We start from the raw sequence: 72,089 nt of genomic DNA on the forward strand, positions 1-72,089 counted from the left end.
TGGTGGTGGTGAGAGGGCAGGTGATTGGTGTCATCAGCGAGGCATGTGATTGTCGGCGATCCCTCCCCCCCAAAAAAGCTTTATAATTCTGGGCAATCCCCCCCCCAAGGCTGAACAACTCTGGGCAATCTCCCCCCATTTCCTTAATTTCGAGTCCCCAAAAATAGGGGTTGTCTTTATACATGGTGGCGTGTTATACACGGAAAACTATGGTAAGTGGCAATGCCTTGCTCAAAAATGCCAGAGAAATGTATTCCTCCTTTTAGGAAAGCAACATAAACTTGCCTCCCCTCTCCATTTGCACAGAAGTTCTTTCTTTTTTCTCCTGAAATCTGGGAGGGGTGAATTTCTGGCCCTGCTTCAGTAATTTCTACAGTCACTGTGGATAATTGTCTCTCAAGCAGCACTCCTGCTCAGTTCCATCTTTTCCTCACCACCTCAGAGACCTGAATGCACCTTCTGTATACAGTGGTACCTTGGTTCCTGAATGGCTTGGCTGCTGAACAAATCGGCTCCTGCACGCCGCAAGCCTGGAAGTATGTGTTCCACTTTGCGAATGTTTTTCGGAAGCCGAACGTCCAACGTGGCTTCCGCTTGAGTGCAGGAAGCTCCCGCAGCCAATCAGAAGCCGCACCTTGGTTTCCAAATGGTTTTGGGAGTCAAACGGACTCCCGGAATGGATTAAGTCCGAGAACCAAGGTATCTCTCTCCATATTGTGTCACTGTGAGATATCATGGTCACAACCACACCACACATTCAAAGCAAATTTAAAGTACATAGCTTCCCCTAAAGAATACTGGGAACTGTAGTTTGTTAAGGGTGCTGTAAATCAAACCTCTGTGAGAGGAAAACTGTAGTTCTCAGGATTCTTTGTGAGGAAGCCATGTTTTCAATGTCTTTTAAATACCTGATGTGGCTGTGACTCATAAGGACCTACAGAAGAATCCTACAGTTTTGTTATATCCCTTTAAACTGGCATTCTGTATAGATTTGGAGACGTTTAAATTCTGTTTCCTTCATCTACCCTAGAAGTCATGATCAAAATGTGTGCTTGAGTGGCACAGAATTGTCTATTGCCTTGTTTTGTACATATCTTCTGAACTAGAAAGGAGATGCTTAGTATTGTGCAACTTTCCCTAACACTGGAGTACTCTTATGATACAAACACCCCATGCTGAAATCTCTCACCGTGTACCCAGGAAACATTTTGGTCCAGGAGATGCCAGGACTATTAGTTAGCTTGTTTGTCCTAGAAGACAAGCAGCCACAGAGTAAGTTTGTCCACTGTGACCACAGGTTCAGTTCAGATTTTTACTTGTGAGTAACTCAGCTATGTGTCATATCCTTCTGTTTAATTTGAAACATAAGAATATGAACCAGCCACAGTTAAGCATTTTATGGACCATTTTACAGCATGGATAGCTTCAACTCTCCTATTTCTGGAGTTTACAGGGGACCTGTAAACATAGCTGGACCAACGAGGGAGCAAGCACTGAGGCATTGGAAACCAAGCTGGGAACAGTATATGAAAAGTGGGCATAGATGAGGGTTGTTGGAAAATTCAGGTGAAAATGGAAGTGGGAGCAGAACTGATATTCACATATTCATCCGATGTCTGGAAGGGAAATCAGTTCAGTGGGTGCCATCAGTATTTTAGCCCACAAACAGTATGTAATCGGTAACATTCCCCTCCCTCATTCGCACTGAAATGAATGCAATGGAAAGACATGATGACATTTATATGATTTACACCAGTGCATTTTTTTTCCTTAAAAAATGTTTAGGGATACTCTCATTTTGACTCAAGAAAATCACTATTTTATCATTCAGATCAGGGGAAAATAAATACAGTAAATGGACAAAAGTACAAAGATTCACAAAATGTTTAGGGATATGTGTACCACTGCGTACCCCCCGGGGGGGAGCACTGATTTACACAGTTAATGAGATAAATTATGAAAGTTACATAATTTCACCACAGCGGAACTAATAACATAGTTTTGGGTGGAAGATGAACTGCAGTGGAACAGAAACCACGCTGCTTGCAGTACATGCAAGGCAGACTAGAAAGTGATACCTTCTTACATCTTTAGTCTACATCCCATTATTTTCCGTGGTAGTTTTAAGCACATAAGTCACTTTTCTACTGAAAACTGTTCTTGACTTTATTTTATTTTAACAATTTGTATACCACTCAATCATAGTGTCTCTAAGCAGGGTGAAGGAGACTAAATACAAGAAGGCTAAAAATTAGTCATTTTAGCTGGACTGTGCTGAGTGACCTGGGAAAGCAAGCCTTTCAACTCACAATGTTCCTCCAATCATTCAAAGGATATATTGAGCACAAAAGGCATCGGACACTGTAGACATTACTTGCCACATTAATCTGTCTTTATGGATCAAATGCTACAGCTATGAGGACCAAGGCATACAAGAAGGGAAAATATAACACAGAGATATGGTTCACTGCCTTGTTTTATAAGCACAAGTTGGTAGAGGTTGGCGGGGAGCAGAGAAGGGAAGAGGAAGAACTAAAGGCAAATATGTACAGTGCCGTATCTACACACACACAAAAATCAGCCAGCGGGATATAAAATTCCTCCATGGTATGTGACTAGGGTGAGGCCAGAATCAATATTGACATTAAAAAGGAACTGAATTAGCAGTCCACAGAAATGTATTTTAATCAGTTTTGGTACTGACAAATGGCACAGAGAGTCTACGAAACACATTGTTGGTACTATGTAAGTTCTCTCCTTCCTGCCTTAAAATTGCAGCCCCTTTCCTAGAAGGTTATACATGGCACACACAGAAACATTAGATGATTTCCCCTTCTCAGTCCTCCTTCTGCCCACAATGAGTGAAAGGCTTTATACAAATTTAATTAATAAGAATAATAAGCAAGCACAATTTGTGATTTGTGCTTGCACAAAACAATTACTGATAACAGAGCATGTATATTAAAGCATCAGCCTTGGGTTCCATTGTCCCGGCTTTGTGGAGGCTGAGCCAACATGAGCCTTAACTTTTGTCTTAAACCAGCAGAGTTCTTAAATCATTAAATATACCTATACATTCACTCCAGCAATAATTACCAGGTGGAGTTTATCTTACTGTATTTACCTGCTACTGTAAACACTATCCTGTCACTGTAATGCGCGATGTTGTCTCCTTGGAAATTCAAAGCAGACCTTCCCCATTCTGGCAGCTTATGACAGAGTCTGCTCTTCTCTGTGTCGGCACTGCCGTTTATCCAAGTGAAGCAAACTGAACATAACTGGCATGTAAGGAAGAGTGGGGAACCTTTGGCCCTCCAGAAGTTGCTGAACTAAAACTCCCATCAGCCCTAGCAAGTATGGCCATTGGCCAGGGGTGGTTGGAGTTCACCAACATCTGGAGAAACCAAGGTTCCCCACACCTGATGTAGAAGAAGAAGAGAAGAAGAGTTTGGATTTGATATCCCGCTTTATCACTACCCGAAGGAGTCTCAGAGCGGCTAACATTCTCCTTTCCCTTCCTCCCCCGCAACAAACACTCTGTGAGGTGAGTGGGGCTGAGAAACTTCAAAGAAGTGTGACAAGGTCACCCAGCAGCTACATGTGGAGAAGCGGAGATGCGAACCCGGTTCACCAGATTACGAGTCTACCACTCTTAACCACTACACTACACTGTAGGGTATAAGTTTTTACTCTAATACAGCCTTTGCCAACCTAGTGTCAAACTTCATTTGTTTCAGACTGCAACTCCCATCAGCCTGAGTTTGCATGGTTGTGCTGACATGGTCAAGGGAATTTTCATCCAAAACCTCTAAAGGACACCAGGTTGGTGAAGATGGCTCTAATACAACCAGGGGGGTATGTGAGAAAACTTTGTTTGTGGAACACCTTTCCAGAAGCATTATGCCAGATTCCTCTATGTCAAAAGTGTAGTGCCTATTTTTATTTTTACAGTTCCAAAGGGAGAGTTAAGTGGTACTACAAAGCTGAAAGCCACTATTTTTTCCCAGTTAAAAATTATTATGCATACATACATACATAAATTTATTTGTATGCTGCCTATCCATAGTTAAAGGGACGCGGGTGGCGCTGTGGGTTAAACCACAGAGCCTAGGACTTGCCGATCAGAAGGTCGGTGGCTTGAATCCCCGCAACAGGATGAGCTCCCGTTGCTCTGTCCCAGCTCCTGCCAACCTAGCAATTCAAAAGCACATCAAAGTGCAAGTACATAAATAGGTACTGCTCCGGCGGGAAGGTAAACGGCGTTTCCGTGCGCTGCTCTGGTTCGCTAGAAGTGGCTTAGTCATGCTGGCCACATGAGCCAGAAGCTGTATGCCGGCTCCCTTGGCCAATAAAGCGAGATGAGCGCTGCAACCCCAGAGTCGGCCATGACTGGACCTAATGGTCAGGGGTCCCTTTACCTTACATCCATAGTTGAAACCATGCTCAAGGCAGCTTACAACATTAAAAAAAACTACAAACAAAGCAAAAATAGTCATTTACAATAAATAAAACATCAAAATGTACACAACCAAATTAAGCCATTTCCACATAAATAATAAGATCTAAAATAAAGATACAAAAAATTATCAGAAACAGCAACAATTCCCCTCTCAACAAAAACCCCTAAACAATGTCCCAGCTGAAGAGTCTGTTCAGCAGCCTCATGCAGCCTTTTGTAGCTGGAGTCAGTCCGAGCCCTGCCTTTCCAGGCCACGTGGGAAAAGACCTGCAAGTCAGGAAGCAGGTCTTTCCGGACTCACAACCAAAAAGACAAAAGTTATTTTCTCTGTTTTCATAAATTTCCCCAAGAGAATGTGCGTTGCCATTTAAACAAAACAGCTGAATGAAACAGGCGCAGTAAACTGTGTGACTGAAGTGGGGAGGCCAGGCATAAAATATACAATCTGTAATTGGTTGATCTTATCACATGTCCAGGTCGCTTTCCAAATTCTCATGATCAAAGCAGGGGAAGCAAAGTAAGACGGCTGACTTGAGCTCCTTGCCTAAATGGAAAGAAACAACATATACTCCTCAAAGCCATCCTACACTCACTGAGCTCAACTTACTTAGGAGCTGTGCGTAAGATTGCACTGTCAATTTCAGCAATTCCACACAATTAAAATTACAGCACTGTAAGCATGTGAAAAAGAAAACAATAAGCAAGAGGTTGTCAGTCGGTGTTTCTAAAATGTTACTTCCCTCAAGGCTTTAAACACCTTTCTTGAAGCTTTGATATTTTTTCTCTTCCACTGCTGCCTCTAAGCTCCTGTTAACATTGATTCATTCGCATGAATATTTCATAAGAAGCAATAAAGCTTTTCCAAGCCTCACCAGAAATGGATATTTGCTTTTTTTTATTTCTTAAAGAACATCCATTATTTCTGAACTTGGGTGATCTATTGAACAGCTTTTAAATTACATCTCTCACTCTCTCGCTTCATGTTTGTTCGATCTCCCGCGCCCTTCGTTCTTTGGGAAAGTTTAGAAGCCTTTAGTAACGGTTCGAGCAGAACAGGTTTGCTCACAAAACTTAATTCTATTCCTGTTTAAACTCTGAGTAACTCCTGTGATAGAGGTGGTGATAATCTGTCTAACTCTATTGTTTTGCTCATTGCCCGAGTTAAAAATGCCCCAGATGTTCAAACAAATATACATGCCAAGCTTCATAGCTCGGGGGGGGGGGGGGGAGAGATCTTATCACATATGCCACAAATGTTTAAGTAGTAAGTCAACATAAATACATTCCTTGTTTTCTCAAACTTGCCTTTCACAGCTTCTGGCCCCTTCTGTAGCAGAGTGCAAACAGAAAACCTATTTGCTTGCTGTAGCTTATCATAATATACTCATTCATGGGAGAAACCATTTATAACAACTGTTGAAAGTACATGAAATAGCCTTTTATTATTGAATGGATCCATGGGGATACATGCCTCTCGCTACCAAAAATATCTGTTGGGCAGAGCTATGTGTTGACGGCAGCGGTATAGGTGCCTTCGACTTACCAATGAACTCTTGGTAAGGAATCTTCTATCAACTTGAATGGGGAGGGAGGGGAGTAACCAAGGAAGGCAACCACAATTTCCTGCTCCTGCTTTTTGGGTAGGATGAAGAGGGGAACGGCAAAAAATGGAAATGTGCATGTCTCAAGGATCAGAGAAAGAGGAAAAATAACTGCTTCATATATGGCAGTTAACCTTTATCGTACCTTTTTAGCCACGCTAACATGATAGTTTAAAACATGGCATTCACTTTATACAGAAATCCTATCATTGCCCCTATATTTGAGATAGCATCTATATGTAAACATTGCGAATTATCTCAAGTTTATGACAGGCAGGGAAATTATCTTGTAGAATTATGGAACAATTCCCCAGCCTATCACCTCCATGCCACAGTGTAATTAAACAGCCCGTGGCCACGCCCCTCTGGCAGCAGCTTAGTTGGGGGTGTCCCCAGGACCAGTGACGCAGCCGGCAGTGATGTAAGAAGGAAGGTAAGTACCTCGCTTTACACTGGAAGGCTGTTGAGGCTCAGCTGATTTGCTGCAACTCTGTACACCAGGTAAAAGGTGAATGGTCTTCTTTCAATGGCAAACTCAGGCCCTGAGTGCTGAGGGAATAGCCCCAATCAAGCCACTAGAAATCAAGAGGAAGATATTGGCATGACCAGTAAATCTGAAGTTTGCAGAAGGGCCAAACAAATCTTAAACAGAAAAAAAAAAATTGAAGGCGGCAAGTCTCCCAGAAAAAGAGAAAGAAAACACAGATCAATAAGAGGTGTAGCCACCGAATGTAGAACGACAGCTGAAAAAGAAAAGCATAACTTGGATATGACAGAGAAGACGACCCTGTAGTCTGGAGTGAACAGTTGGATGGAATCCTGCAAAACAGCACTCCTTTTAGGAAGAAGGATACATTGCAATATTTTGGTCCAGGTTCCACTGTTACCTGCACATAAGGCCCATTTGTTTGTAGCTATCTTGCTTTTAACAGCTGCTTATAATATTAGAAACCCCTTTACTATTAATGCTTCAGCACTTTTTTCAAGCAAATAGCTGGGTGCAGCTTCCATCAGTAATTATTCTTTCCGCTCGCGCTCTCTCTCTCTCTCTCTCTCTCTCACACACACACACACACACTTACTTTCTGCAGTGACCTTAGATTTATCCAAAACCATGGTAAAAACCCATCCACTTTGCATCCTAACTTCTTATTTGACCATCCAAGTATGGGGGGGTGGGAGCTAAAAATAAGACAATGGCAGCACCACAGCTGTAACATGCATGCTATATCAGGTCATAAGCTATTGTATGAAGAAGACCAATGGTAAATAAAGAGATTCCATAGATCACAGTGTTGGGTCATTGTTAAACATTGAACTGTTTCCTGGGTAGCTTTAAGCAGGTTCTGGACAGTGTCAAGAGGCCCTGTTTATTTTTTAAAACACTTGCTTTCGTGAACGTATGAAAAAGGTGAAGATGTTAGTGTTTCTCCCTTTTCATCCAAAATGGAAATGTATAGTACTTAGGGCCTTGAGTCAGCGTTGCTGATTTATACCAGGTATCTTTAAGACCAAAGGTTGACTGAGGTTGGTGTAGTTAAGGCCCACCGATTATCTAACTGGGGATTTGGCTCAATAAAACACATTGCACTCAATTTTTTCCTATCCAAGTGTGATTAAGGAATGAGTCAACCATGCCAGGACTTGGATTGTGGTTCTATGGAATCTCAGTATTTTGACTGTGATGGGAGACCACTAAGCTGGTCTTTCTTCCTAATGGCTTCTTAAATTTCATTTTATTAAAAATGTGGCTTATGCACTCTAGTAAACAATTCTGTGCTAGAAGGAAGAATTCTAGCACAGCCCATGTTGCTGTAGTTATCACTGATGACACTTTATAGTGAGTAGAGAGGGCAAGACTGCGGTACAAACTGTAGCTCTTAAGCCCCAGAGAAAACACATAATCAGTACATGTTCCCCTTCAAGCAACTTTATACTAGCATATAAGTCTCCAAAAATAGGGAGATGTATAAGACAGATGTTGATAGTAGGCTTCTGGGACCAACAATTCTGAACATAGGCTTCATTTTGCTAACATGTCAGCTTCGTTAAGAAGAGGGGAAATACTGATGCAATCTATATAGGGATAATAACTAGGATAGATGGGTACTGGGAATGAAGATTGGGAAATCTTGCACAATGCAAATTCTTGTTATTGAAAACAGTGTTTCATTTGCAGCCTAATAATTTGCGACACATAATAGGCACATGGTCTTACGCCTTCTGAGATATCGTTCTATTATTGTCAACTGTATTAATCGCAAGTGCTGTGTTTTAATATTTAGGGCAGATGCAACAGTTCATAGAATCATCAAATTGTAGAGGTGGAAGGGACCCCAAGGGTCATCGAGTCCAACCCCCTGCAATGCAGGAAACTCCATGACAGAAGCATCCATGACAGATGGCCACCCAACCTCCAAGGAATAATAAATAATAAATACATTTTAATTTATACCCCGCCCTTCCCGGTTCAGGAAACCGGGCTCAGGGCAGCTAACAACAAATTTAAAACACTTAATTGATGCAACAAAAAACAGCATAAAATACAGTATAAAACGTGAATAACAATAAATTCAGAATTCAAAAATCAATTTAGGGGGGAAATCCATCCAATAAACATTAGATGATCACCAGGGCTAGCTGGCTAAATTAGTCCTATTTGGGCCAGCGAGGAGACCAGGGGAGAATTAGCTGTGGGATCCCAGAGCGGGTAATCTTCATAAAAAGGGGAGGGGAGGGGATGGGAAGGAAGGGAATAAAAGATCAGTTCAAATTGAAAGCCAGGCGGAATAGCTCTGTCTTACAGTCCCTGTGGAAGGAAGTTAGATCCTGGAAGGAGAGTCCACAACCACCTGAGGGAGACCATTCCACTGTCAAACTGCTCTTACTGTCAGAAAGTTTTTCCTGATGTTTAGTCGGAATCTCCTTTCTTGTAACTTTTCTGAAATACAAAATATGAAGAAGTACAAAATAACAGCCTCAGTAGAATCAATTTTTTGTTAATGGTGACAGGCTAGGAATTAACAATAACAGTAAGTCTAGAGATGCTACAACATTCAGATATATTGCTGCCTTTACTAGACCCCCCCAAAGGAAGACATTCAAAAGGGTCTCTTGACCAAGAAACAGCCTCATAAGGAGATAAATTATCCATCCTCCAACCATTTGATAGACTGTACAGTAGAAAAACACATGAAATGCTGCTTCCAGCTCTAATTGGGATCATCTTAATAGATTGTCCTGGTTGCGGGCAGGCTCTCAACCTGGTTCCCCCCACCCTGGCGTGGGTGGAGCTATCACCCTCACACCGGGGTGGCACCACAATCACCCAGGGCTATTGCCCAATCATGTCAAAGGGTGAAAAAAGTGGGGGAAAGTATAAAAGTGGCAGCGCGATGTGTGCCTGGCTCCTGCTTTGCGCTGCCAAACATCCGCCCACCCTCCCTTTAATTTAGATCATTTGGCCTTGCTGTGGACCTTGGTTGGTTGCCCAGCTTGAGTCTGGGGCTGGGTAGAAATTTTTTCCATTTGGCAAATTGGCACGGGCCACTTGGTTTTTGCCTACCGCTTAGTAATCGTCACAACTTTGTACGGTTAGGCGGTTAGGCATTGGCTTATGGTTAATGGGGGAGGGGAGGCCGGCCATCGTCTACCCCAGTGTTTCCCAACCTTTTTTGGGCAAAGGCACACTTGTTTCATGAAAAAAATCTCGAGGCACACCACCATTACAGCCCCGTGACGTCAGCGCGCAGCGTCACGCCGGGAGGGACATGAATTGCTAGCAAATTACATAATCACCTCCTTGAGGGCTGGCTCATCTTCTCCGAAGGCAGAACCCCATTAATTAACAGCACAGACTCACACCATAGCCAAGACGAGGGGGGAAAACCTCAGTCATGCACAGTCATGCACATGTGGGGGCTAAATGAGGACGAAGACCAGGCAGAGAGCAGGGTTCAAATCACCCCACCTGGCCAGGACAATCCCTGGGTGCTCCCTTGGGCCACTCGCCTGACCCACCTCGCAGGGCTGTTGTTGCGAGGATAACACGGGGAGAACCACGCGCGCCCCCGGGAGCTCCTTGGAGGAGAAAGCGGGCGATGAATGCAATGCACGAAATATATGAGAGGCGACCAGGTTTTGCAGGTGAGGGGCCTCCGCCAGCCTCCGCTTCCAACACCCGGCGCAACGACGCCGAAGTTTCCCCCCGGGCTCGGCTCGGGGAGCAGCGCTGCTCCCCCCGGCTCCCCTTCGCCCTCCCGGCTCTCTCTGCCGCCCACTGGGGACCCCCCTCACCTGCCAAGTCTGGAGCGCCGGTGGAAGTTGCATGCATGCATGCAGGGCGCCGCGTTGCCATTGCATTGCACTGCACTCCATGCAACGCCTGCACGCATGCATTGCCTTGCCCGCCCGCCAAGGGGTCTCCCCGCGGTCCGATGCATCCCCTCCGGCGCAGATGCAGCATTGCAAAAATAAAAACCTCCCGACGCAGCCCTACCTGGGGGGCAGCCTCCGCCTCCGCCGCTCCACCTCCGCGGGGATCCCCGGGCTCCATCCTGACGCCCGATCTCCGCGGGGGCGCAGGCAGGCTGCGCGGGGTCTGCGCGGAAGAGCCCCTGCCCGCCCGGCTGCCGCCGCCACGCTCATTCCATGGCCGGGAGAAGAGCGCTTCAAACAAAACGCCCGGCCCGCCAGGCCACGCTGGGAAACGTAGTTCGCGCACCCCACGCGGGCGCAGAGCCCAAGGGCGAGGGGACTACGGATCCCGGCAGCCCCCGCGCCGGGGACGGAGGGGGAGAGGCCGGGTGCAGGGATGGAGGGACGGGTGGGCGAGCGAGTGAGTGAGTGGCAGCCGCCAAGCCTTGGCCGAGAGCCAGGAAGGGCCTCCCCGGAGGAGGAGGAGGGAGGCGCAGAGCGGGAGGGAGGGAGGGAACCCCAGGGGTCATCTAGTGATGGCGCCCCAATCGAAAATTTGACTTAAAAAAAAAATCTTTTGAATTTTTAAATTTTTCCCGCGGCACACCAGCAACATCTCGCGGCACACTAGTGTGCTGCGGAACAGTGGTTGGGAAACACTGGTCTACCCTTCCAGTTTCCAGTTTTGCCTTTTTGAGCACCTCTTCTCGAATGCCTACAACAATCTTATTTCTAAGAGCAGCCAGCCATATGTATCTAGGAAGCCCACAGTGAGGCATTAGACAAACATTTATTTCCTTCAGGACAGTAGCTGCAGGCACTTAATGTCTCGTCAAGCGGCTTCTCTCGATGCTTTGCACAAATTTGCTTGAAATGTGCACAAAGCCACACACCCCTTTGGGGCCAGGTAGAAACTGGACACTTGACTAGATGTGGGTCCTGGATCTGACCCAGCAGGGCTCATCTTCTGCTTTCATTCCAGACTAAAATGCCCAGTGTAAAACTTCCCCTAAAAAAAAAAAAAAAAAAACCCAAGAAGCATATGGTAGCTTTTTAACATAGCCAGAGACGGTCTTTGCTGTCATCACATCAATCTTTTCCATCATCGGTAAACACCAGGTCCCCCCCAAACACACATAAAATTCATCTCATATTGCAGATAGGCTTCCTGTGCACATATCCTTTTCCAAACCAAACATGCAATTATGGTTGCAGAACTTTAAATATTGCTGCTTTCATCTCCTCGCGCAAGCGATTGAGGGAGAGTGTTCTGACAGAAGCATGCAAGGGTTGGATGCTATTCAAAGAGGCCCTCTTATTGATTTTATCTCATCCCCATTAAGATAGAATAAGGGGGAGCAGGGAAACCTGAGGTAACCACTGGATTTTTTAGCAGCTCCCTTCCTTAGCCTCACGTCCAACAAGCAGCTGTGGCAAAGCAACCTTCTGTTAGCAAGTTATGGCTTAAAATTGACATACGTTCAGGCAATTTCTTGAGAATCCAGATGAAGAAGCTCTGAAAACCATCATAAGAAACTGATTGAGCCCTAGTCCTAAAGTAGGGTTGGAGAACCACTGGCCTTCTAGATCAGGGTTTCCCAAACTTGGGTCTCCCTAGCTGCTTTTGGACTGCAACTCCCATTATCCCTAGCTAGCAGGACCAGTGATCAGGGATGATGGGAACTGTAGTCCAAAAAGAGCTTGGGAAACCCTGCTCTAGATGGTGCTGAACTACAACTTCCATTATTTCCAGCAAGTATGGCCAATACTCACCATGAAGTTGTTACAGCAAGCATAGGCAAACTCGGTCCTCCAGATGTTTTGAGACTACAATTCCCATCATCTCTGACCACTGGTCCTTCTAGCTAGGGTTGATGGGAGTTGTAGTCCCAAAACATCTGGAGGACTGAGTTTGCCTATGCCTGTGTTACAGTAAGTGCCACACTCTGTAGCAACAAAAAAAGAGGTGCCAGTACTGCATACATTTGAGTAGCCCCTGAAAAAGAAAAGGTTGTAGTTCAGCAAAATCTGGAGAGTCAAAAATTCCTCCCACCAGCCATAAAGGAAAGCTTTATTTAGGGTCCCCTGCAGCATCTCTATTCAACAACTTTCTCAAGACCACAATACCTCAAGGACTGCCTCTTTCCATATAAACCTCTCCAGACTCTGAGATCATCTTCTGAGTACCTTCCTCGTGTGCCTCCTCCTCGAGAGGTCTAGAGGGTGGCAATACAAGAATGGGGTCTTCTCTGCAGTGGCTCCCCATCTGTGGAATGCTCTCCCTACGGACGTTCACCTAGTGCCTTCATTATACCACCCCCAGCGTTCTGCCCAGACACTGAGGTCCAGCACTGAGAGCCTTCTGACAGTTCCCTCACTGCGAGAAGCAAAGCTACAGGGAACCAGGCAGAGGGCCTTCTCGGTAGTGGCGCCCACCCTGTGGAACACCCTCCCATCAGATGTCAAAGAGATAAACAACTACCTGACATTTAGAAAACATCTGAAGGCAGCCCTGTTCAGGGAATTTTTTAATGTGTGACATTTTAATGTATTTTTAGTCTTTGTTGGAGGCCACCCAGAGTGGCTGGGGAGGCCCGGCCAGATGGGCGGGGTACAAATGGTAGATGATGATTATGATTATGATTATGATTATGATTCACCTTTAGGCACCAGGCAAAAATGTTCCTTTTTAACCAGGACTTTGGTTTATTTGATTGACCTCCTATGCCCTTTTAAAATGTGGGTTTTTTGGGGGGAGTGGGGGTTATTGAGTTGTATTTATGATGATTGTGTATTTTGTGGTTTTGTGTTTTGATTTTGTTCTGTGAGCTGCCCTGAGACCTCCGGGTATAGGGCGGTATATTTATTAAATTAATTAATTAATCAAATAAATACATAAATAAATAAAATGGTATTAAAATATTCCAGAAGAAAGATCAACATCAGGAATGGGCAGATCAGCTTCTCTCTAGTCTCTGTAAGTTTCATGTATGCATTCATAAGTCCGTTCCACCCACTTTTGACATTAATTACATTGCACAATTAAGCCTGTAAATGTCTAGAGCCTCCTCTCAAGGACACTGCCCGCCCCTGCTCCCTGTGACACTTTCCCTTCTCCAAAAACATACCTTTCAAAAGGTAAAGAGTAAGAAAGCCCTCTCAGGGGTGTTGAGATTGAGATAGCTTCCAATAGGTGCTAGAATGCCGAAGCTATATAATCTGCAACCTGGAACGCCTGAGCTAATAACTGCAGAGATTTGTACTTTGAATTCCCAAAATTCAGCAGAGTTTCTAGATAAAGAGCTGAAATGTTAGGAAGAGGTCAAGCGTCCAATTTCACCCCATTCCCCCTGCCTTACAGGTATGGAACATGCATTTCTGTCAGGAACAGTTTATTCTCCCTGTTTGTGAGTCACCAGAGAGAGGCAAAGAAAATATGTGTGGAGTCATCGTTACTCTTAGTTCTTAGCATCAGATTTGTCATCAGTCAATCAGCCCCTCAAAATTTTTTAAATAATAAGTTTTGTTTAGTCATGGATGAGGCTCAAAATGTTCAGTGATTCATTCTGAACAATTATCCCAAAGATCAAATACATAAGATGGCCTAAAAACCACAGTGTTCCCTGGCACATTTCAGAGCGTGTGGCATTAAGGACCCATGTGTAAAGTGTTTGCACTTTAAAGTTTTTTTTGGGGGGGGTATTTTTAAAATAGTTGTGTCAACTTTAACCTTTCTAACCAATACAAAATCTGTTCTTTCTCATAACTTTGCTCTCTTGGTGAATCAGACAGGGGTTCTTCTATGGTGTGAGTACGACCTTTGTTAGTGGTTCCCAAAAGGCCCAAATGTGTGGCTCTTACCCAGTGCTTTTTTCTGGGGGTACTTGAGGGTATGCAGTCCCGGCACCATTTTTTCTAGAAGAAAAGCATTGCTTCTGCCCACCGGAGGCCATGCATTCAATATTGTGGGCCTGACTTTGTGGAACTCCTTCCCGGCTGAGATTCACTCCCCACTGACTGAACTTCAAGCAGCTGACACAGACTGCAAGCATTTTAAGCAAGCTGCGCTATGCCTATTTATTGAGCTCATTATTTTTTTTAACCTGTGTTTTTAGCTTGTTTGAAACACCATTTGTAACCCAGTTTGTGATACTCTACAGTGAACATCACTCTATAAAAATTGGTAATAAATATCTACCATATTGGCCCGAATATTGGCTTTTGTACGATATCGCTGCTGAAATATGCATACGGTAAAATGGAACAGGTGTGAGTGCCTGTGGAATTTTAAGGGAGCAGCTCATATTTGGGTATTGTCTTTTTTTTCTCCCCCCCCCCCATAAATTGGGTCAATATGGTACTTTTAAAAAGGGGGGGTTGGCCCTCCATTGAGCCTTTTTCTTAAAACAAACTAACCTAAAATGAAGTTAATGCAAGTTTGGAGGGGAAAACAGATGAAAGGACTTAGAGGGAGACTGTAATGCTGTACACTTTCTGGCCAGACTGAGTACTGTTTCTTTCCAGACAACAGCTAGAGATCAAGGCTTGCGCTCCTGGTTTTCAGCAGAACTGAGGGGTTTGTGCTACTGCCATTGCTACTGCTACTGATCTTACAGAAGTGTTGCAAAATTGCAGCAGTCAGATATCTGGCACAAAGACAGACCAACATCCTTTGATCGAATACTTTTCAGAAAGAGAGAATTATATTTCTGCTCTATGCTGGGGTGATGCAGCAGCAACAAAAATAAAAAATGGGAAGGGGTTGGGGGGGACCCATTGTTTTGGAGATTTCATTCCCCTCCCCAAAATGAAACTCCTTAATTTTGCCCTGAATTTACTGTTTCAGGATTACCCTGAAAAAGATTGTCCCCTGCTACGTCATATGCACTACTTTTCAGCACACAACACCAAGCCTTTCCCCCTTTCCATTTAACTTTGAGAGAGGAAACATCTTGGCAGAATATGTTCATACTGGATGCCACAAGACATTCTTTATCATTCCTATGAAAAATGCTTCTCCATGGCAGCCACAGATTGTTTGATTTGGCCGTCGACTTTACCCACATAAACCAGCCCACAGGGGAATTTCAACATGCGCGCAACACTGCTCACAGTGAATATAATAAAAATCTGCAGCACAGAAGACTTTGCCAGATAGAGGATGATAAAGGAACATCTGTTTTGTTAGATGTTGCTGCATGGAGCACCTTGAAACTGGAATTTCAAATATACTCCAGCATTGATGAATGAGACAAAGAGGAAATGCTTTGCAATGAAGATACAGGGAGAAATGCTAGGGACTTGGGTGGCCAAGAGGAATGGCACCATTTATGTATGCACGGTTGAAATGTGAGCTAACATTTGTACATGTTCATGTGGGATGGGTGGGAGGGGAAGGGGAAGACCCATCCGCCCCTTGATAAATCATGTGATGATGCACCAAAGATGTTGGCTGTTTACTCTCAGTGGTTGTACAGACATTCTTTTAATCTTCTGATAATGAGACGGTGGTTTGCCACCAAGGCTGTTTCCAACCACAGAAGTGTTCCTGGAGGGTTTTTGAGAACGCAATTGGGCAGTCGCCCAAGGATACCCATGTGTTTTGGCAGGTCTCGCCATTTCTCTGTGATGACTTGAGAGGACGAGACATTAGAAGTGTGGCCAAAAAACAAGCACACAGAGACATGTGCTAGTGGTTCACCATGTAGCTGCAAAGTGAGATGCGTGCTTCTTTCAAATATTGATTTGTCAACCCATCTGCAAAGAAATTCCCCTGGTCTTGCCAAAGCTTTCTCCTCCTCCTCTTTCTTCTCTCAGTTACATTGCATATTTTCCCAAAGTGTGATAGTGAATGCTACATTAGGTTCAATATTAAAGATCCACAAGTGGATCTCCTAATATCTTTTACTGGAAAACAGTTGGGGGTGGGGGCTTTGAAGTGGGACTGTGGTAGAGGGATCTATCTTTGTTCTCCATCCCCCGTGTGAATTCCCTGACCCAGTCCAATCCTGGCCTCTTTTAGCATGCAAAAATGTGGCCTGGAGATCAAATCTCCTGACCTTCTGTATCTCATAGTCTTGCCTTGAATTCCATGTTGTCAGAATAACTCCTTAATTTTGCCCTGAATTTACTGTTTCAGGATTACCCTGAATTCCATGTGAGAAGAAGGGGATGATGACGACCTTCTCACCATTAATAACATTATAGCTTTCATCAGATCCCAGCTGTCTTTTTGTTATAACTTGTTCAGTTGCATATGCCCCAAGTCTTTTATTTCAGAACAGCTCTTCTTCATCTCAGTATCTCTTATTTTAATTTTTGAAACTCTATTGCCATTATTCCAAAGATTCCAGAGTGGACAGGTGAAATCAGGGTTCCTGTAGCTTTAATAGGTGTGGAGCAGCCTCTGAAAATCTATATTCTACCCAGATGTTAAAGATGCAGGAGGGCTGTCCTCTTTTTCACCCAACTACCCTACTTATACGATATTGGGCTTGCTATGGTAGCAGCAGCAAGGAATTCTGCATTCCACTTGCAAGAGCATGAATAATATCATGTTGAAGAGTCAAAAGCTACCTGATACCGGAGCCACAGGTTAGGCGGTTACACTAAACTATTTTGAACAGATTGTCTTACTTGTTTTTAATGTTAATTAATTTATAGTTTAAGATTTTCAAGACTGGAGTACAATAATTGACAGCTCAAAAAACAACAACAACACACAACCAAATGCTTTTGGCAGAAAATGAACTTGAAACCAAGAAATTGTGCAGACTGTTTACAACCATGTCATGAAGACTTAACATTGGCACAAGGAGCAGTTTTAATTAAAATTTACTTACTAATTAGTGGCTTTGAGAAACAGCAGGTTGGAGCCAGAGGTTTGCTTCTGAATGCAAGAAGTGTCTTCTGCTTACAGAAAGAGGTTTTTTTAAAAAAAAAAAATTGCACTACAAGAAAAGTAAAATTAAGTCCAGGGGTGTTCTTTTACTTGAACAAGAATTTATTTTGCCTCTGACTGAAGCATGAGAACTAACTTATTATAGCACTGCACAACTCCTGCTGTTGTCTCATCAACAAAGCAGCGTCTTCTGTTTCCTGCACTTTAAGCTCTAACTTATCCAACTCCCAATTAAGCCACTTAGTTCCGTGATCTTGAACTGGAGACACAGGTGAACCAACCTAGATTAGGGTCCATCCATCTAGAGGCCCAGCTTGGCTCTGAGCAGTGAAAGGTCTTATAGTTTTCACATGCTGCAGATGACTAGACTTTTGACCTCTCCCCAGTATGGCTGTAGGAAATGCAGTGCATCCAAAACCCAGAGCAAATATTTTGATGAATGTGCTTATTCAGTGCTTCCAATGCAATATTTTCAGGAACTATCAGCTGGTACCCAATGTACATAAATCAGTAGGCCAGATTGTCACTGGAAGCTGGAATCCAATAAAAAATAATCACTGTAGTGTAGCCCTTCTCCGTTGACAATTCATAGTCTTACTTCTACCTGACAAATCAGAGGTAGATGAGCTATTTTCTCTTGACGGTCAGTTGTTATATTAATACAGCAAGCACTCACGTGTAACAAAACATTTGCAGACAGATTGTATACATACAGTAATGGGAAAATCCATGAATCTTTGTACCTTACTTGCTTCATTGTTGAGGTCTCAGCCCTGCTCTTAATATCAGATTCCAATGTTAATACAGTGGTACCTCAGTTTTCGAACGTCTCGGAAGTCGAACGTTTTGGTTTCAGAATGCCAAAAACCTGGAAGTAACTGCTTTGGTTTTCGAATGGTTTTTGGAAGTGGAACATGCCACACAGTTTCCGTTTTGAGTTTTCCATAAGTAGATGCTTCCGGAAATGCATGCTTCGGTTTTGAATGCTTTGGAAGTCGAACAGTCTTCCGGAACGGATTACGTTCGAAAACCGAGGTACCACTGTACCTAACTGAACACGCCACAAATTGAGCCATGGCTCTGCCTCTTCACTAGTCCAGTGTAAAGATGAGGTGCAGAGTTCACTAGAAGTTATTTACTTATGTAGCAATGGGGGCAGAAGAAAAACTCAAATCAAATGTTATCCAACAAAACAGTTACAGAAGGTGAACATTTCACCAATTGTGAACATTGCATTAATTGCAGATCACCAAGACCTCTAAACACTTTATGTATGTTACTGTGTGTGCATGAATAACTGGAGTATGTACTTCATTTGTCATAGGTTGTGGCAACACAACATCAAATGGCTTTAGGAGTTCATAGCCTAAACAGAGGACTTCTCAGCGCCTTCATGGTCCTTGCTCCATAATGCAAAAAAGAAAAGAAAAATGCAGGTCATTTGTGGGACACTGCAGTAAAAGGAGAGTTGAGCACTCATGCTAAACTCAATTCCTAAGTGCGGCCAAAGTTCTGCAGCTATGCTGAATATTTGTCCTGAGATCATCATTATAGTAAACAGAGTGTAAAAGCTGAACAGCCAAAGGGCATCATTCCTTTCCTATTCAATAGGCAATTAATCCTTGCCAGTGAATGTGTTCTATCTCTCATAACCATCACTGTTCACTACCCTGGAAATTTTATGTTTACTTTTTTCTCTTTTTTTAAGCATGACAATTATAAATCAGCTACTTCCAAGAGCTGGGGCAAATTAGAGGGAATTCACAGCTTCATGGCTGAATGCAAAAAGGTCTTTGCGGCGTCACCTTCTGAATCATTATTTCAGAGCTGGACTATGCAGACAGCAGGTCATGTGGCACCACTGTTTCTGTATTATACATCAGACAGTAGGGGGAGTCATGTATTCAAAGCCCCTCTCCCCCTCCTCAATCCTTGCAAAGGGTAAATTAGGTGGGTTGTTTAGATATGCATAGGGAAATGGTTTGGAGGCTGAAATGACACAGACCAGTTTTTACCGTGTGCAAACTGCAGTCATATGACCTGCTGTGTATATAGACTAGCTCCGAGAATTTCGAACCGGTGAGAATATTATGGGAATGCATTAGCTGGCACATGTTATATCCCTCCCACACCATAAGCCTTTTGCACAAATGAGATCAGATGCAATTATCAACACAACATCGCTGTGTTCAGTATTTCTCAGGTGAAAACAAGGTAATTTGTACTTGTTTATCTAAAAGCTGCTCCTCGTGATAGGGAAATATTTGGTAATGACAAGATGCTTGACAACTGAAGTGCCCTGCTAAAAGATTTGAATCGTTTGGTTGCATTCAACACTGTTCCTACTCAGAATACTTCCACTGACATTAATAGACGTGAATAACTTAGGTCCATTACTTTCAGTGGGTTTGCACTGAGTAAAACTTAGCTATAACTTATTATCTTCAAAACATGCATCTGCTACCTCCTAGAAAGATTTCATGTTTAGCTTCATAAAGATGTAGATGTTTGCTTTTATCACACTCGGTTATGGCTGTGATCCAAAGGCCTACCAGAGATAGTGAGAAATAGCAGGGCTTCTGATCCACCATTTCAATAGCAGCCAAGGAAGGTCATTTGGACCTCTGATGGGCTCAGCTGCTAACTGCCCTTAATCCTCTAGACTGGACTTGCAAGCTTCCAGATCAATTTGTCTTGGACCTCTCATCCTGGCATTCACCAGTCATGGCCAAACTTGGCCCTCCAGCTGTTTTGGGACTACAATTCCCATCATCCTTGACCACTGGTCCTGTTAGCTAGGGATGATGGGAGTTGTAGTCCAAAAACAGCTGGAGGGCCAGGTTTGGTCATCACTGATTAGTCCTTCGGTCTTCACAGATACATTGACCCCTATCCCTGTAGGCAGTTCTTGCAGCTAGTTTCCAACTTTGTGGTCTCTTGCCTAAGCTGAAAGCTAAGCAACCCCTGTTACTATTTAATCAAGCTTCTTATTTGATTGAAATAAAAAGCATACTTGTGATACGAGATGAGAGAGAAATGTGATTCAGTTTGAAATAAAGGTCAACCTACCTAATCCAAGCTTTCTGAAATATTAGCAATTCGAATCGGTTATCCTTTGAAATTCACGCTCCTCTGAATTTTTTCCAACGCAGTTCTCCTATACAGAAAAGGCAAATTTTGCATATAAATGCACATATTAATGAAAATAATATTTTAAATGCATTATATAAAGGGAAAGTTAGCAAAAATGCATTAAATGGGCACATTTAGCAGCTGTTAAACAAACAAACAAATAAATAAATAAACAAAGAAATAAATGCTAACTAATGTGGAAACATGGAGAACTGAATTTATAATAGGGAAAAAAATGAGAAACCAAAATGGACATATTCAGCCATTCCCTATCTGTAATCCATTATTTGGAAACCCTGATAATGGGAACCCCAGATAGAATCACCTGGCTATTTGTCTCTCAGAGGTTCCAAACCTGGGCAGTCGTAACCTGCAAGTCTCAGGTTTTTGCTTTTCTGTTATTATTAATATTAATAAATTGCTCCCTGTGGGTCATCTCAAAGTCATTCCACAAAAAAACAGATATGAAATAACTGCAAAAAATAAAAACAGGGGTTTTTTTTTAAAAAAAATACATATATAAAGCCAAGGCCAAATAACTCGGAGTTTTAATTGGTTTTCAATGACACCGTGTCTGTGTTAACCTTCGGTCCATTTCAGAATCTCTTGAGTTGTGCAGAAAATGAGAACTTGCCAGCAAAGAGTGAAATGCAGAAGTATTCTCAGTTGCTCTTCTTGACTAAAATAATCGGAAGATTCTGGAGAGAGAGAGAACTGGTCATGACAACTGAAACCTGCACAGAGCTCCTCCAACAATAAGGCACACTGATCAGTTTAATATGGCAAAAGCTCTCTTTTATATGTCAAGGAGGAAGAAAACAGACACAGATAACTAGACGCAAATGCATAAGAAATCGTTCCCGTGGCAATGCAAATGTTAGGCCACACACCACTTCCTTCTCTTTTGAAAGTACAATTAGAGAAATAAATTAAGAATACAGCAACCCACATCTGACTACGATTTGACTCACAAATTATTACCTTTGCTGACTTGTCATTATACTTGGAGAAATGTCAGGTGAAGAGGCCAAATGGGCCTAATGCTGTTTCAGTTCAGGGTTTAAAAGCAACATAAAATGTCAAAGTATGATGGGGAAATCCTGGGCTTTTTGCTACAAGTCCCTTGGTTTGAGGCTTAGTGGTATCAAGATATGCCAAGCACAAAAGGTCTTCACATATTTAGGCAGTGCTTCATCCATTCGAACTTGTGGTTACATAAATAATTTTTCTTATTATGCTTCTGTTTATCCTCAGTTTCTCTACTTTTCTCCAGAAACTTCAGTCCCTCTTCTTTCTCCTCCTCTATTTTAATGTGAATTGTCATCTTCTTGGGGCAGGGAATTCTCTTTTTTGACTTAAGGCATTGTGTAAAATGCTATGTAAGAAAAAGAAAATGACAAAAAATATTCCACCCTAAGCAGAAATAACTTGTGTTTGCATTTACGGCAAGAAATGTCCAGCCATCACTCATACAGGTGTATGAATAAGAATAAATACATAAATAACCATGGATTATAGTGGGCAAAGAAATGCCTGTACAATATATTTATATAACAATTTGTCACATGATTCAGCACAACAATTAGGGAGGGTGTACAGTGGTACCTTGGGTTACAGACGCTTTAGGTTACAGACGCTCCAGGTTACAGACTCCACTAACTCAGAAATAGCACCTCTGGTTAAGAACTTTGCTTCAGGGTGAGAACAGAAATCGTGCTCTGGTGGCGCAGCAGCAGCGGAAAGCCCCATTAGCTAAAGTGGTGCTTCAGGTTAAGAACAGTTTCAGGTTAAGAAAGGAACTCCAGAATGAATTACAGTGGTGCCTCGCAAGACGAAATTAATTCGTTCTGTGAGTTTTTTCGTCTAGCGAATTTTTCGTCTTGCGAAGCACAGTGTCGAAAAAGTTTTGGAAAAGCTTCAAAAATCACCAAAAACCTCAAAAAAGGCTACCACGCCGCGTTCTATGAGTTGCTCCTTGAAGTCAAGTCGCAACTGTATTAACGGTGTTAAGAAAAAGGAAACAAACTTGCAAAAAACACAAGACGTTTTCGTCTTGCGAAGCAAGCCCATAGGGAAATTCGTCTTGCGAAGCAGCTCAAAAACTGCAAAACCCTTTCGTCTAGCGAGTTTTTCATCTTGTGGGGCATTCGTCTTGCGGGGCACCACTGTAAGTTCTTAACCTGAGGTATCACTGTAATATATTTATTTTTGAGTCACATCACATACCACATTTGTGGGTGTATACCCAAGCTGTTTTAAAAGGTGCATCTTAAAAAAGTGTGAGTGTCACACACAAACTTGCAATCACATATCCTCCAAGTCTCCCTATTTCCCAGGGACACCCCTGATTTAGAGAACATATCCTGGTTTCTGATTTGATCCTGGAATATCCCACTTTTCCTTAGGATGTCCCTATTTTCATTGGAGAGATGTTGGAGGGTATGGAGTTATTCAACCCCCTAAGCTGTCTGAAGGTAATCCTATATAGAGGAGTTGTTTAATGTTTAATGTTGGAAGCTGCCCAGAGTGGCTGGGGCAACCCAGTAAGATGTGTGGGGTATAAATAGTAAAATTATCATTATGGAATGGGACGTCCCTATTTTCACTGGAGAAATGTTAGAGGGCATGCAATCACTTTGATTGAACAAGTAATTATTTGTGATTGACTGCAGTTTCCTGTTGTCAGCGCACTCATTTGGCAGACCTGGGCTTCTGTTTAATGTGTGAAATTGTGCTTCAACTGGGTGCTGCATTGCTTCAACATGGAGAGAAGGAACACACAAAGAGAAAACCTTTGCAAAGCCCTCCCTCTCACTCACTCCATTCCCAATGGTCAGTGGCGTAGAGATTTTCCACTGTCCGACCTTGTCTAAGTCCCAATCTCTTTATTTATTTTGCATTCATCACAGCAGACAAGTCTTGGAAAGCTCTTATGATATGATCATTTTTCATTGTTTGCAATAATAAACGGCAAATATTAATCTGGTCATAAGATAAATATTTTTGAAGGGTCTCAGCTGAGCTGCTAACAGGACCTCCACGTGTAATGAAAATGTTCTTGAACAGCGCCATGTGTTTGGTTTTAACTGCCTTGTCTGCTCGACCCGAAACCTGGGACATTTTGTGTAAGTGGCCCCCTCCCCGTTTTTCCTGATGACAATCATCAGATGCAACCAAGGCCGCTAGGGAGGGACACGTGCTAACCTTCTCTAAACACAGGGAGTTTGATTCCATGTTACATTTGTTTAACCTCTGGCATTCAGTGATACACTCGTTTGGCTGAGCAAAGCATGGAAACTTCAAAGATAGCTTTATGACCTGGAACTTCTGCTCACGTGAATTGGCCCTTCTTTGAGCTAACAGTGACCTTCATGTGGCATGTCTGTATGTAGGAGTGGGTGATTTTTGCAAATTTTCCCAGCTGTACTGCAGTTGATATTGTCAAATGGTAATTATGCTAATTTATGGACCTAATAGGTATCTAAAGCCATTTGCACATAACAAAATATGTATTTCACCCGTGATATTTTAGGGAGCAGGCTACCAGGCGGGGCCCATTACTTACATCATAGTGTTGGCAGTTGCCACCTCGACACTGTTCACAAATAGAAAAGTTTGTTGGTGAGTGCCAGGCTTGGCTCTCTGTGGATGCTCTGGCCCACCAAGAAAGTCAGCTTGTTGGCATACTGGCATGGTGCTGGCACTCTGATTAGGCCAGGCCAGTTGCAGTACAGGTGGCACATCTTATATATAAGATGCTGTATATGGTCTGGCTTGAATCCATTATCATCATAAACCACATTGTAGTATGTGGGATTGACAGTGCCCTGGTAGGCAAGTTGGCTACTTAAGAAGAAGTCGTACCATTCAGGTTGAGTAGCCTCCATGTCAATAACTGTCCCAATGGGAGGGTTTTGCAAACTTCTGTTGAGAAACGATGAAGGCATTTCTTCCTGACCACAACCACCGATAGTTTGGCTCTTCTGCAGCCACCATTGCACTTATTGGGGGCACTGGTCTGTGGGACTTCAAAGTTCACCACCATCTTCACGTGTCCATCTCCAACACTGTCACGGTACGCTATTATGTGTGGAGGCAGCTGCCTAGTACATGCTTGCAATTTACTTACAGCATCTTTCATGCAGACCTTTAAACAAACTGCGATGTTTGGTCCTGAATTTTGCAGCGTGCAACGAGAATACCGCCTAGTCAGTTGGAAATTACAGCTGGCCAGAAACCCAATAACCAAGCTTCCTTTGGTCAAAGGATCTTTGTTGCCATCAATGCCAACCACCATGACAGATTTCAGTGGTATCTCAACTGCCCACAGTGCCCCTCCAAGCTTAAACTATTAAAGCCTGGCACCTGCTTCCCAACACTTCTGCCCACCTTATGGAGGGGGCACGATGCTCTGACAGGGTCCAAGAACCCTCCTTCCCAAAGCCCACCTGACTTTGGGAAGGAGGAAGCAGGCCTGGTGCTTCTTCCCCAAAGCCTGGGAAGCTTCTGCCCAGCTTAGGTAATGGAGAAGAAAGCAAGGTAAAGGGAAATGATAGATGTGCATCACTGAACACTCTTGAAGTGAAAAGAGCAACTCAGACTGCAAAACAAATGAGCAACAGAAAATATGAAATGCTGGGATGCGATAAATACAAATTATTATCAAGCAGCTCCTTCCAGAATTTATATGAAACACAGATGCATTCAGCATTTCCTCTGGGTATTTCCACTCCCGTGTTAAGCACTGGGCTTAATCCAACCTGCCTCCCCTTTGTACCTGTTGCAATCAAACCACAAAGTAGCAGGAAAAGCCTATTAGGCAGCTTCAAACAGCAGTCAGGGAGGACTTATCAGCTTCTGTGTAATGATAGTCTGGCAGTATCGTATTCCAAACTTCTCAATGAACCATGACACCAAAACATAAACAAGGTCGAACAATTGGTTTAAGCTCTTTGCGCAGTCATGCAGCAATACATCCTTGCCTGAAATGGCTGGTATCCATATTCTATCTTAGGGATTGCCAACGCGGTGCTCATGGGCTGCAGGTTGGTGGCTCCTGCAAATTTTGTGGAGCGGTGAAAGAATATGATTTTTTTTTAAAAAAAAACACCACAGCAACTGTGCAAAATTCCTTCACCTAGAAGCTGCCCAGAGTGACTAGGGAAACCCAGCCAGATGAGAGGTGTATAAATTGTTGTTGTTGTTGTTGAATAGGATGCCCCTATTTTCACTGGAGAAATGTGGGAGGGTGTGCCATCTTGATTTGAATCAAGTGAGCAGGAGCTTTCCCCAATTCCCCAATTAACATGCATTGGCAATGGTTACATGTAACCCCAAGCAGGAGGTTCCCTTGTTGTTTCAAACACAAGGTAACAGGGGGCAGTAGACAGGGATATGTTACCCTGCAGCCTGATTCTTAATATGCAGTTAGCTTTACATATGCACAGGCCACAATCTCCCTGGAAGCAATGTAGGAAGTTTCTTCTTCCCTTGAGGCAGAACATTCTGCTAAGAGGAACCACCGAGTTAAAGCTATGGCTGTCAGGAGGCATGGCCACAATATTTTCCATCTGCCTCATCTGTAAGCAACTGTCCTTAAAACAAAAAAGGAAACAAACAGATTTATAGAGGACTAATAAAAACGATTGCATTATGCATTCTCTCACTCCATCTTGAATCAGCAGTTCCAGAAGGTCCTCTGGGAGGAGAGTAAATAACAGCATACTCACAATGTTCCTTTTTCTCTCTCCCTGAGCTTGGCAAAACCAATGCATATAAACACAAATTAGAAGGGAAACAGAAAACAAATCTAATGCATGATAGCCAGGCAAACTCTGGTGTGGAATGATAGCCTGAAGTGTGACAGCAACAGATGCACATTTGACATCTGTGGTGAGGATCATCTGCATACTTATCACCCCGTTACGTGCTTGTGCAAATGTACAAACGCAGAGAACATGATACAAACTCTACTAAACACATCTACTTGAAATGCATTATTTTTCTGTTTGTTTTTGGTGCAGTGTGTGCTTTTGCTGATGAGACTGAATTAAGTATCTCATGATACATGGTGCCTGTGAACACGGAAGAAAAATGCACCCACTTTAAGCCTGTGAATCAATGTGAAGAGGCTGAATAATCTGCTTCAACAACAATTAGACTTGGAATCAACAGGTACCTCTCAGCAATACGTTGTTCAGTGTCTCCCAAGATATTATAACTCAGACCTGCACACCTTGTGGCGTACCAAACTGAGCAAACAGGTTCCTAGAGTCCTCCTGCCTCCTTCCCAAAGCCTAATTAGTTCTTTCACAGCTTTGGAAAGGAAATGGGATATAGACCCTGTCAGCAGGTGACTGTAATCTGTTGAGAACTACCTGGACAAGAGCTTTCCCCACAGTACAGTACTCAGAAGGGAAATTCCGTGGTAGTTGTTACAATCAGATCTTTAGATATCTAAAGAGCATTATCATTCCCCACACTTCCTTCCCTTTTGCAGGCCAAATATGCTCAACACTTTAAACTGTCCCTGATTGCAGATGGGTGAATCTGTCAGTTCTGCTTTCCCTCAGTTTCTTATTTTTCCAAACTTAAGTTCAGTCTTCCACATGAATTTGAGATTTCCTTTTTTAAATCCCTCATTAAAAACCACCAGCATCTTAATGCAAATTTCTCCTGATATACACATTTGTATTACATTTTGTATAATATAGACTTTCCCCCCAAAGCTGTTTTATTGAAAATAATGCACCTTGTATGTTATTTTCACTAGTATTGACATTTTTAATTGATATTTTACTCCAGAATATGCATTTTTGTACACATCACTTGACTTTAGAACTCTACTGCAAAATTCAGAAAAGTGTGAATTTCAATGGATGGCTGTGTTTCAGCTCTTGCGCTGTTTTAAAAAGTTTGAGTTAGTTCAGTTCACCTTTAGATGTGAACTGAATTGAATTTCTCCTCTCTCCATATTCCTTATCAACGTAAATCATAACTGACAGTGTGCTGCCTTTGGATTCTCTGAAAATCTAAGACATAGACATCTTAAGATACCACAATTATGATCCTGGAAAACACCTACATAACTGTGACCTCAACAAACAACAACTACTTATTTATAATCCAAGACACAACAAGCCTGCAGTTAAATACCATCCTTCTCATTGTTAAGATGCTCAGAGCACTATTAAATTGAGATGCTAGCTAGAGGCTTGCATTAGTGTTTAGATTAGAAGGGGGGAATAATAAGCGTCAGGATAATTACTGCCTATAATAATAGAAGTGGAACCTGAATCTTAATCGCTATGGCATGACTTCACTGACAAAGCATCCACACAAGCCCACAATCAGCAAAATAAAGACATTAATTAGTTATTGGCCCACTACAGTTAATCTTGTGGTTCTTTTGAAAAATGATTGGATTTTAAAATTCCAGGAGTGTCTTGGCTGATGCAAGTCAGCAATGCTTGAGTGAGAGCCTTTTGTTTTATATTTACCAAAGATCTTGGCTCTGTTTAATTAAGAAGAGCAAAGAAGTGAGAAGGGAATCATACTGGGATTCAAGATGCCATCTGTTTGTAAAATAGCTGAGAGTAGAGTTGTTTTCCCGGTTTAGAACTGCATTTGTGAACTGGCAAATATATATACAGAGAGAGAGAGTTCTACTCATTCAACGCATTCTGTTTAAAGCTGGTTTATGCACACTGTAAATTAATTCATGTGGTTTTAAACCGATCAGAAGGATGGCATCCACTGTTAACCACTATTGCGGAGTCTACAGTAAAGTGAAACAAACATTATTTTGGTGGCGAAGTTTTACAACTGGGATATTTGTCAATGGAAGGAAATGCTCAAAAATGAAAATCTGATAGATTTTAGCATCGACCCTATCTGCCTGCGGACTGTCTTGCCAGAGTGGTGCATGCTCTGGTTATCTCCCTCTTGGACTACTGCAATGCACTCTATGTGGGGCTACCTTTGAAGGAAACTACAACTAATCCAGAATGCAGCAGCTAGACTGCTGACTGGGAGCGGCCGCTGCAACCACATAACACCGGTCTTGAAAGACCTACAGTGGCTCCCAGTATTTTTCCGAGCACAATTCAAAGTGTTGGTGCTGACCTTTAAAGCCCTAACTGCCTCAAAGGCCTGTAGACCTGAAGGAGCATATCTACCCCCATCGTTCTGCCTGGACACTGAGGTCCAGCGCCAAAGGCCTTCTGGCGGTTCCCTCAATGCGAGAAGCCAAGTTACAGGGAACCAGGCAGAGGGCCTTCACGGTAGTGGCACCCGCCCTGTGGAATGCCCTCCCACCAGATGTCAAAGAGAAAAACAACTACCAGACTTTTAGAAGACATCTGAAGGCAGCCCTGTTTAGGGAAGCTTTCAATGTTTAACAGACTATTTTATTTTAATATTCTGTTGGAAGCTGCCCAGAGTGGCTGGGGAAACCCAGCCAGATGGGTGGGGTATAAATAAATTATTATTATTATTATTATTATTATTATTATTATTATTATTATTATTTGGAGGTATGCCAATCAGACTAGGAAGCGAATAAGCAGTCAAAAGGTTGAGTGGGAATAGACTGTCAGAAGGCCAAAAATACCTGTTATATCAGATAATCTGAATTATTATTATTATTAATCAATCACCTTCTACACAATCATCACAAAGCAATGTATAATAAATTATGATAAATGTTAGATATGTTTAAAACCAAATTAATACAAATACATAATAAATATTCACAGAAATACAAAATAAGCACCTATTTGGCCTGCTGGGAAAACCTATCAGAACAAAACTGTCTTCAGTGGTTTTTGGAAACTGCAGCTAATGGGTGCCTGTTGTGTATTGGCAGGAATGCTGTTCCACAGGGACTTCCGGGGTTGACGCGATCTGGGAATGGCGGATTCCCTCCGAGCTCCGGAGGGAATCGGCTCAGCAGGGGACGGGTCTTTGCCGTGCCGGCGACACGGGGACCCTTAAAACCGCAGGCGCGGAAGCCTGCGGACTGAAGACTCGGTGGGTGCCTTAAGCGCCCCCCCGATTCGCGAAGAGCCTTTTTAAAGGCTGCGGAGGGGATATGGGGGGTGGCGTGGCACCGAGAGTCCATCGCTACCTCTGCTGAGCGAAGCCGCGAGCCATGACCGGAGAGCGCTGACTTCCTTCCTTGAAATTCGGTTGAGAAGAAGAACCCGTGAGTAAATTGGATTTGGACTTTAAGAATTTTACCTATTGAATTTGAGACGATCGGGGGGTGTTAAAAGGAAGTCCGCACCCCCCCCTTGCAGACGATCCAGAGCAACGATAAAAGAACTAAGCTGGAGTGCCTACCCTGTAAAGGGTGAGTTTAAAAAGACAGTAACTTCCAAGATTTGGAAAAGAAATTTTTGAGCAGGAGAGAGGAGTGTTGGAAGTGGCATTTTCTGTTGTAAACAACCCTCCCTCCCGGGCCCGGGAGCGTCCTGTTTTGGAGCTTGTATAAGAAGTGCAGAGTTTGACAGCTGTCAAAGCTGTCAAACGGACTGTTAATAGTAGAAAAATCGCTACTTAAGATCCCTCTGGATTAAAAGGAGTTACAATTGAACTAAAATTGTTGGAAACAAAGAAACAATAATAAGACAGAGGACTGTTGGAGAAAAGAACATTAAGTAACCAGATTCCCTCTAGGGGGAATTCTGTGGAACTACAATGGCTGTGGATGGAAAGATACTGGGAGAAATCGAAAGGATGTTCTATCTGGTGGGAATCTTACAGGAGCAGACTACGGCTATGAGTGAACAATTGATGACCTTGACTTCTGAAACAAGTAGTTCTGCTGAATGTAACGAGGACCTGGCTGAGAAAGAATCCACAGCTGAACCAGAAATGATAACTAAAGAAGAGGAGAAGACAAAACAAGAAAGAGAAGAATTGAAGTGGGAAAACACTGAGCAGAAGCTGACACCTGTGGAATATAAACAAGGAGACTATTGGATTAAACCTACTATAAACCTACGAAAGATGCAGAAGACGAAAGTGGAGGCCCTGGGAGTCTATGAAATTAAGGAATTTAAAATAAAGAAATATAATTGGGGCCTCCACATAGACTCTGACTTTGATTACCTTCAAGATTCATGCCTTGTGGAAATTCTTCAGCAGCTGTTTGCAAATATGGGAAGAGATTTTGGACTGACTGTGAAAGAATTATTTCGAGATGCGATGACCGGCATAAAGGATTACCAACAAGACCGGCGGAGAGGGACTGAAAGAGACTTGAGAGCCTCGGACGTGAGGAACCCGGGCTAAGAACTGTTATTTTGGACATGTTTTCGGAAGGGACGCAAACCGGGGATGGGAGGGAGGGAAGAATCTAGTTTTAACAACACTCAAGACATGGGATTTAGTCAATAAGATTATTACTTAAGACAAAATGGGAAATCGATGGAAGGGAACTGAGGTCCAACTTAGAAAAAAATTAATTTTGCTTTCTTCTATAAAAGGGCTAATATTAAGATGGATAAGGAAATGCCAATTTGCTGATATAAATTTGGGAATAGGGATGCAAGGGAGGGGGTGGGGGGAAGTCAACGACCAGGGTTAGAAAATAACTTCTTTGGAAAGTATACATGTTTGTTGTTCTTTTCTGTTTGTTTGTTTTTGTGTTTTTGTCTTTGTCTATATAAAATGTGAAAACCCAATAAATATTTTTTTTTAAAAAAAAGGAATGCTGTTCCACAGAATAGGGGCAACCACATGAAAAGCCCTGCTCCAAGTGACTGCAGAGTGGGTTTCTCAGATCAGCTGTGGCCATAAATCCCTCATTGTGCATCAGCGCCAAACTAAACTGGATAGCTGAGGTTTGTGTGGTCTTAGGCCTAACCAACGCATTCACTGCACAATCAGAAACTTTACTGGACTAAGGGAGCAATCCTAAGTGTGGGAAGCCAGCATAATTTTCCCCAGTTTAAGTTAAGGAACCATAAGGTATGTCAGATCCAAACTCTGCTCAAGGGCAGAGCTAAAGCAGACTGAGATACCCTAAGCCAGCAGAGAGAAAACAATAGAGTTCGACACCACCCTAAGTTCCACAAGACGCGGGTGGCGCTGTGGGTTAAACCGCAGAGCCTAGGGCTTGCCGATCAGAAGGTTGGCGGTTCGAATCCCCACGACGGGGTGAGCTCCCATTGCTCGGTCCCTGCTCCTGCCAACCCAGCAGTTCGAAAGCACGTCAAAGTGCAAGTAGATAAATAGGTACCATTGCGGCAGGAAGGTAAACTGCATTTCCGTGCACTGCTCTGGTTCGTCAGAAGCGGCTTAGTCATGCTGGCCACATGCCCCGGAGGCTGTATGCCGGCTCCCTTGGCCAATAAAGCGAGATGAGCGCCACAACCCCAGAGTCAGCCACGACTGGACCTAATGGTCAGGGGTCCCTTTACCTTAAGTTCCACAAGGCGGCCAGGTCAACGTAATCAAGCTGAACCGAGTTAGGATCCAGCATAAGCCCACCCACCCACCCACCCACCCACCAGTCCTGCCCCCACAACATACTGAGCAACATTCATATTGAGTAACTGACAAGCTCTGTACTATCACACAAGTGGATGATAACAAAAGCAGCAGAGCAATCAGGTGTTTCAGCCCAATTTACAGCATCTCAGAACGTGACTGGAAATATTTAAAGAGGCACATTAAAGTGTTGGTACAGACACAGAAGTATCATTAAAATTTCTCAAATGCCACAGGATCAAAGGCCTTGTGGATGACTGCAAGTGATTTATTAGGCAGCAGAGGTATTTTAATCAATGTACTCCATTGGGAAGCTAGAGAAACTGCAATCCTATCATGGGAGGAGAGAAGAGTTTCCTAACTTATCTGCAAACTTTGCTGGGGGCCTATTAGTGTCAAACTCTCTACCTCTTTTCTTCTGCTCTGTTTGCTGCTCCTTCTGGACTAGAGAAAGAAGCCACAACCACCCACCTATGTTTAACAGATACTGTAGTCATCCGAAGTCCACAGAACTGAGGCAATGGAAACTTCGCCATTGCAAAGGCACTGGGTTGCATCTGGCTGGTCATTCAACCATGGCAGTTCCATTCCCAATTGCAGTCCGATGGATCAGCACTTCAGCTTAATGTAGTCATTTAGGTAATGATGAGTGCAAGAGGAAAGTAAGGTCTCCAAGTAGTTTGTTCCATAGAAAGGTGGCAGACATACTCTTGCCATTCAAAGTGCTGCTTTGAAATAGGGACTAGAAGTGAGCCATTTGCCTTTTATGTCTTTTCCTCTGTCTTTAAGTACTCAAAGGTCCCTTTCTGGTAAGTAGTTAGGGTGCCCCCCCAAAAAAGAGAGGAAACACACCATCAAAGCAGAGACCCAAAGTGGACACTGATCCACATAAAATGTATAGCTGCAAATTTAGAAAGAATGACTCTAATTGAAATAGGAATGCTCTACATATCATCACAGTGGGGAGGACTGCTGTGGTGGCTGCATTTACCTGTTCACTACAGGGAACAGGTGTGCAGCCAATGCAGGGTTTAACTCTATCCTCCCACTCATCAGCTGTCATCATGAGTGATATGAGTTGATGGACTGGTGGGTGTAGCTTAAGGAAAATTACCTGGCGAGCCAAATTGTACCCCCTGGCATGCCAAGACTGGCCCACCAGCCAGACGTTTCCTGCTAAGTTATACTTAGGGTAGACACACTGAAATTAAAGGTTCTAAGTTAGTTATATCCATTGATTTCAATAGGTCAGTGCTGAGTAGAGCCAACAGTAGATACAACCATGTTGTTGTTTCCATCTGTTTCAAGAGACAATGGAGTGCACCTCTTGGGTGAAGTCTAACTGCTGCACTAGCAGCACTAAAGTGGTCTCTCCAGGGAACAAGCCTGGGAAGCATGTGTGGAGGTCCTAGGATCACCAGGTGACAAGGCCCTTCTCTTGGCCTTGCTGATGTGGTCCAAAGGAAAGCAGAGCAATATGCTTGGCACCAGCTTGACTCCACTCTGGATTTGTTGAGGGTTTACTCCTTAGCCCTTTCTTCACCCAAACATATGTTGCAAGGCAGCAGAGGTTTAGGATCAGAGTTTTCCTTCTAGATGGGCTTCCTTCCCAGGTAGACAACCATCTGCCCCTCACTTGCCTTTATAGCATGTGCAGAAACAACTTTCTTGACCGTTGGATCCACTACTGGTCTCGTCTACTCAACCTACCTGTCTTCACATGCAGGGGAAGTTCCTAACTCACCAGGGGTTTGAGACCTATCAGCTACTTTCACCTGGTTTTGCCATCCAGTCAAAGTCGTTCCTGGGGTGTGGCCTCTGTCGCATGCTGACAGCTTCCAGGAACCACAAGTGAGAGCTGAGTGCAGGGTGGGGACCAAAGGTGGACAAACATGTCCCCCACCAGAGGTACTACCCCTCCCCTAACACTCCATGCAACCATAAGCTTATTGTTATCACAATAGCTGTGCGAAACATTTCTAGGATACAATTTCCCGGTGAGATTTGTGCAAGCAATTTGCCAGGCATGTGTAGGCACAGTCAAAATCACCTGAGATGGCAAGCTATAGCTTGTAAAATGGAGTATTAGGTAGACCTCAGATTTTAATCAGTGCCTACACCACTACCAGCTTCAAACATCAAAAGAAACACAGCAAACTGAGAGGCCCACAAGCCCACAGGAGGCCAGCCTGTGCCACTGGAAGCACAAGCAATGGTAGTTTGTGGCATAGAAAAACAGGTGCGAAAGAGCCTTAAAGCTGGTTATAACAATGAGCCAGACCTACACTCCTGCCAGCCTGGTGTTGCTCCTACTCACTGGTTCAGTAAACTAGAAGAAAACCACACCAGAAATGTTCAACTTGAATTAGTGGAACATTGGGCAAAAGGGTTTGCCACCATTCATACAACTCATTACATAGTCCAACAGCCATTGGCCTGAACATGCTCAGTCTTGTCCGATCTCAGAAGCTAAGCAAGTTTGGACATGGTTGGTCTATGGTCAAACTGTTCCCATGCTTCAGGAATGAAGAACTTTTTTTGGCTTGAGGACCACACTCCCTTCTGTGTGGTCCACATGCCAGTGGAGGATGGGGCCAGAGTCAAAAGTGAGCAGAACAATAGGTGTATATTTTAGGCTAGTTTCTTCACACGCATCACTGTCTATCCTCCATCCAGAGAAACAAGAGTTTTAAGGCACATTTCAGCAAGGCAAAAACATTCAAGGAAGGTGAGAAACAAGATTGGTGAGGGGTATGCCTTGGGGAGACGGGCCATACTGTTGAATATAAAGATAGCAAAAACACAGCTAAGAAGCTCAAATCATATATATGACTGAAACCCTTCTTTGGAAATTAACCCAACATCCAGACCTTAACATTTAAAAACTTTACTTGCAGAAACTTATAGTTATAGATGAATTAAAATATGATATTTACAGTCACATGCTTCTCTAAGCATAGGCCTACAATCTCTTATTCTAACTTCCAAACAACTATATTTTTCTCTTTCCAGAGCTCAGTACTTTCAGTCTTCTGTATCTCAGTAAGGCCATGCCTTGCAGCTCCTTTAACCTTCTCCTGAAGCTTTGTTCTTTCTTTCAAGCAGAGAAGCACTCGAAACACTCTATTTAACTTAGCAGTGTTCACAGTGGATTCAAAATCACAGTCATCTTGCTTCATATAAAAATGGAGCCTATCCTTCACTAGATATCCCCCATGTGACCAAACATTAGCCAATCACATGAGAACTACTAGAGAATTCTCTATAATTCCAGTTATCAACCAATCAAATTTCAACACATAGTAATGCATGCCAGCATTTACAATTTCAGTGAATTAAATTACTATACTTAACAGTAGCTGGGTATGAGCCTGAGCTGTATCTCAAGGGATAGGTAGAGAGCTCTGGAGAGATATACTTGCCCCCAAGTCTGAAGTCCACCCCCCCCCACCATATTGTATCAGTTCTGAAAGGTGTGAGACTGTATGCTTCAAAACACAAACATACACACATCAAATTAGTCCATGAGGAGAAGGCATGGTGGCATCTAGTTCTCTATAATCAGGGTGATGATTGAATGTTCCACCCCACACACAGATCTTGAAGATTCTCCCCCTCACGGTCTGGCACAACACCTTCTAGAAACAGCCTGAACAAATGATGAAACTATCTATCACTCCCGAAAAGCTCTTAGTGGAGGACTAATACTGAATAGAAGTTTTTTGAGTGCAGAAAAAGAATGAAAATATATCACTGCTTAACCAGTAAAATGTGTTCCGCAGAACACTCAGTTGCAATCCAATACCAATGGGACTGTAAATGCTTTGCCTTGAAGTGAAGCACTCTGGCATGAAATAAAATTGCTATTATGGAAGAGTTATTTCATTGCATGACAATTGAAACGCATGTTGTGGAAGCATTTACATATGTTCTTTTGGATGCTACAATTCGCTTCACTTTGATAGAACACAGATAACATTTTTTGCAATCTTAAAAATTGCTTTTCCCTTATTTTTTAATACTCCCCAAGAAAATTGAAAGTACACTCTCCACCCGAGAACATTTTTCCTACCAATACGTTCCCCTCCAGAGGCAGAGTGTCGCCATTTGAGAATCACGCATCGTCTTAGTTCTCCCAAACATGGGATGAAGTGGTAAATTTGCTTCTGTCTGGATTCCTAAGAGCCAGTGTTTCTGCCTCACAATTATATACCCTGAGCAGAGGAATTAGCATGTCGGGGAGACAGCAAAATTAGACATGGTGGTAACTACTGACTTCAATGGTTTTAAAGGAGGATTAAACTAGTTCATGGTCAGTCAACAGGGGACAGGACAGGAAGTTCTGTTGTGACAGGGACACTAGAGCTTTGGATCTAGCCCATTACTTTTTATAAGTGTTAAAGTTACAGTATGAAAAGACGAAGAAGAAGAAGAAGAAGAAGAAGAAGAAGAAGAAGAAGAAGAAGAAGAAGAAGAAATGGCTATATCCATTCTGCTATTCACACTTTACTTCAGGTGGTCAGAGAAGAATACTCAACTCCTTCAGTCATGTCACACACACACACACACACACACACACACACACACAAACACCATTTTGCTAGTGCCATCATAATTTGTTAACATTTGTATCATGCTCTTTTTACATTTAACCTGTGCTCAGTGCTCACTGATCCCCAGTGAGCTTATCAATCTAGCAAGACTAGGAACCTACAATTCTCAAGCTAAATACTCTAGCCAAAGCACTCCATTTCCAATCCTGGTACAGTACCATTGCACAAACATTCAAAGTTGCCTCCGCCTAGCTTCCAATTATGGTAATATATTTCAAAACTGAAACAGTCGTCTTCTCTAATTATTCATCTGGCCAGAATAAATTGTTCACAATAATGTTTGTGGAAAAACAGAAAAGGTCAGGATATCTTAAAAATCAAATCCCTGTCATTAAACAACTGTGCGCACATTGTTTTGCCGAGTAGCTGTTCTGTTCTGTTTACCTCGATCTGGGCGTAAGTTCTGGCCAATTCAAAGCACACGGGCCAATTTAAATCAATGGGGAGACCTCCATTGACTTCACTTGAATATTGAACCAGAGCCTTAGGCATCTGGAGCTGGAAGAAGCCGTCCGTCTTGCTTGCCAGTTCTGACAAAATCCATTTGAGTAAAGCACTTTTCATCCAAATGGATAGCACATATCTGATAGAGAGGGGCGGGGAAGTGGGTGGGGGGACTGTGTGTTTCCATTTAAACTGTATTGCTTAGGTCGTCTCTCTTGATTTACGTCGCAGAGCAGGATGCCAAGTTGGCATTCACATTATTGGAATGGAGAAAGCATTCAGTTGCAAGTTCCGAAAGAATTAGAAACAGACTGCTCTTGAAAAAAATATTTGGGAATTTGAAAAACCCAAAGACGTCACTGACCGAACATTTGATCTCCTTTTCTCTTACTTATTTAACAACAGTTTTAACATTTTGTTTGATGACAATAACTCTGGCATTATTTTTTGTCCTGCAGTGGCATGTGGGAACTTGAGACTGGCTCACAAGAAGAAACGGGTGGAATATTAAAATACATGTTCCAAGAGATCAATGGCATTTATTTTTATTTGCTGAGGGCCTTTAACGGAGAAATTCATCGTCCAGGGTTGGGACCTAGCTTAGTAAGCTGCTGAGGACTGTATGTGCAGTCAGGCCTCAGAGACCTTTTCAGTGTGCAGAAAGAAATAGATGTGTTCAACAACAGTGCACCATATTGGCCATGCCTAATATGAATACCAGAAGTCCTGACTGGCTATACCAAAGAAGAATGCTAAGAGACTGAGCTTGTTTTATCAACTTCAGATTTCAGCAACTGCCCTTGTGGATTCCAAGCTAACCATAGCTTCCAAGACCATATTGGGGTATGGCCATCCCCCACTCCAACAAGGCCTGGGCTTAGTTTTCCTGTAACAACAAATTATAATACTCACAAAAGAAAGGAATTGTGGTGCTATTTTGCTTTCAAGATTAAAGCAGGTGAGGAAAGTAGGTTTCATACAGTGCTGAGCTTAGTTTTAAGCAGAAAACAAACAACAAAAAATGGCATACTAATCCCAACCTATATTTGCTGCTTGGATTTCAAATGTAAAAACTGGAAAGAATGAACATGGAAAAATTTGCTCTCACGAGGATGCAAAAACTTCCTGCTTTAGCTCGAGCCAGAAATAGTCTGAGGACAGAGTCACTCACAACAACTTTTGCGTCTTCTGAGCAAAATTCACTGAAAATATCTGGTTCATGTTCTGGGCACCAATTCAGAGAGAAAGAAGAAAGTCATGGGCTTGTTTGGTTTTTTTTAAAAAAAGGATCCAAACTGAATTCTTCACACACACCCTCCCGGAAAAAAATTCTACAGGAATGTATGCTATTTAGGATTGTTAGTTCGAATTTAAACCTCAAAAACTATATAAAAAACCTCATGGGTTGCCAGCCTTGAAGAACTATAAAAATCTCATGAATTGCCAGCCTTGAAACTTTCAGGATACAAAGCAGTATACCGCACTCTTGAAACATTCTGGCAACACAGCAATCCAACTTGGACACCTTTTCCTTTCCCAACATGTGACTGTAAATCAAACACAGTTCTTTTCAAACACTGAAACTGATCTTCCAATAAAACATGTAGTCAAATCTATCCTGGAGGTATTGAAAAGAGCTAGTGCACACTGACACCTCTTGCCATTGCTGACCAACCAAGTCAAAGTCAGTCTACCAAGCTTATATGGCAGCCCAAAGGAGACTAAACAGCCCTCTTCTTTTTTGGCTGGTGCATGAGATTTCTGAGGACTGCACTGGATAATATTGCAAAAGTTCTATCTGTGCTGGTAGAAGTGTGGTGCTGGAACTTTCCCTAGTGGGAGCCATTGCTTAATGTTGCAGTCATCACGTAATGAACCAGCCCACTTTCTGGAATTGCATTCTCCTGTCTAAAACAGTTTCAGACCTCTGATCTGAGAAGAAAGAGGCAGATTTAACTTTGGGCAAATACTTTTGAGTATTAGAACTGTCTGGCAAGCAGCAGCCTTCTGGGCCTTCAGACATGACCTGTGGCTTTGGGAAGGTTTCTTCCTACTTTGGGAGTTAAGTTGTTCCTGCACTGGGTTTTCCACCTGCTCTAACAGTATATTAGTGGACAAATACCAGAAGTCTTCGGCAATCTTTCTGCACAACAAAATGATCTTGAAAATTCATCCGGAGACTTCTAAATAGGGCTGAGTGAAAATGGCCTCCAATGCTATTTGCGCATAGCAAAATTGGGGAGGGGTTTCATGGGGGAGGGGCATAAGAAGGAATTTCTCCAGCAGATTTCCTCAAAAATTATCTCTGGAGGAATTTCAGCTCAGTGTTGAGTGGAACTCTGTTGTTGATATTGGTGGATGGAGGAAGTGTTGGGGCTAAAAGAGATGGGCTGGAAGGCGCAGTAGCCAAGCCCATTTCTACTTCAATCATATCACAACTAGATATCATTTAACTTCTGTCCAACGTTCAGGATTGCTGAAATTGGGAAGGCAATTCCACTGAACATGGAACAAAACATGGAACTCCAGGGAACAAAAGAAGTTCTCCAACACTTCAAGGGCAGCATGAAAGGCCATAAAATTACTTTTAGAAATTTCAGCACATATCTACTACCTACTTTGGGGTGAAGTGTGCAAATCTAATTTCTATAGGTAAGTGAAGGAGAAGAAAAATTGCAGTTCAGAAAAGCTTTCCTTATGCCACTATCCTAGATTAGGGGTAGAGAACCTGTGGCCCTACAGATGTGTCTGGAATCACAACCCAAATCATTGGCCACAACCATTGGCCATGCTGGCTGGGGCCGATGGGAGATGGGATCCAGGAACATCTGGAGATCCCCAGGTTCTCCACCCCAGTCCAAAGCAGATATGGGCTTGCAGGAGCTAAATCTGAACTCTCAAAATGCTGGAGGAACGGATACAGGTCCAAATGTTGTACTGCGTTAACCATCTGTGTGGAACTTTGCACTTGTGAAGTCCCAGCAGATGAACTGCCACTGACATAGGAATGATATCATAAAAACTCCTTTGCTAAGTGTGATTCAAACTCTAGATCACATTGGACAGCTGAACTTTGGCATCTGAGTGACAGCTGGCATGAGGTCTCTGCATAAATAGGGGTGGCTAATTCTAACCATAAACACATGCCGGCTGCATTGCATGAATGAACAAGCGTTAAACAAGAATTTTTCTTTTCCATCACAGAAGCCAAAGCTAGCTCCACCTTCTTACCAAAGAGGGGAGTTTATGTTTCCTTGGCTAAGATGCATTTGTGTGGTAGTAAAAAGACTACCATCGTCAGAAAGATGGTTGGCAGCCTTTCTCTCTCAGTTTGTACTCTGTTCAGCTATGTCTACTGCTAGGGAGAGTCTGATGGCTGAGAGTAACCCATGCTGGAAACGTATTCAGCAAATAGCAGGAATCTAATGAGCGTGATGGCATTAGCAGCTGTGAAACAGTGTGAGACAGCACGTTTCCTTCCATAGCATCAGCAGGAGAACTGCAAAATCTCCAAGGGTGAGCAGCAGCACAGTTGATCTACCACGTCCCCCATACTTTAAGCTTCTGCAGCCAATGAGGTTAAGCATTACCCAGCTTGATTACTATAATGTGCTAAGTATGGAGCAATCCTTGGATACAGGTTGAAGAATGCAGTGGGCCGGGGATGCAACTGTCTAGCTGTTGGCTAGGATTAATTGCAGAGAGCACATCATCGCTGTATCAAAGGTGCTCATCCGACAAGGTTCCTGCCAAACTGCATTGGCCTTTAGAACTCTGAAAGATCCAAGGCACAAAGGAGCTCAGAGAATGATCTCTTCCACGTGAACATTCACTTGTGCTGCCATCATCCAAGAAGGAACAGAAATTATATGACATGAGATAAGCCTTTAATATCCCACATGGAGAAAAGTAAATTTAGATATTCCAGGTCCTCTATGGAACCTGTTGCCCGGACTTTCTGAAAAGAACACAGGAGTGATAAATTCATGCCTTTGGTGGTGAAAAAGAAATTGAGACTAAATTCAATTTGTACTAAATTGTGTAGTTTGATGGATGCGTTCTGCGTCTTATTTATATGCTATCATGCTTTGGATACAATTATAGTGATAGTTGGATAATTTTTAAAGTTGTTATTATTGTGAGATGCTTTGTCAAAGGAAGAATGGATACAAAAACATATGGAATACGCAGAAATAGTGAAACTTACTGGAAGAATAAGAAATCAAGATAACAAACTTTTTATAAAAGAATGGAAATGGTTTATTGAATATTTACAGATAAATTGCAAACAGATAAAAACATTGGGAGGATTATTGTAATAACTTGCAGTTTCATAAGCGTATGTAGTCAAAGTAGATACTTAAATGAGCAAATTTAATGAATTTGGATATACAGAAGATATTAAAAAATAAATTTAAGGAACCACAGAAAGAGGGGGAAGGAAGTCAAACCTTGAAATGTTAAAATGATTGTAAAATTAATGAAATGTATAAATTTGAAAAGTATAAATAAAAACTTTGCTTTGAGCTCAACAACAACAACAACCTAGAACCCAGACTGTGTTCTAGGAAATCCCATAGCTGTTGTGTGGACATCCCATATTTGTTGCATGAGACTTTACCCTCTGTGATAGTAGCAATCTGTGGGGAACAAGCTACTGTTGGACTACAACTCCCATCACCATTAGCTAGCAGGATCAGTGGCCAGGGATGATGGGAACTGTAGTCTAAAAACAGCTGGAGACCCAAGTTTGGGAAATCATGGTCTACAGTGACTGACAGAGGCTCCTCAGGGTTTCAGGTTGGAGTCTCTCCCAGCTGTACCTGGAAATACTGGGGATTGAACCTGGAACATCTTTCATGCAAAGCAGATCCTTTACCACTAAGCTATGACCCTGCCCCCTGTTTTTTAAGTGAGAAATGCACACATGGAGGCAATAATAATAATAATTTATATTCTGCCCGCCCTGGCCAGAGCCAGGCTCAGGGCAGCTAACACCAGTAAAATTACAATAAAAACATAATGGGGGGGGGGACCAATTTAAAATACAGGTTAAAAATACAGTTTAAAATGCAGCCTTATTTTAATAGAAGCCCATAGATCAAAACCATAAGGGGAGGGAAACATAAGAGTCAGACTGAGTCCAAACCAAAGGCCAGGCGGAACAGCTCTGTCTTGCAGGCCCTGTGGAAAGATGTCAAGTCCCACAGGGCCCTAGTCTCTTGTGACAGAGCGTTCCACCAAGTTGGGGCCAGTACTGAAAAGGCCCTGACCCTAATTGAGACCAATCTAACCACCTTGCGACTTGGGACTTCCAAAGTGTTGTCATTTGTGGACCTTAAGGTCCTCTGTGGGGCATACCAGGAGAAGCAGTCCTGTAGGTGCATGGGTCCTAGGCCACATTTAAAGGATAGGCCTCTAGGCCTGAGATCCAGTGAAAGTAGCCTTCAGACCCAGTATCTTCTGGGGGTCCACTGAGAGCTCTGAATTATTTGGAGATGGGTCCTGAAGATCATATAGAAGTTCCATGGAATCTAAAGCCATGTTGGGCTCAGTATGTGCTGGGCAGTTAGTGGCGGTGGCAGGCGATCAAATACCATCCATGCTTTCCAATGGCCCGCCCTGCTGTCCCAAGTGCAATCACACGAAAACAAAAAAAATGTGCACTGAACATCAAATAACAAGAATGTTGTAAAGCGTTTGAGCCAAAACTGCACTAGATATTATCAGGAAACGCTACAGCTACAGTCCCAGCTCCCATTTGGGTTGAATGCCACACACATCATTGCTTCTTTTCATGCCTTCATTCTTTCATCTGTTCTTCCTCACATACACATCAGCTCTCTATGGCAAGTGTGCCACAGCACAGCAACACAATGAAGGCTTAGGTTGGCCATGTAAAAATGCAATTCATAGAGAAAGCAGAGGGCTGGTGGGGGCAGGTGGTGGACAAGAAAGCCCAACATTTCTTGGCAAGTCCTGCCTCGGGTTGCCTAGAAACCTGCTTTGAAAACAAACACTGTATTTGTTTCTTTTTAAGCCGACAATGTAAAGTGAACCATACAGAAATGGCTATGAGACACGTCCCTTGGCCACTCACCAGGGTGAAATATTCCTTCTTGTGAAGCTGGAAATATTAATGCCAGGTGTTCCAAGTGCTGAAATACGAGAAAGTTAGCAAAGCATTTCATTTTTCTGCAGAGATAATAAAGGATAGTTCCCCATATTTCCTTGAAGCACCTTGAAGCTCCTCTTTCACACTATACACATCCACACTATATATTTAAAGCACTATTATACCACCATAACAGTCATGGCTTCCCTCAAAGAATGCTGGGATCTGTGGTTTGTTAATAATTTTTAGCTCTTTGGTTTACTAAGAGTTGCTAAGAACCTCCTTTTCCACTCCTAGTGATACAATTCTCAGAGGTGTTTAACTGTCAGTCCCTTTTCCCAGGGAACTCTGGGAATTGTAGCTCCATGAGGTGAGTGAGGGTCTCCTTAACAACCCTCAGCAAACCAAATATCTTGTCATGTCAGGCTCTAATTTGGAAATACAAAAAAGCCACAGCTAAAAGGTTATAGAGCGATACAGTTTACTAATACCGAATATTGCAATATCATAGTTAACAATCAACCACAAGGATTCATGATCAAAATTTCTACAAATCCAAACATGGAAGGTTATTTATTTATTTATTTTGCAAAACTTTCAGGCTAACTTCCCCAGTGTTTAACAACAAATTAAAATGAGTCAGGTCACTTAAGATAAAGAATAGAAGGTATTCCCAATGAGACAAACTTTGACTGGTTGCAGACATAGGATCCTCGCTGGTAACTTTTAGTAAATTCTTATTTTTGTTATTTTATTTCTTACCCTGTGTTTAAAATTTTATACTTGTATGCTTTTATCATTGCAAGTTGCTTTGAGACATTCGACAGGTGGAATGAACAATAAGTGTGATCCAGTCATTTCAATAACCATTTTAAATAACCATGTTTGCCATTATACACAATGCATCTTGGCAATGATACTACAGAACTGGAAAATATATCCAAAAAGAGACAACTAAAATGACTAGGAGAAAGGTGAATTTGTTTGCATAATGACGTGTGTGTGTTATGGCGTATCCAGATTATTCGGCAAAATATGTCACAAAAGGTTACGGTGCTCTGCCTGTTCTGGTTGGAAGTATTCTACTGAGTTTTCCATTGATGCAAAATAAACACATAAACATTAAACTCTCAGTTATAGAATCATAGAATTGTTGAGTTGGAAGGAACCCAGACTTCATGTAGTCCAACCCTCTGCATTGCACACTCTAAATTGAGATTTATGACCTAACCCATGCGTGCACATAGAAATTACCCCAAAGATTTAGGGTTGCCATATGTTGAAGAGCAAAAAAGAGGCTTCTGCTTTTAGCTATGCATCGCTGTGACAACTCCACCCATGAAAAGGAGGACATGTCCTGGAAAAAGAGGACACATGGCAACCCATTTCCTCCAGTGCAAATATCTGACCCCTGTACAGACACATAAATGCAGAGAGAATGTATTTGGAGGAGAGGGAAAGGGCTTTGGCAGTGGTTGCCTCTATTGCAGAAGTGAGGAAACTGACATTCTTTTGTGGGGAACCTTCCGGGGGGTGGGGCATTCAAATAGTAGGTGGAGTCAGAAGCAAGCATAGGTGCAGCAATAGATGTGGTTCTTCCTTTGTGCAGCAGGCAACTTTGAAGCCATGCAAAATCCTGTGGTTTCTATGCAGACAGACATTTCTCTCTATCCAGGCAACCAGAAGGTATTGTCACAGTTCAAGGACCCATTCCAGCCAGGAAAAAGTACTTTGGGAAGACACAGATCAGGGCTGGTGACAGATGGTTGCTCTGGGACAGCCCAACATTCCCCACCTCTGCTCTGCTCTACTCTAATCTAAGTGCATTAATGTCAGTATCTGAAATGATGCTACATAAGTCAGGGGCAGAGCATGTTGCTCTACCACCTGATACTCACTTTCCAAACAAATATAATATTTGTACAGAGTTCTGACAGTGCAATCCTATACACATCTACTCAGAAGTCCAGCTGAGTTACAAGTATGTATAGGATTGCAGCCTAAATTACTTAGGTGCTTTGGATACCAAGAGCTCATATAAAAGATGGTTTCCTAGGAAATAGCAGGCCTTGTAAACAGCAGACCAAATTTACTCAACGGAGCTGTTATCCATTTCTTTTAGGAAAAGTTGACCCTGTGTTGGACGGATACCAGAAATTGCATCCAGACTAATCAATAAACTCTAGCCTGTTGTTTGTTGCAACATCTTCCTTGGAAACTACTTGGCAAAATTAAGTCAGTATGTTCAATTAAAAAGGAAAAGAAGAAGCCAACCAGTGCTGCCAATATCCTGGATATCAACCACTTGTAATTTACTACACTTAAAATCTTAAAAAACTAAAAAAACCACACCATAACTTTTAACTTACTTGTGTTCCACAAAGGACTATGCAGTTTTCAGATCCAATCTTGCAACAGTTCAGAGCAGTAAGCGGATAACTTCTTTAATTTGACAGTTTTAATCTGAGAACTGCTATCAGTGTTACAAAGCAATAATTTTTCTACAAAAAGAAATGCTGTAATGAAGAAGTAATGGGACAGAGGTAGCCAACTTTTTTAACAATTATGGCATGAGACAAGTTCAAAAACATGAAGAGCTGTACTTCGCTGGTAAAGGACAAGTTTTGCATGCAGAGGGACCCAGATTCAGTTACTGACATCACTAAATGAGGGGCTGATTTATTTCAGAGTGTGAGCCTGCAGACTGGACCTGTGGGGGTTTTTTTTCTATTTGAAGCACAGTGTGTCTCTGTTTTTAAACCCACTGTATTTCACACCATTTTTATTTCCTGGACAGCAGCTTATTTCTTGGAATTCAGAAGGAAACCTCCAATTCTCTCTCCCCAACTCAGAAGTGATAGTGTCCAAATGTGGACAATTACAATTAAATTTGCCTCTCCGTGAAACATGGGTCCCTTTTTTAAAAAAATCCCAGAACGATAACTTCAATCCTCGATCCTCCATCACTGTCATGTTGGCTTGCCAAAAACCCTCAGTCGACACCCAGCTACCAATCTGGTACATTAGACATTTTCAATCACTATTCTAGTGTAACTCTTGATTTTGTGGGAAATGTATTGTTATGATTTGTTTTAATATTAAATAAATGTGCTTATTTTAAAAAAAATCATAGAAACATTTTTTGGTTCAGTTTTAAACTGAATTTTAAAAAGAACTCAGTATTCTCAGCTAAAGCCAACATAGTTGCAAAATCATTCAAACAGATCGTAGGAAAGGAAAAACAACAACACCACTATTACTAAATTCCAGTTTACAGACCCCCTGTTGGCTCTGGCCCCCTATGTGTGTTCCCCCCCTTTAGTTGGCCCTCCTGATTGACAGAAAAGCTGGTGAAAAATGTTTTTCATCGAATAAAAGCTTCCAGCGCTGCCCCTGGAACATCCCGCTCTGTGATGGGTGCCCTAAGAATTCTCATCACCCTTAAAAAAAGCCTGTAATTCCCAGGATTCTTTGGGGCAAGTCATGATCATTAAAGGGGTATAAGAGTGTTTCTACATACAAGGTGTGGCTGTGACTACAGTCTCTCTCTCTCTTTCACCAGCAGCTGAGCTAGCACTCTAAGAACACATACTGGAATTCCTAAAACAACAACAACAACTCCTGAGATTTAGACAGTTTGAAAAACAGAGTCAAAGCCATCAGCCGAAACCATCCCTCCTCTGCACTGACATATATTGTGAAACCTTGATCCTTGACTTAAGATACCAAAAAAGAATCAGATTAAATTCAATGAGACCTTAGTGAAGCAATAAGCATTCTTAGATAGTTTCTCAACTACATTATTTATTCCACTTACCATGGACTGAACATGTTCAATGGGTACCGCTTCCGAGAAACTAATATGCTAAAGCTTCTTTTAGAAAACCACACAGTCATAAAAAAATCGAAAAAGATGTAGGGCAAAAGACTCAGGTCTGAAGTGAAGCTATGCTGGGAAAAGAAAAAGAAGATCAAAACTTGCTGCAAGTGTTTATTCAAATCATTTTTAAGCTGTTAGCATGGACGTGGGTTACTTCTGAGCATGACTAATTAAAGCGAGTTTTCTGATAAAGCAAGAACAGAACCAGGGAGATAATGCTGGCTGTTAAGAGTACTGACTGAGGGACATGAAGTGTCAGAAGGAAACCCCTGAAGAGAAATCTGATTGGCAACTGTCACAACCAAATTCTGGACTAGATGGGCTTTTGGCCTGAACCAAAATGCTTTGCTCAGTTTCTTATACTCTGGTATCCTTAAAGCAGGGCTGAAGAACACTTGGACCTCCAGATATTGCTCCCATAATCCATGGCCATTGGCCAAGCTGGCTGGAGCTGATGGAAGTTGGAGTCCCACAACATCAGTAGGGCCACAGATTCCCCACCCCTGCCCTAAAGTAACATCAGGGGAAAACACTCTCCAAAGTACATGATGAGGAGCTTGGTTCCACAGCTCAAGTGAGTGGAAAGAGTGGAAATAAGACATCCTATGTCACCAGCCACTTACAATGTTTTTTAAAAAAATGCTGGCCTGTTGAATAGGAAACCCTACATCTGTAAGGTTTCAACTCATCTTGCATGTCTTGTACCCACTGGAGCAGCATATGGATACTGGAACTGAAGTTTAAGGTTTATGGTCAGATGGAAACTCCAGTTAAAAGCGATTGGTTAGATGCTAATGGTTCCACTGACACATCTCCTAAAAAATGTAGGCGGGAGGAGGAAGGGAATGGATAGTCAAAACTAGATCAATGCCAGGCACACTTGGATGGCTATCTTCTGGAAACAATGAGAGCCCAATAAAAGCCAGCTGGACAGTTTATAAGGAATCCTCAAATCCCCTAACAGGAATCGAGTTTAGCTTAAACAAGTATCAATTTCCAAGCAATAATTGTCCGATTAGATAAATACATGGAAAATAGGCCTATAAGCACCTAGTAGCCATAGTAGCCAAGTGAAACACCCCCGTGGTCAAGGTTGTATGATATACCTCCAACTACAACACACCAGTGAGAGAAACTGCAAGGTTATTGTGTAATTTGCCCCACAAACGTTTTCCAGTACAATAATTTGAAAATTGATCAGTCTTGTCATCAATATTCTTCTTGCCCTGAGCTCCAGTAGTAACATTTGCAGACTTTTCAATAATATGTGCTAGCTTGTCCAAGAAGCAGAATGGATTAATACTCAGTCCTTAGATGAGCTATTTGTTGTTTTCACTATAGGATTGTAGGCAGTGCTTTTTTTCTAGAGGTACCAGAACTTACCATGAGTGTCTCTCTTGTTCTCTTATAATGGCAATGGCACCCACCTGAGGTTCTGGAACTGAGTTCCGATGAGTTCCAGCTGAAAAAAGCCCTGCTTATATGTCACCTGAGGGATGGTCTCAACAGGAAAGGCTTGCCTTATCAGTTAAGAGAAAAAAAATCAGCTGTGGTCTTCTCTTCTTGTCTTTAACTCTCTCTCTACCTCACTCCACAAAGTTTTTCTGCTGTCTGAAAAGATCCTAATTTCCTTTTGCTGACAGCAACCTTCCCCCAGTACCTGTGCAAATCTCCCAAATTTAATCCCTCTTCAAATTTCTCTTCTCAGCCTGTTGCTCCACAACCTTCTCCAGAAGGTTTCATATTTCAGATCGTCAGAGAGGCATTCCATTTATTTATTTATTTTTTTAAAAAAACAACAACCTTTCACTCCAGGTTTCTTTTCATATAATTGATTTAAGAAGGAAGTGTCAGTTTCTAATTTGGGCTATTTGTAGGAACCTCAGCTTCCAGTCAGCTTGACTTCCACCCCCGCCCCACACTGCCCCAAAGTAACTTTAGTCATTAAATTTACGGAATAAATGGAGCTTGTCTGTGCAATTTGTAAACCCATCCCAACCATGAAAGTTAGCCTCTGTACTGCCCCTCCTGCTTTGTTAGCATTCATTTTATATCTTTTCATTAGCAGAGAGAAAAAGCTAGATTTACTGTGGCATCATGAAGAAAACTGACCCTGGTCTGACTTCAGTGTTTACTTGGAGGCCTGCCACCTGTGATTTGGGTGGCTATTCCAAATTAATATGTCAACGTCAGCTGTCATCCCCTCTCCAGATTCTGGTTATGTTGTGTGCCTCTCCCTTCCCTGCCCATTCTTTTGCTCCCAGTTTCCCTTCCTTGGCTTCTTTTCTTTTCTGGATTCCTTCCTTCAGTTCCTTCTTTCCCCCTTCCTTTCCTACATCCCTGTGCTTCTCTTGTCCTGATGCTTCTTGAAGACCTTTCCTCCATCTTATTCTCATCTGCCTGCTTAGCTCCTTTATTCAGGCAATGGTAACCACGGCCACTGGCATGTTTTGGTTGTAGTCAGGGTCCTGGGCAAAGAAATCCTCTCCCAGGATCTCTGCAATCACTGCAACAAAATCCTTTATGGACGATTGCCATGTAGGTTGTGAAAATATCTAAATGAGGTCTGGCACTTCTAGACGAAACGTGTGTGCAATCCTATCGTTGCCATGCAAATATTTGCATGCAATTAACCAGCCACTGCCTGGTCCTCCTCTTCCATTGATTTCAATGTGGCACTTGTGCAGGGACTGCCTGCAAGACCCATTGTAAACAAACAGAGTTTGCCCTTCAGCTGCGCCTGGCAGATTGTTCCAGTTGTTTCTCTCTTTCCTTCTCTCCCCCCTCCCTGCCTTACTCCATTTGGTCATTTCAGCAGCAGCTGCAAACATTAGCTGAGGTCAACAGTTAAGTACAGCATGCAATATTTTACATGACTTGCTCTTATAAATAACTGAAGAATTCACTCCCTCTGTCTAATACTAAGTGGAGCAGGGACAAAGAGAGAAAATCCACCAAAGAAGCCATAACATGGTATAACAATGCTTTGAAAATCCATTTGGAGAGAGTTCTAGTGGACTTTTCCTTCCTTTCTCAAAAGCGTTGCTATCACTCAAGAGTATTGGGCAGCAGCCCAGAGATTACCAAAGAGACACCAACTTGTTCCAATCAAAAACACACACAAGCAGCGCAAAAGACAATCTCATACCTCTTGCACACTCTCGGGTTGGCTGGCGATCAAATGCTGTGATTAGGAGCTTTTTAGGTGTGAGCCTGTTGCCAACAGAGCGACACCCTCAACGCAAATGGCAATTCTGACGCTTTAGGTGCATGCGGCCTGAAGTATGTGTATTGTTGACTACTCCCACAAACGATACTCACAAGACTGATAAAATTCAATCGCCTTAGCAGAAAGACAAAAAAGGGGGGAGGGGGACACTTGGTCATGTGCCAAAAATAAACTGGCTCTCGTGTATTGAAATTATTCAGTTCACTCGGGGAGGGGGGAGGAATCTAGGATACACACCCAAAAGATATTTATCAGGGCCAAGCTGGATGTGTCAAAGGAGATACATGACTGTATCTCCGTCTCTTTAACTTTTTAGTGGCATCCCAGTAGTGATGTATGGAAGTGAGAGCTGGACCATAAAGAAGGCTGATCATCGAAGAATTGATGCTTTTGAATTATGGTGCTGGAGGAGACTCTTGAGCATCCCATGGACTGCAAGAAGATCCAACCTATCCATTCTTAAGGAAATCAGCCCTGAGCGCTCACTGGATCCTGAAGCTGAGACTCCAATACTTTGACCACCTCATGAGAAGAGAAGACTCCCTGGAAAAGACCCTGATGTTGGGAAAGATGGAGGGCACAAGGAGAAGGGGATGACAGAGGATGAGATGGTTGGACAGTGTTCTCGAAGCTACCAACATGAGTTTGACTAAATTGCAGGAGGCAGTGGAAGACAGAAGTGCCTGGTGTGCTCTGGTCCATGGGGTCACGAAGAGTAGGACACGACTAAATGACTAAACAACAACAACAGTAGAGGCTGGTCCATTACGGCATGTGGGATGCTGCCCCACCAGCAGAGGGCAGGGATGAGAGCCAGAAGCAGCCGGTGCCAAAGCCCAAAGAGGGTGGGGTTTGTGGCATTGCACAGCTCATTCATTCTCTCCTACCGTGTAGTAATTGTGTCTCATTTCTGCCGAGAAAGGTGGTTCAGAGACAGGGCCGGATTTAGGTTTGATGAGGCCCTAAGCTACTGAAGGTCATACGGCCCTTTATATGTCCAGCTGTCCTTTGTCAACAACAAATTGTCGCTGTTTTTTGTGTTGGATATATGCTATATGGTAATTTATGGACCTAATAGGTATCTAAAGCCATTTGCCCATGCAGAATATAGGCACCCTATATATAGAAATGAGCAAACCAGTGATATTTTAGGGAGCAGGCTAGCAGGCGGAGCCCATTACTTACATCATAGGAGCCTACACAACACAAAACACTGTTGCTGTATGTAGGTTTTATTTTATTTGTTTTTATCTTATATTTTGGAAATGTACATCCAGATTTTTTTCCCTTTAAATTTTTTGGAGCCCCCCCCCCCAAGAGAGTGGGACCCTAAGCTATAGCTTATTTAGCTTATACATAAATCCGGCACTGGCCCTAGGCCACAGCTTCTCCCTCCCCACTGCTGCAATGTGTTCTATAATGCTTCTTTTGAATACAGTTGCTTCTGAAACAGCACAGTGTGTAGGGGCATAGCATTGGGAGGGCCAGGGGAGAAGTAGCCCCAGGCACATGATTTTGAGGAGATGCCAGGGATCTTCGCCCTGCCCGCCGCTGGGCGTCTCTGGGCCCTGGAGCCCAGCCTGGCCTTGCAGCTGAGGCCCCAGCTTCCTCGTTGAGTGGCCCCCTGGCCAGCATTGGGGGTGGATGCACCCACCAAGGGCTGTGTTGGCTGGCTGGGCTCCTCCCTGCAAGGGCAGGCAGGCAGGCACAGCACAGTCCTGTGAATATCCTCTATGCCCTGTGGCCAACTGGCGATGGTGAGATTTTGGCTGGCATGGCAGGTTTCGTTCACCCTCTGTGCAACATTTCCAGGATTATATCTTCATTATCAATCTGTATTAGACAGAGTCTTCCTGTAAAATAAGCATATACCCGAAATGTGTCACAATGTTCCGAGGCAAGTTCTGCCACACCTCCAGAAAACACATGGGATTGTGGAAGTCTGTTGAAATATGCCTCGTGGCATGGTTGGTCACCTGGGGCAACCAATTCTACGAATAACAATTCTATGCATATGCAGAGGGCAGGACAACTTCCCGAACCCTCTGCATTCAATCTGATCCCTAGGTTTCAGAATTCCAAATTGTCTTGCTTCCAAGGTGGAAACTGACTCACTAAGAATTCTCTGTTGCTTTGTTTTATATTTCCTAGTTTTCTAGAGAGAGCTGTGCAGGTGCACTCAGGGCTGTCTTACCCACAGGCACTAGTGGTGTGGGGCACCTGGGCACCAGGCTCTCAGGGGTGCCAGGCTGAGAGTCCGGGGCCCAAGAGTTGGAGTCCGGGGAAGAGCCCACCCATCGGTCGGAGCACCATGGTGGGGTCTTCTACTGTGGTGTGAGTTTGGGGGTGACCGAGCCAGCGAGACACTGAGGTGGCCAGCCAGCTCTGCCCTCCTGTATGCCTTGGACTGGGCAACCTGGGGGGGCACCAGGTGAATCTTTGCACCTCGGCACCACATATGCTTAGGACAGCCCTGGGTGCACTGCTTAGTTCATACATGCATTTTCCTCATAGCTTTACATGTGTGCACAGATAAAACAATGGGGACAATCTGAATGGGATTGTACGTGTGACTGCATCGACACATTCTTTTGTACACTGCTTTACCATTTTGAAGAAGTGCATGTGTGGATCAATGAAACGCTTGCACACAAAAAAGAATCTTCCTGCTATTCCACATTCCACCTTCAGAGGTTACGATGTTTTAACAGGTTACAAGACAGGGACATTGGTCACATAAATGGAAGCAGCAGGGAATGAAACAGAAGAGCCAATTCAGATGATTTCATGCTTCAGTTCTGCAATTATTTGAGCAATTAATTTCCTTGTGAAAATGGGAATTTAGTAGGCAAGGAACACAGGACAGGCAAGAGGGAATACCAAACTTGTCATAGTGTAAACAGGCTTCCTATACAACGTAGACACACCATATGTGTAAAGTCTATGTGCTTTGTCCTCAATGCAGGCCACCGAGGTACACAAAAAACGTAAATCCATCTAGGTTTGCATGAAGTCATTTGCATGTAAACAAAGCAGCGTTAGAGGCATCAACACAGTTAACTTGTAACCTATATTGAAAGAAGAGAGGGATGTTTGAGTTACTATCATTTAAACCAGGGGTCACCAACCTTTTGGGACATGTGGGCATATTCGCAATCTGTAGAAACTGTTGTGGGCACCACACAAAAAAACACACAACCTTCCCCGCTGTATCCTCCCTGAAGCCCTCTCTCTCACATACATACATACATACACTGTAATGGACTTCAAATAAGCTGTCCATTTACTGTAGCAGAAGGCTTTCTTTCAAGCCTAATTTCAGCTCAGAGAGGAACAGGGAAAGAGGGTAGTTGCAGACACCAGGAATGGCCTTTGTATATGTGCCCACATATGGCAATGCATGGTTTAAGCATAGCAAGGGAATAGGCTGATATGTTAATAGCTTATTCTTTAAAGATCAAAACTTTTCTTTGAAAGTCAATGGCTTTGCCTTACAAATAGCAGCAAACAAAGTTATGAACAAGTAGGGAAGGGAAGAAATTCGATTCAGTTTGCATTTAAAGGCAAATCTACCTAACTCACACTTTCTAAAACAATACATAGACCGAAACAGTCATCATCCGAAATTTGCTCTTCTCTAAATTTCACAATGAAGTTCTTCAGCCAAGTAATATGCATATTCTAGGGCAAAGTGTGCATATTGTGCATATTCTAGGGCAAAGTGAAAATATTGTGTGTGGCGGGGGAGAATGTGTTATATTTGGGGAAAGTGCTGGGCAAAACTGTATGCAAAAATGAGTATATGGGGAGAAATTTGCACTAAAACGCCAGTGAATTTTCGTGATGCTCTTAAAAATAAATCACAAACTGTTGTGAAAATGTGGAGAACTTGAGATTGGAAAAATGAGAAACTGGAAGAAGATGAAACAAACATATTCCTTCCCTACCTGGTGGGACAAGTTTAATACTCTTTGGTTGCATTCATGTGTAGTGTTTTACAACATTCCACACAATCTTAGGGCCAAGTCCCATGCCAACCAGTGTTAGCTCATTCATGCTGCTTTTTCCAACACCTGTTGAATTTCTCTACTCTGGCCTGTTGCTACAAGCATAAGAACAGGGCTGGGGAATAGGTGGCAACCTCATCTTCCATTAAGAAGAGTAATCCTTTATTATTTTTAGCAAGGCACCAATGTATGAGAAGTATGCCCAGATTCTTGGGAGTTCTTGGCAGCTCTTAGTTATTGGGATGATGGATAAGTCTTAGATGCTGCAAGAGCATTTTACTTACTCAACTGGTTTGCCCTGCTGGAAAAGGATTTCTTCACTTTCTAGAAATAGCCAAAGCCTGCCCTTTTGTTGTGTAATAATAATTAACTAGTAAAATGGATCTGCAGCAAACCCTGACTCATTCAGCTAACTACACCGGAAGAACTCTCCCTCAAATGAAATGTGGCTTTGCACGCTTCACTGAAAGACCCACTTTGTAAAAGGTGACTGATGGCAGATAGAGATGACAACAACAAATGATGGGGTAGTCACTCTAAAATGTAACTTGCTAACCAGGTCTGGCTCCAGAGGGTGGCAAGGTTGTGAATCTGCAACGACCCAAGGCCAGCAGAAGATTTGTTACCCCAACAATGCTACTGTTCCCATGTTGCAGTAAATATTCAAGGAGATCAGATGCAGCCTCCGAACATCGCTTCTCGGCCTTTTGGCTAAGATCAAGTGCAGATGCAGCCGCAGAAAAGGCTCAGTTTGCATGTCCCATCTCTTCCAGTTTAGGAGATCCCACTGAGGCTACTGTGCCCAAAGGCTCCCCAAATCCTGCACTGTATCCAACAATGTGGAGAAGTGGTCATTAAAAAATAATAATCAAGCTCCTGGCTAAGCTGAATTAACTGTTAACAATTGTGGAAGCAAGGGCACCAACTTGCCCCTGCAATTGAGGGGGCCAGGGCTGCACGACATCAGCATGGAACATGTGCGTGGCATGGGGCATGCTCAAAGGGCGTCAGCACACCTTGGGGGCATGCTTGTGCCATATGTACACACCGCATGGTATGCTGACATTACATGCACATGTCCCATGGCTTGCACGCAGGATGCAAACACACCTTGTGGCATGTGTGCACAGCTGCCTGAGAATTTAGAGGGGGCTGGAACCTTCCTTGATTTTTTGGGAGGGGGACTGCCTCCCCCCATGACGCACCTTGTGGAAGACTGATGAGGTCCCAAGTAAAACAAATTCTGGACAAAGCAGTGCACCTTGCAGTCGGTGCCAAATTTAAATAGTGCTAATGCAAGCTGTGCTTGCAAATGAAGGATCAGGGGCACACTCTATGGCTCCTCTTTGTTCCTTTACAGATGGGGCTAAGCTGCAGTGTGCCCGACGTCACATGATGTCAAGTGAGAGACAAGTGGGCGTGGCCTAGGCAAAATGGCCAAACTAGGCCCATGGGCTGGAGGTAGGCATGCTTTGCAAAATGACTGAGCACCACAGAAGATAACATCTTTGAACCCTTTGAAGTAGCCCACAATGTGCTTTGAACACTTCCATGTCATCCAATGTGTATGTCCAAAGGCATGTTCAAATGTGACTCAGAGACTATATGGCTTAGAGAATATTAATTTGCTGCTGGGAGAGAATCTTGGTGTTTTGCCTAAAAGAAAGCTGAAGTGCATACAATTTCATCCCCACACGCCCAAGGTTAAGATTTTCCAGAACTCAGGTGAAAGCCAAAAGATTTTTTGCCAGATTGTCAGAAACATGCAGGTAATTAAATTGCTGGATTATTACATGGGAAGAAGAAGGAGGAGAAATGTTGGACTGTAGCCTAATCATGAACCTAAGCAGGTTTCCTTAGATGTTAAGTTCTAATATGCTCGGTGGGGGTTACTGCCACATCAAAACACACAAGATTCCAGCCTCTGTTATAAGCCATGTGTTATGTAGCATTTTGAACTGCAAAACCCTCCCTCGCAAGGATGCAGTGGGAAACCTCACAGCACTAAGGGTGTTTTCATTTAACATGAGAAGCTAAACCCTTTCACCATCCAAGATGAAAGTAAGTAGGTGGAAGATGCGAGTGAAAACAAAACAAAACGCAAGCCTTGCAGAAGTACGGAACATCTTGGAAAGCAAAACTCAAAGGGGGTGGGGCACAATGAAAGCAGCCCACTAAGGACTGAGCATGCTCAGTAGGCATGGAATGCTTGCCTGTCTGTTGGGAGAGGAAATGGAATGTGCTCTTAGAATCATAGAAGAGTTGGAAGGGACACCAAATCTAGCCCAACCCCCTGCGATGCGATGCTGGTCCAAAATAACAACACTTTACATTGAGACTATTTTCATGAAAGGCGGTTAAGAAATATTTTAAACAAATTCATCCCTCTTAAAAAATAATAATTGTGAAAATGTGCTAAGTGGCTACTTTCCCCCTTCTTTGTTCCATCTGATTTCCTCAGTGACCACCCACCTTGCCTTAAAACTAGAGCATTGCAAGTCCCTGGGCAGGCATTCTCACAGCAGATGCCACAGTTTCACTGTTGCTGGTGTGAAGAGGTTTGTGGTGTCTACTTGGAAAAATGTGTGTGTCGAACACACAGCTGTGTGAGAAAAGTTGCCAAATGGCATTGCTACCTTTATCCACACAGGGAACAGCAAATATCCTCCTAAGGTAGTCTAAACGTGGCCTTTGTACTGCGTCTCAGAACACAAAGGTCACATGGGATTTACTTATTTCAATGATATGTCAAGCTAATCTGGTTGACTGTAGCTAATGCTTTTTTTAATATTTAGTCAACCCTTGTTCTGTTTGAGCGTTGGCAAAAGGCAATTTCCCTGTGACAGAGGTGAGACCAAGAGGAGAGGGAAGGTGGATGTAACAACCAAAATGTTATAGGGAACTGGTCACTCGCCAAAAATGTGTCAACTCTGCAAGCCTGAAGGGAAATTGCTTTTAGTTCTTGGCTGCCATGTTGCAGCCCACTGAACTTTTGGCGAGGTCTTACAGACAGGAATTCCTATGGAGCGGGAACTGGGGCGTAATTCAGTCAGGGATGTGAAGCAGTGACAAGTGTGGCCCAGGAAGCATTCTGGGAGCCAGATAAAAACCCCTGGAGGGCCAATTTTTCCTCCCGGGCCTAAGGTTCCCCACTCCTATTATAAAGCTCATTGGAGTCACGTATTATATAAGTTGACAGTGGCGACATTTGTCAAGCCTGCCGTATGTCAAATCCAAAGTACAAGATTTAGTGATACTCCAGTGTGTGTACATAAGTACAGAAACAGCACCCTGGGACCTGGTGTGCTTGCCACTAGGAACTGAGCCAGTAAGCAGGCAGCATATGAGCGTGGGAGAAGTAGGCAAGAGCAAAGAGTTGCCTTGGTGCCACAAGCCAGGCACACAGCCCCTTGGGTTCGACACCTGGTGTACAACCAATTACGTGGCACAATTCGACCACACTATTAAACAAGTTGTTACTGGGCAGAGGAGTGCAAAACTTCAAATCAGCTTCAAAAAAGGCACAATTGAAGCAGGGGTTGCCATTTTTATTTTTATTTTGCTCTGATCCTATACTTTGCCTTATATATTACACAGTAATTTATTACACAATAAAGTACTTCTATTTCTATTATTTCTATTATTTCTATTTCTGTTCTCCAACATTTCTCCAATGAAAATAATGATTTCCATTATTATTATTATTATTATTATTATTATTATTATTATTATTATTACCCACCCATCCGACTCAGTTGCCCCAGCCACTCTGGCTACCTTTCAACATATATAAAAATAATAATAATAATAATAATAATAATAATTTATTATTTATACCCCGCCCATCTGGCTGAGTTTCCCCAGCCACTCTGGGCGGCTCCCAATCAGTGTTAAAAACATAATAAAACATTAAACATCCCCAAAGTCCCATATACAGGGCCACCTTCAGATGGCTCAGGGGTCAGAGAACTCCATACCCTCCAGCATTTCTCCAATGCAAATAGGGATGTTCTAAGGAAAAGCGGAACATTCCGGGATCAAATCAGAAACCAGGACAGCTTCTGTAAATCTGGGACTGTCCCTGGAAAACAGGGACATTTGGTGGGTTTGCTATTGCTTTCTGGTGGCACTCTCAAGGCAGGGCTTTGGGGCAGATGTCCAGGCTCCAAATGATTTCAAGGGGCTGGCTTACTGCATTTTGAAGGAAGCTGGTATGTACTGCCATGTAAATTTTAGATTCTAAAGAGGTCCCCACCATGAGATATTTAGAAGAGCAATCCACTACTGCTCCTGTGACCGGTTGAGCGTAGGTCTCTTGGATTGGATGGAAGTGTCCTTCATCCAGTTCTCCTGGCGAAACCAGCTGGCCATTGCCAAATGTATGATGTAAGCCTCATTCCATCATCCCGTCAGCTCCAGTGTTGGAAGTGTTGGTGCGCACCTCAAATCTGCTCAGGAGTGTTGCGGGGAAAACTCAGAACAGTCTTGGAGAGGAGAGAGGGAGAGAGAGGAAATTCCACTGCACAGGCAGATGTCCTTGTACTTAACAGGACAGTAGCATGTACAATTGTGGAGGCACATCAAGGGGGTTAAAGGTGGGTTTTAAGGAGGGGTAGAGATGCGGGTGGCACTGTGGTCTAAATCACTGAGCCTTTTGGGCTTGCCAGTTGGAAGGTCGGTGGTTCGAATCCCCGCAACGGAGTGAGATCCCTTGCTTTGTCCCAGCTCCTGCCAACCTAGCAGTTCGAAAGGACACCAGTGCAAGTAGATAAATAGGTACCGCTGCGGCGGGAAGATAAACGCCATTTCCGTGCACTGCTCTGGTTCGCCAGAAGCGGCTTAGTCATGCTGGCCACATGACCCAGAAAGCTGTCTGCAGACAAACACGGGCTCCCTTGGCCTGAAGCAAGATGTGCACCGCAACCCTATAGTTGCCTTTGACGGGACTTAATCGTCCAGGGGTCCTTTACCTTTAGTTTACCTTTACCTTAAGGAGGGGTGCTAAGGAAGAGGGAGTTTTTAATTGAAACTTGAAGAAGAAATTCAGCAGATGAAGCCCCTCTTGTCACTATGTCTCCATATTGGGTAAAGGTTCAGCTGCTGGATTTCTATATATCATACTGATGCTAAAGGCGCAGAGACAGACCTTGTAAGGAAGAAGAAGAAGAAGAAACACACACACACACACACACACACACACACACCTACCTAAGGCTCAGTTGGCCTTCAGTTGGACCTCTTCTTGAACATCCTCTGCCTTGTGGAATTCTCTACCTGCAGAGTTTCGGCCCTGCCTTCTTTCAGACGTCTCTTGAAAACTGCACCTTTTAGACAGGCCTTCACAATATGAATGTCTCTTTATAACCAGGGTCTACTGAAGTTTTAGATCACATTGTATAGATATTTATAGATCAATGCATTGCATTTGTAAGCCACCTTGACATATTTTACGATAGTGTGTCTCATAAATATTCTAATAAAGAAATAAAAATACCAGCTAAGTGTTATAGCAGGTTAGTCAATGGTACTAGGTTTTGTCATTTGCCCCCGTCCCTCAGCTGGAATCTTCAGTGCGAGCTTTTCTCTGTCGGCTTCCTTGTGTGATGCTGCTTGCCTGGCTAGGTGAGGTTAAATAAAGCCCACTGTGGCGATGACTCAAGAGCTTGCAAACCATCTCTGGAACTTTAATATTTTAATTACTCCTTTTGCTTTAAGCCAACTTTCATAAGCATGGCATGCTGACAGGCAAGGGGGATTGTTTTTATGAGCCTTCTCCACTTGTTGCAGTAGGCTTCAGACTCAGGACATCAGCCATCAGCACAATTGTCACTGAAGTGAAATCCCCACTCCTGACATACTGGAAGGTAGCTGAGTAAGTCATGACTGCACCCTTTTGATTCCTGCTATGCAAAAGGCATACGAGAAGAAGAAAAGACAACAACACACAAACCGCAAGGTTTAAAAGTAGTGGCGATTGGGAATGGCTCGAAAATCTGCCCTCTTGGCATTTCAAAACAAGCCTGCTTTGAAAGTACACAATATGCACCAGATTAATTGCATAGGTGTCACAAACCATTTGTCATTTGCATAGCACAGTTGAAAGCCCATTACAATTAACGGCTTTATGATAAGATAGCAAATTAAAACCACACATTTTGAGCCAAGCGTTTGGTTGTACATCAGTACACCCAAAGTGACTGGGTCAACCCAGTCAGATGAGCAGGGAATGAATGAATGAATGAATGAATGAATGAATGAATGAATGAATATCATCATCATAATCAGCATGCATTCCCCAGCATCCCTAAAAGTAAGCTCTCATTTTCTCAAGAAGCCCCTGCCTGATAGTTGAACTTCTCATACATTACATGACATATATGAGTCAGTTTCAGCATTAGAACAATATGTTATACCCTGAATAGACAGTCAATTAGCAGGGGTGATTTGTGTGTTCTTTAAGTTTGGGCCATTGCCATGCCATTCTGTCTGCTGCTAATAAATCATTTCCAGATCCTCATGCTGCAAATATCCAGACAGCGCTACTAAATTATCTAAGGGTATGCCTGTGATTTCCTCTACACACTGCAGAGCCAATACTACATAATATACGAGGACAGTTCCAAAACACAAGCAACACATTAGCTCTTGTGCCACTGCACTGCCAGCGCTCATCTCAGGAAAATCTATATACACCTCACCTACAGAGCAACCTTAACCTCCAGATCTGTGCCAGAGGTGCCTCTACTCCACAGACCACAGTTACATCCACAGAAAGCTCCATGATGGTAACACTAGTAGAGGATCCTGAAACGTCCCTAAAACAAACAACAGATGTGGTGATAAACTGTTTCTTTACACCACCGCTTTCTGAGTGGGCATGGAGTGGGGTGTCACCAGACTGAATTATCCATCTTCCTGAAAAAATGGCTTCTGTAAATCTGGGAATGTCCCTGGAAAATAGGGGCACTTGAAGGATCTGGAAGCCATCCTAGTTTCTGATTTGAGCCCGGAATGTCCCTCTTTTCCTTAGGACGTCCCTATTTTGATCGCAGGAAAGTTGCAGGGTATGGAGTTATGCGACCCACAGAGCCAAGGAGATAAGTAACTATACAACCTTTAGAAGACACCTGAAGGCAGCCTCGTACAGGGAAGTTTCTTAATGTTTAATGTTTTATTTTGTTTTATTATATGTTGGTAGCTGCCCTGTGGATGAGGCAACCCAGTCTGATGGATGGCGTATAAATGTTGTTGCTGCTGTTTTGTTGTTATATAAAGGTAAAGGACCCCTGACAGTTAAGTCCAGTTACAATGACTCTGGGGTTGTGGTGCTCATCTTGCTTTACAGGCTGAGGGAACCAGCATTTGTCCGCAGGCAGTTTTTCCAGGTCATGTGGCCAGCATGACTAAGCCACTTCTGGTGAAACCAAAGCAGCGCATGGAAACGCCATTTACCATTTACCGGTATTTATCTACTTGCATTTTTGGCAGGCTTTCAAACTGCTAGGTTGGCAGAAGCTGGGACCGAGCAATGGGAGCTCACCCTGTTGCAGGGATTCAAACCGCTGACCTTTTGATCAGCAAGCCCAAGAGGCTCAGTGGTTTAGACCACAGCACCACCCGCGTCCCTTGTTGTTATATAGGAGGTCCCTATTTTCATTGGATAAATGTTGGAAGGTATGAGCTTTGCAGAGCCAGAAATACTATCAGGCAGAGTGAGGGGGCAGTCTCGGCTTGCCAGTGCTGGAGTGTGCAGAGCAGCAGCAAGGTTTTGGACAAAACACATTGTAGATGTTATACTATCAAAAAGCGTTATAGACAAATTCATTGAGACCAAGGCTATCAGTGGCTGCTAACCATGGTGGCTTGGCAGCATTCCAGTATCAGAGGTAGTACACCTCTGAATACTAGCGGCTGGTAATTGCGGGTGGGGAAAGTACTTTTGTGCTCAGGTTCTGCTTGAGAGTTTCCCATAGGCATCTGGTGGGCAACCAAGATGATCAAGGGTCTGGAAACCAAGCCTTATGAGGAACGGTTGAAGGAGCTGGGTATGTTTAGCCTGGAAAAGATGAGACTAGGAAATACGACAGCCATCTTCAGGTATCTCAAGGGTTGTTGCATGGCAAATGGAACAAGCTTGTTTTCTCTTGCTCTGGAGGGTATGACTTGAACCAATAATAATAATAAATTTTATTTATATCCCGCCCTCCCCAACCGAAGCTGGGCTCAGGGCGGCTAACAACAATAAAACAGTACAAAAGTACAGCATAAACAACATTCTAAAATCATTCATTATAAAATTAATTAATTCAAGCCACTGGCAACCATTGGGCCAGAGCTCCGCGAAGATTGCCGAGGGAAGGAGTCAGGCTGTGCCCTGGCCAAAGGCCTGGTGGAACAGCTCTGTCTTGCAGGCCCTGCGGAAAGATGTCAAGTCCCACAGGGCCCTGGTCTCTTGTGACAGAGTGTTCCACCAGATCGGAGCCACGGCCGAAAAAGCCCTGGCTCTAGTTGAGGCCAGCCTAACTTCTCTGTGGCCTGGGACCTTCAAGATGTTTTTATTTGAAGACCGTAAGTTTCTCTGTGGGGCATACCAGGAGAGGCAGTCCCGTAGGTACGAGGGTACTAGGCCGTATAGGGTTAAAACCAGCACCTTAAATCTGATCCTGTACTCCACCAGGAGCCAGTGCAGCTGGTATAGCACCGGGTGAATGTGATCTCGCAGCGAAGACCTCGTAAGGAGTCTCGCTGCAGCATTCTGCACCCGCTGGAGTTTCTGGGTCAGTCTCAAGGGCAGCCCCACGTAGAGCGAGTTACAATAATCCAGGCTGGAGGTGACCGTCGCGTGGATCACAGTGGCTAGGTCAGGGCGAGAGAGGTAAGGAGCCAACTGCTTAGCTTGGCGGAGATGGAAAAATGCCGCCTTTGTTATAGCTGCAATCTGCGCCTCCATGGAAAGGGAGGTGTCGAAGATTACACCCAAACTCTTAACGGACGGTGCTGGCACTAATTGCGCCCCCGCAAGAAGAAGAAGAAGAAGAAGAAGAGTTTGGATTTGATATCCCGCCTTTCACTCCCTTTAAGGAGTCTCAAAGCGGCTAACATTCTCCTTTCCCTTCCTCCCCCACAACAAACACTCTGTGAGGTGAGTGGGGCTGAGAGACTTCACAGAAGTGTGACTGGCCCAAGGTCACCCAGCAGCTGCATGTGGAGGAGCGGAGACGCGAACCCGGTCCCCCAGATTGCGAGACTACCGCTCTTAACCACTACACCACAAGATATGGGAGTTGCCCCCCCATCCCATATCGCCCCGTCCCAGCCACAGGACCTCTGTCTTCGAAGGATTTAGCTTCAACCGGCTCCCACGTAACCATCCAGCCACAGCTTCCAAACATCTGGTCAGTGTGTCTGGGGCCGAGTCAGGATGGCCATCCATCAACAGATAGAGTTGGGTGTCATCGGCATACTGATGGCAACCCAGCCCAAAACTCCGAACAAGCTGGGCGAGGGGGTGCATAAAGATGTTGAAAAGCATCAGGGAGAGTATCGCACCCTGAGGTACTCCACACACCAAGGAGTGGCGTGATGACAATTCCCCCCCAAGCGCCACCCTCTGTCCCCGACCAATGGCTTCAAGTTACAAGAAATGAAATTCTGACTAAACATCAGGAAAATGTTTAGCCTGGAGGAGAAGAAGAGACTGAAAGGAGATATGATAGCCCTCTTCAAATACGTCAAGGGCTGTCACATGGAAGAGGGAACAAGCTTGTTTTCTCCTGCTCTGGAGGGTGGAACTCGGCCCAATGGCTTCAAGTTACAAGGAAGGAGATTCCAACTAAACACCAGGAAGAACTTTCTGACAGTAAGAGCTGTTTGACAGTAGAACGGTCTCCAACAGGAGGTTGTGGGCTCTGCTTCCTTGGAGGTTTTAAACAGAGGTTGGATGGCCATCAGTCATGGATGCTTTAACTGAGATTCCTGCATTGCAGAGGCTGGCCTAGATGGCCATGGGGTCCCTTCCAACTCTATGGTTCTATAATCCTATGTGAGACCAGGGTGCTGTTCTAGATGGACCATTGGTCAGATTCAGCAGGGGTTTGTGTTCTCATGTTATGCTAGTGTTGAAGCAACATTCAACTGTCTCATTGGCTTTTGTACATAGAATACATGCACTCAGATATTTACTTTCTGAATCACGCCTAGATGAAAACTTTCGAGCTTGCCATCAGGCATTTTACATTTCACAAACTGGACTTTACCCCTATAAAGCAAGTTATTTTGTACGATCATCTGACAAACGAGTAGCTTTTCACCTGGTGCGTATAGTAAAGTCACAAACCTACAGCCACTAAAGCAATAAAGAAAGAGGCCTTGTGGCTGTTTCCCCAACATTTATATACACAGCAGCGCTCTACGATCATTCTATAACAGGCTAGAATTGGCTAGGAATCAGTCTGAATTGACCCAGGAAAATGTTTGCTGCTAAAGGAGTGCCACCAAGCATACGAGAAGTGAGGGACGGTCATTGCCTCATTTGACCAGTGCCTTGCAACCCTTGCAAGGACACATTTGAAAGCCGAGATACAAATTTATTTGCCAGCAATCAAGAAGTCCTGCTTATTTGTCCCATTTTTATTACTTTAAGCTGACATTTTAATACTTTCTGTTTCTGGGAAATGTTCAGCGCAATAGATATAAATGCTTTTTCCAGGTAATGTTGCATTGCCGTTGCTCTCTATGGTGATAGGAAAGAACTGACATTTGGCACCAGTCCTAAATACCTTCATGGCCAATCCTATGTGTGTTTAAAATCAGAAATAAATTCCGCTGAGTTCAATGGGGCAAGTGTGCCTAGGATCAGAGTCATCCCATTCTTTTGATTTCAGTGGACCATAAAACCTATTCATAGCATGCCCAAAGTCCATCTTGGGGGCCTAATCCGGCCCCCTGGCCAGTTTTATCTGGTCCCTGTAGCAGTTTATTTATTGGGGTCAAATCTTTAAAAAAGCTCAACAACTTTGGGGTAAAATCATAAAAAGGTCAGCCCTCACACATGTTCACTTCATCAAATCTGGCCCTCTTTGAAAAAAGTTTGGGCACCCCTGGCATAGGAAGTCATGCGCATTAAAGCCACTCTCCTTCCAGCAGACTTCTCTTTACTGCTTCTTTGCGAGAACATCAGCTTCCATGCTTCTTTCTGTCACATACATTCACACAGAAACATTAGCACTCCCCTCACTGTGTTTAGAGAGAGTTACCCAGCACTGTCTCTTCTTCAGTGTTCATTGAGATGCAGCCATTACAGTCAGTGGCGTAGCATGGGTTCTCAGCACCCGGGGCAAGGCAAGTAATTTGCGCCCCCTAACCCGTGGATTTTAGCACTCGAGTCTCTTCCGCGGCCCCCCAGATGTTGCGCCAGGTGCGGCAGGCCCCCCTGCACCCCCACGCTACGCCACTGCTCCCACCACAAGTCTTCAGGACAGCCATCCGAAGGCTGGCGCGGGGAGAAGGTCTCTCCGCCCCACCGCCAGGCTTCGGAGGAGGTCCGAGGACAGTGGGGGTTCCTGCTTCCTCGAGGAGGGCCGGCCAAACGCGCCCCCCCAAAATGTTGCGCCCGGTGCGGCCGGCACCCCTGGCACCCCCCACGCTACGCCACTGATTACAGTCAAGTCGCTCATACACAAGACCAAAATGGAGAATATAATAAGATACCTCCCATGTGACCAGAGTTAACCAATCACACGGCGGTTACTGGGGAACATTCCAGAATTAAACACACAGGAATGCATTTAAGCATTCCCGATTTCAGTAAATTAAATTACTGTACTTAGCATACACAGCCAATCAGCTTCCTCCTTTGTCTCAGTGTTGCTCGTGCAGAACTCAGCAGAGAGGAGGATGGGGACAAATCTAGACTGAGTTGGCTCTCCTGTCATTGGCTCTGATTCCACCTAGTGTTGCTCTCCCTGCCATCTGCTCTACCAGACCCAGTGGGCACCAGCCGCCATTGAATATAAACATATAAAGCTGCCAAACATGAGGAGGAGGTTGCATTTCTTGAGAAAAAGTGGTGGAAATTAAGCTTTACCTCTCTCCCTTGCCAAAAAACCCAGTTCCTTCCACTACCAGCAGTAACTCAGATCCATCTGCTTTTTCTCTTTTCCTCTTGGTCCTTTCTGATGAGTCAGAGACTTGGCTGTTCTCAGAGAAAATAACTGCTCCATTGACACCAGAGGAGGGTCAACAAGGCTAATACAATCTGACCTGCTTGTTGACAATGTGCCTATAAACCACTTGTTTGTTTTGGAGCCGCTCTCGCATTTGGCAAGTTTGCTTTAAAAGTATACACGAAATCCAAATATTTAGCCCGATGGGAAGGTAACATATGGGAGGAATATATTGGAGGGGACAGGCAGCTTGAGAGAGACAACTTCAAGACAGATTGCGAGTGTATGTGTGTGTTTTATTTCTCCTTCGGAGAAAATTTCAGCTGAAGAGAGAGAGAGACAGAGAGAGAGAGATGACAGACTGATTGCTCAGACTGCTTTCTGTGAGTTATGACTCCGTCCTTGGGCAAGGCATGAGATGCTAATGGATGTGCTGAGGTTTCCTTGCCTAGGAAGCAAGTGTGACTGTGATTGACTCCTCCCTATGTGGAAGCTCCATGATCCTTGTTGCAGATAAGTGTTTCGATCAAGCAGCAACCTTGAGAAGACCGCTGGCAAATCTGCAGGAAACAACAGCATGAGCAAACTGCTGCACGTTTAGGCCAATTGCACGAGGTCCACAGCAGCTGTGGGGAGGCCCTGTCCCAATATATATTTTTGAGTTGGCGCCTGTGCTTCTACCTATCAATGTATCTTGTAAAATATTAAGGGGTTTTGTGCAGTGGCAGCAAAATGTCTCTGCCTTGACTGACTCTACTGCCTAGTTGTCACAGTTGGGCTTACCTAAAACCTTAATCAAAACTCAAGACATAACTGATAACAGAGGCAAGCAGTATCAGAATATAGTCATACAGAACATTAGGCCAAATACTTTCTTATTTAGAGGAAATGAAACTTTGCAAGGGCTCTTAGACCAATTGCATGCTTTGGCCCAGTGATTAGTATCTCGATAACCAGATTGCGCTAAATAAAGCTGGGTTTTGTTTTTTAAAAAAGTGTACTCCCAGAAAGCCTGCTGCACAAACAGTAGGGTTTATAACAACTCAAACATGAGCAAAGCTGCCAAGCCAAAGAGGATCATGTGAGCTCATTCTGATTTTTGCCCGTCTTGGAGGAACAGAACTGAGAGGTATAATGACCTCCGAATATTAGATAGCTCCCATTATTAAATAAAGGCAGGTCTCACCCCTCTGCTGTGATTCTGTTGTGAGCTGTGCATACTCACACTTATGCACTGGTGGGGTGTTCAGAGGCACAGGGTCCTTGGGTTGATGCCAGCAGTTCGGTAATTCACACCACAGGTTCCAGTTTGATTGGAGAACAAGGGCCTGGTTCAAGAATGACATCTTTTAAAATGGCTCCAAATGGGAAGAAACAAAAATCAGTGTGTGTCCGCAACACACACAAAGAGAGAATATTTGATATTGTAATTAAGTCTTAAAACAGTTTAAATCCAGGTTTAGTGGACCTGTCAGTCTCCAAATGTTGCTAAACTACAACTCCTATCATCCCATGCTGATGAGGCATGCAACCATATCTGGAGAGTGATAGGCCCCTTCCCTAATTGAAGCACTAGGCTGAAATGACAATGGACTATATTTAAATGCATTAAGTCACATTATTTGACTTTGCTACCCTTTCATCCCATGGGTAAGACACCGTGCATGCTCCTCCTCAGCGCAGCAACTTCACTGCAGCTGGCATTTGTGGGGGCCCTACTGGGGTGTGGGGACTCAGATGTCCCCAAAGGCCAGCTCTTTGAAGTCAGCCCCACCTACATTTCTCCCTTCCCTTTCTTTTAAATGGAATGTAAGCTCTTCATGGCAGGTACTTTCCCCCCTTGTCATTTCTGTAAAGCACCATGTAATGTGGTCCACACTCATATACTCAGAAATCCCACAAGGATCTCAAATGTGTCTGTGTATATAAAATCACTGCACTCTCCATGGCCTTCTTAAACATCCTGCTCCTCTTAAGGTGGGCAGGATATCAGAGGCGCCATCTTCTCAAGATGATTGAGGGCCCCTGATGTGAGATCCTGATCTCACGAGCAACGTCGTGAGAGACCAGGGGGTGGAGCCAGGCACTCTCTGAACATTGAAGGGGCCCAGCCCCTTAAAAAAACACATTGAGGGGCTGATAGTGTCTAAGCCCCAGGAGCCGGTGCCTATGCAGGATATAAAGCCTCCTCAGAAACGAGCTACTTCACGTCACATTTGAGTTAAGAGCTGTCGTTTTCAACTTTCTCCCGCAGCCTTTGGCCTGAGTTTTTATTTTGCAATGTGAAATCTAAGCATTGTGAAATTCTTACAGTTCATTTAAGAAAAGGGGGGAAAAAACACCTATTATCTTAGTTCTAGCCATTATAAGAATGGAACCAGGAAGGAATGCTCTAGTGCTTTTGCCAAGTGAAAGTAGAACCATGCTAACGAAAGCTGACCATTTAATACAGTGACTCATGGTGATTAAGCCTCCAGAATGTTCCATGGGAAGAGAATAAAGGAAGCATTGTGTTGTTTAGGATAAGCATCAAGAACATGAAACCAGGACAGGTCAGATGCAGCAGGAACTCAGGAATGGATGCATGTTTAGAGAGGTCTGTCTGCAGACTTCCTTGTAAAGCCCGGGCTTAGCAAACAACAAATTGTTTTTAAAACTGGTTGGTCTTCATACAGAATCCTGTATGTGAAACAAAGAGGAAAAAATCAGGGCGGGGCAGCAGAAGACATTTTCGTTCAGAAACAGAGCCTGGTTGGATCACGGATGAAGGAAACATGAGCTCAATAGCCAACCATTCTTACTGGTCCAACTTTAAGGTATATTGGCTCTTCAGACCCCAGAACCTACTGGAACATGGTTTTATGAGTGAACTGAATCAATAAAATAATCGTCAGTTGATGCTTCTAGTGGCAGATGAGAATGCCTCATTCTTGACTACCCTCCGCTGCTGACCACAGAATAGATGGTTCTGAAAATGAGTCACTATATGCTCACTTTGACTTTTAATCTTATCTGTGGCTACCTGTAGTGATTCAGCTATCAATAACCCTACCTAAAGGCCAAATATGGTGTGACATTAAGTGCACCTTTGCATTTAACTTTCACTTTAAAAAAAGAAGAAGAATGCAAATGGCAACTGGTGGAGGGGAGGAATGATAATTAAGAGGATAAAAGCAAACGGAGAGAGAAGATTTAACCCCTTTTTACCCTGCATCTGGAACAGGGACCCCCATTCCTCCACACCAGGCTCTCAATCTGGATCAGGGCCCCCATGCTGGCTATTTCTACAAGAAAAATTACACATTGAAGGGCACGCGGCAGGATTAATGTGTAGTTTGTCCCTGATGTTTATACAATTGTCATTTTGCTTTGCTAGTCATTTTACACTGGTCTACAGCTGTGCACTTATTCCATTGGGCAGGCCTTGAGGTGGCGATTTTTACTATTTTGATTTATTACCCACCCTTAAAATAAGATATTTAAAACAGTTTAAAACAAGTTAATTAGGCACTATAATGGCCAGATGTCCATTTCTCAGCCAGGCAGAAGTGGCGAGTCACTCACTGCAAGTGTGTCAGAGGTTTCTTCCTATACAGAGAGAGCACAACCATGATATGCTCATTACAGATTCTTCATCTATCTTACAAATAATACAAAAGACAAATCAGGCTTGTGTTTCCATTTGGCCTGTTTTGGACCTCCCTTGTCATTTAATAAACAACAGCAAGCAAACCAGACCCCCTTTTTGATAAGCAAAATGTGCCAAGATAACTTGCACTACAAATAAATGTTGTATATGATAAAGCATCTCAGCAGAAAAGGCCTCTTGCCTCTGTGGTCTAAGGCCTTCCTAGGCAGACATCCTCCTTATTTCCAAAGGGCTTTGGAAGAGACCGCTGCCAAGCAACAAAGCCCAAGGAGATCTTATGTGCAGACAGCTGAGCCACAATGTTTGGGCAAGCTGTGTTTCAGTAACACTTTCAATTTCCTAGTGAAGCAATCATTTAATAAAGGCAAGCTTTAAAAAGGAAAGCAGGCTGTTGCACAATAGGCAGAGGATGTTACACTAGCAGTTACACATTTGGAGACGAAAAGCAGTCCAAAAGGAATCAGCTGACCAAATTCTTTGGCCCACCGAGCAGGAGCAGAAACCAAAATAAACAGGCCCCGCTCTACTCGCAGCGGTAACAGCTTCCCATTAGTTTTGTAACAAACCCATTCCAGCCAATCCTGCAAACATCCGTCCCTCTAATCTTATTTTGCTAGTTCCACCAGGAAGCTTCTGGGATGTGGCTTCAGGGCAACACTTTCCCTTGTGGCAATAATTGGCCCTGATCCGATACTAACACATGGGTTTCCCATTGCTCTTAACATTTTTATATAAAGCTGGATCCCATCGTTCCACCCGCTGTCCCAACATTCTGTCACATTCTGGTGTGACTTAAGAAACAGAACCCATGACAGAGCTGTGCAGGTAAGATGAAAAAGAAAAGGGGGGGGACCACTCCTGAATGACACCAAGGGTCCATTAACTAGTTACAGTGGTACCTTGGTTCTTGAACTTAATCCATTCCAGGAGTCTGTTCAACTCCTGAAACCGTTCAAAAACCAAGGCGCAGCTTCCGATTGGCTGCAGGAGCTTCCTGCAACCAATCAGAAGCTGTGGAAGCCGCATTAGGAGCTTGGCTTCCGAAAAACATCCGCAAACCATGACACTCACTTCCGGGTTTGTGGCGTTCAGGAGCCAATTTGTTCAGGACCCAAGCCATTCATCTACCAATGTACCATTTTACTGGTAACTGATTACAGTAGAAAACATCAGCGGGAAAGCCCTGAGGACTTGGAGCAGAAGTCCAATAGGTGAAAGCACAATTTCTGCAGATAAATAACAGCATATTGCCATTTTGGCATCTCAATGCTTTCCAACTACGGCAGCTCCTGTAAATGAGAAAACGTTTCTATTTTTATTTTGCTTCGGTAAATTTAAGAAGCCTTTGACACCAACCCTGTAGTCCCCACACCCTAGCAGAAGCAAGCCTGGGTACAAATCAGGAAGAGAGAGCCATCCAGAAGCCTCCCTCTGCTACATAGCAATGAAGTGCTCATATCTAGAGCTGCAGGGACAGAGCCACATTTTGTAGTGGTCCTCCAATTGTAACAACAAGCAAACAACAACAGTCTCCACATCCCCCCAAATGTACTTGGCTGCTTCTACGGTGATTCTGTATTCTAGAAACAGCAACCCTAGCATGATTCAATTCAAGATTATAAAATATGCCCAAGTTTATAAAATCCAGCTCAAGAATAGCCTTACATCTTCCCAACTGATGTCCAGAACACACCATGTCTGTGTCGTTTCTATATTCTCATAAATACATTGTTTTTGAGATTATTCTTTCCCCGCTATCTGGAGTGGTCTCTTCCGCTACATTTGCCTCCTACCCTTAATCTTTGATTATGGTCGACAGGAGTACTTGATTGCTATTGGGATCACAATGTGTTGGGGAAAGAGGGTTGCGTTTCACCTCCATCTCTGCTGATATAAACAATATCTTTCTCCTCACTTTGTTTTTCCGTGTTGTCAATTCCTTGTCTGAAACAGAGGCCCAAATCCTCAGCTGGGGTTAACTGA

The 72,089-nt window shown here is 43.5% G+C and overlaps 1 long non-coding RNA gene across 1 annotated transcript; it reads right to left on the minus strand.

Moving 5' to 3' along the window:
* Positions 1 to 11,196: 11,196 nt before the first annotated feature.
* On the minus strand, positions 11,197 to 37,140 carry LOC309522174. The gene is made up of 3 exons (XR_014214946.1): positions 37,003 to 37,140; positions 20,447 to 20,534; positions 11,197 to 11,485 (listed from the first exon to the last, which is right to left on the minus strand). It is a non-coding gene; the product is annotated as an uncharacterized lncRNA (long non-coding RNA).
* Between the last annotated feature and the right edge of the window lie 34,949 nt (positions 37,141 to 72,089).

This window comes from Podarcis vaucheri (assembly GCF_965113315.1).
Source record: "Podarcis vaucheri genome assembly, chromosome: 17".
In the NCBI taxonomy this organism is placed as follows: domain Eukaryota; kingdom Metazoa; phylum Chordata; class Lepidosauria; order Squamata; family Lacertidae; genus Podarcis; species Podarcis vaucheri.